Below are 72,089 nucleotides of genomic sequence, written 5' to 3'. Positions count from 1 at the left end.
ATTTTATTGTTTTGCAAAATAGTTTACTGGATATTTTATGTATTTAAATTTCAAAAGTTATCCCCTCTCCATCCTCTTTCATTCTCCCCCCTGAACCCCCACTTCTATGAAAATCCTCCCACTCCCACCCATCCACTCCTACCTCATTGCCCTGGCATTAACTTTACACTAAGGAAATGGGCTTCCACTGGACCAAGGACTTCTCCTATTGATGCCAGATAATGCCATCCTCTGCAACATATGCAGCAAGAGCCAGGTGTCTCTCCATGTGTACTCATTTTTTGGTGATAATTCCCGGAAACTCTGGAAGATTTGGTTGGTTGACATTCTTATTATACATTGGAGCATTTATGGGTGTATACCCAGGTAGTATAGCTGAGTCCTCAGCTTATGTCCAATTTTCTACTATATCCAATTTTCTGAGGAAGCACCAGAGTGATTTCCAAAGTGGTTTAACAGCTTGCAATTTCCCCATCAATGGAGGTCTTTTCCTATTTATCCACATCCTCACCAGCATCTTCTGTCACCTTTGGTTTTGATCTTAGTCATTCTGACTGTCATGAGGTGGTATCTCAGAGTTGTTTTGATTTGCAGTGCCTTGATGACTAAGATTGTTGAACATTTTCTAGGTGCTTCTTAGCCATTCAATATTACTCAGTTGAGAATTCTTTGTTTAGCTCTGTATCTCATTTTTCATAGAGTTATTTGATTCTCTGGAATCTAACGCCTTGAGTTCTTTGTATATATTAGATATTAGCCCTCTATCAGATATACGATGGATAAAGACCTTTTCCCAATCTGGTGGTTGCTGTTTTGTCCTATTTACAGTGCTTTTGCCTTACAGAAGCTTTACAGTTTTATGAGGTCCCATTTGTTGATTCTTGATCTTAGAGCATAAGCCAATGGTGTTCTGTTCAGGAAATTTCCCCCTGTACCTATGTGTTCAAAGCTCATTCCCAATTTCTCTTTTATTAGTTTCAGTGTAACTGGTTTTATGTGGAGGTCATTGATTCACTTGGACTTGAGCTTTTTACAAGGAGGTAGGAATGGGTGAATTTGCATTGTTCTACATGCTGACCCCCTGATCAGCCAGAACCATTTGCTGAAATTGCTATCTTTTTCCATTGGATAGTTTTAGCTCCTTTCTCAAAGATCAAGTGACCATACCTGTGTGAATTCATTTCTGTGTCTTCAATTCTAGTACATTGTTCTACCTGCCTATCTTTGTACCAGTACCATGCAGTTTTTGAAATCATGATTGCTCTGTAATACAGTTTAAGGTCAGGGATGGTGATTCTCCCAAAAGTTCTTTTATTGATGAGAATAGTTTTCACTATCCTGGGTTTTTTGCTTTTCCAAATGAATTTGCAAATTTGTTCTTTCTAATTCTATTCAGAATTAAGTTGGAATTTTGATAGGAATTGTACTGAATCTGTGGATTGCTTTTGGCAAAATGGCCATTTTTACTATAATAATTGTGCCAATCCACGAGCATCTTCTGAGATCTTCGTCAATTTCTTTCTTCAGAGACTTGAAGTTCTTGTCATACAGATCTTTCACTTGCTTGGTTAGGGTCATAACAAGGTGCTTTATATTATTTGTGAGTATTGTGAAGGGTGTCATTTCCATAATTTCTTTCTCAGCCTGTTAATCCTTTGAGTAAAGGTAGGCTATTTATTTGTTTGTGTTAATTTTATATCCAGCCACTTTTCTGAAGTTTATCAGGTTTAGGAGTTCTTTGGTGGAATTTTGGGGAAATTTATACTATTTTATCATCTGCAAATAGTGATATTTTGACTCCATTCTTTTCAATTGGTATCTCCTTTACCTCTTTCTATTGTCTAATTGTTTGGGCTAGGACTTCTACTACTATATTGGATAGGTAGGGAAAGAGTGGGCAGCCTTATCAAGTCCCTGATTTTAGTGGGATTGCTTTAAGATTCTCTCCACTAGGTTTGATGTTGGCTATTGGTTTTATGTATATTGCTTTTACTATCTTGAGTTATGAGCATTGAATCCCTTTCCAAGACTTTTATCACAAAGCAGTGTTGAATATTCTCAAATGCTTTCTCAGCATCTAGTGAAATGATCATTTCATTTTTTTCCTCGAATCTGTTAATACAGTGAATCACGTTGATGGATTTCTATATTTTGGACTATCTCTGTATCTCTAAGATGAAGCTCCTTTGATCATGGTGAATGATTTTTGATATGTCCTTGGATTTGCTTTGTGAGAATTATATTGAGTATTCTTTTCATCGTTACTCATGAAGGAAGTTGGTCTGAAGTTCTCTTTCTTTGTTCTTTGTGTGGTTTTGGAAAAAGCATAACTGTGGCTTCAAAGGATGAATTAGTTTTCCTTCTGTTTCCATTTTCTGGAACAGTTTGAAGAATATTGGTATTAGGTTTTCTTCGAAGGTCTGATAGAATTCTGCATCTTGACAGCATACCTGAAAGCTCTGTACCAAAAAAAAAAAAAAAGATAATATAATATAGGGCAGGAAATAATCAAACTCAACCAAGTAGAAACAAACTAAAAAAACAAACAAACATACTGTACAAAGAATCAACAAAACCAAGAGCTGCTTCTTTGAGAAAATCAAAAAAATAAAAATAGAAATAAACCCTTAGCCCCTAAGCAAGGATAACCAGAAGGCAGATAGAAAGTATCCAAATTAACAAAATCAGAAATGAAAAGGGAGACATAACAATAGAAACTGAGAAAATTCAAAAATTATCAGATCCTACTACAAAAGCCTCTACTCAACAAAACAGGAAAATCTGGAGGTAATGGACAATTTTCTAGACAGATTCCAGGTACCAAAGTTAAATCAGGATCAGATAAACCTGCTAAACTGTCCCATATCCCTAAATAAATAGAAGCAGTCATTAAACTTCTCCCAACCAAAAAAAAAGCACAGGACCAGATGGGTTTAGTGCAGAATTCATCAGACATGGACAGATATTCTTAAAGCAAGAACTCAACAGAGGACTGCCTTGTCAGAAAGCAATTGGGGAGGATATAGCTAATCCTCCAGAGACTTGATGCCCTGGGAAAGGGGATGCCCCTTGGGAGGCAGTGTTGCAGGAGCACACTCAGGACCCCAGAGGGAAAGGGAGGAAGGAGAGTGTGAAGAGCTATGGGAAGGGTGACTGGGAAGGTGAGCAATATTTGTAATGTAATAAATAAAATAATTACTTAAAAAAATTCCTCCTATTGGATTGCCTTGCCCAGCCTTTATATGAGGGTTTATATTAGTCTTATTGTATCTCATTATGCTCTTTTCAGTTTAAATCCCTGGAATACCTGTTCTTTTCTGAAGGGAGGAGGTTAGGGAAGGGGAGGAGTGAGGGAAGTACTGAGGGGAGAGAAGGGAAGGGAAACTGTGATCCATATGTAAGTAAGCAAATAATCAATATATAATATATACTGATTTCTATGTCAAGCTTCTGCATTTGGGTTTATGTAAAAATTTCTTCCAGTGAATTTGGGGATTTTTCATGAAGCTTAAGTTTATTATCTGCGATGAAGGAAAGAAGATTTTGCAAAGAGTGGAAGAGGCAAACAAGGACACAATGGGAGTCAGATTTCAGAAGCCTCACTTCAGAGGGCTAGAAGGAATTAGTTCATCAGGAGGACATTTAGACCTACTGATTCCTCACAGGATTCCTCACAGTACCACTTTCAACATATCTTCACCCTAACCACGGTTTCAATGTGTTTGTTATTATATCCTGGCAATTATTCTCCACAGGAATATTAGGAGTTTATTTGTTTTGAACATGTGCAGGAATTGGAATTGGTAAAGTAAAATATTAATGTCATAGATATAGAAAATAAAAATGTTACTTTTGATTTTTGGTTTTCAAATTTGTTTTTCCTATCTGGAGAATGTAACACACTTTAGGATTAGCAATTATTCTTTACTCTAGAATAGTTTTTTTTTTGATAGAAAGATTTCTATCAAAATCACCAAAAATGTAATAAAGCATTCACCTTTACCTTCACTTTACTTCACATAATATCTTTACTGTTAAAACTTTGTATATCTTATTTTTGATGATATGAACTAATCATAGTATCTCATTTTTATATTTGAAAAGCTACCTTTTACTTCAAACCAACCTCTAAGGGAAAAATAGCACTTACTTACAACGTAGATCTAAATAGAATTGTCTGTCTTTATAATTTATTCATTCTCATAATCTATGTGTACAGATATGTCACAGTAGTAACTTTGAAATGATTTATAAAGGTTTTTGCTCTAAAACCATAAATAACATCTCTGTTCTTGATTTATACTTTATGAAAAAATTTAATTAAAGTAATTCATTCATTAAGACCATATACAAGAATAGACATAACAGCAATTTTATAAACACATAAATATTTCTGAAATTTTATAGTAAGTAAGTTTTCAATATTTGTCATGATGTCTTTTACAAAGGCAACACAGGAAATAAGAACTAAGCAGTTTATTTTTATGTTACCATATTCAGAACAAAGAAACTCATATATTAGAGGAAGCAGAAATGCCTTTTATTCAACAACTATATCAAATAATAGTTTTAACAAAAAGTACTAAAAAAAGTAAAGAAAATTTATCTTCATGCATCAGAGACTTTTTGAGACCAAATGCTGAAAGACCAAATTCCCTGTGGTATTTACTTTCAGTATATGTTTATATTAGCTTTATGTTTGTCCTTAACAATTTCCTAAGACAGGAGAAACTAAGACAGATTGTGTAGCTGTATGAAAGAATAGCTGAAATACATTTTAAAAAATTCTTACCAATTTTGTTCACTAGGTTTGTTTTTGTTAAAAAAAAAAAACAAAACAAACAAAAAAAAATCCTGACTCTGACTGTGTCATTGAATTCCAATGGGACACCAAAACCACACAGCATATCAGGATCCACAAGCGTAATCAACCTCCTGTCTCACAGTGTAAATGGGGGTGGGTGATGTTATGTGGTTAGTTGCTTATCTAATCAACAGTATTTGTCTATGCGATAACCATATTTCCATATAGGAAAAGTTAAAGCATAATACTTTTGCCATGTTTCTTAATGTCTCAAGTATATAATTATCTACGGAAAGACACAAGAAAAAGAACAATGACAATGAAGAAAAGCTATGAGTAAAGCAAATATGGTTCTAAATTACTGGAGATGACCAATATTTTATTTATGTAGTCATACTTATCTAATTAAGATAAATATCTCAAAATAATCAAGAGAATAATTTACTTCTAATATTTCCCTATTTCTGCTCAGGAAAATAGATTTCTTTTCAGAGTTTTCTTTAGAGCAAGTTTGACATCTTTATTCCTTAAGCTGTAGATCAAGGGGTTCAGCATGGGACCAACATTTGTGTAAAATACTGAGGCTACTTTCCCCTTGTCCATAGACTCTACATCAGAAGGTTGCATGTACATAAATGCTGCTGCTCCAAAGAAGAGTGAAACAGTCATTATATGGGAACTACAAGTGTTGAAAGCTTTAGCTCTACCCTGTGTGGAGCTGATACGTAAGATATTGGCAATGATAAAACCATAGGAGACAAACGTGGTACTGGTTGACACAACAATGTTCATGCCAACTAGAACAAAGACCACAACTTCGTTGTTGTAAGTGCTGGTGCAGGAAAGCTGGAGCACAGGGAGAATGTCACACAGATAATGATTGACAAGGTTTGCATCACAGAAGGTCAGTCTTGCCATGCAAAGAGTATGGGCCAAGGAACCCCAACAACCCATCACATATGCCCCAAACACAAACACAGCACATATCCGGGGAGATAATATAACATTATATAACAGTGGCTTGCAAATAGCCACATAACGGTCATATGCCATTGCAGTCAGTATATAGCATTCCGTAATGACAAAAAAACAGAAGAAGTAGAGTTGAGTCAGGCAGCCAGTATAGGAGATGGTGTTCTTCTCTACCACAAAATTAATTAGCATTTTGGGGGTAAAGACAGAAGAGTAACAAATATCTACAAATGACAGGTTAAAGAGGAAATAATACATGGGTGTGTGAAGATGTGAATTCAGTGAAATCAGCGTAATTAAGCCCAGATTAGCTACTATAGTAACCACATAGATTCCTAGAAACAGAAAAAATAAAGGTATTTGGAGTTCTGGTCGGTTAGTTAAGCCCTCCAGGATAAATTCTGTCACCAGTGAGTAATTTCCATGTATCATTCTTCTGTTGGTATTCATCTACAGAGGTAAAGAAAGACAATTAGCACAATATTAAACTTGCTATCCATGCTCTGGATGTTGTTGTTCCCTCAAAGACCCTTAGATGGTTTGCAAATTATCCACTTTGAAGAAATTGCTTGCAGTGGGCAATTAGTCTAGGTTGCCTGTTTGCTATTTCAACCCTCAGTGGCTTTGTACATACAATTCTCTCCGTTTCTACAGAGGCAACTGTACACATTTCAGAAGTGGCTAAAAAATGCATTATCATAAACATACACCTTGCCCATGGTAAATTATTTAGAAGCCCACTGAGTAGATCCCTCATATAGGAAAGCTTAAGATACTGAGAATCCATCTTATGAAATGGGAACTAATTGTCCAGACACAGCATCTGTGACTGACTATCTCAACAGATCTTGCAAATAGGACCATCACATTCAGAATTCATAAAAGAATTCTTAAGGGGGCTGCTAGGAGATGGAAACTTCATTTTCTTCAAAGAAGTTGTACTCCTTATATACCATACTCCAGTGAGGAGCCCTTTCTTAGTTGTAAACAGCTGGAAAAAGCAGCCTCAGTGAGTTTCAGTGTCTTTTTCTTTTTTCATCATTTAAGAGAGAAGAAAAAGAGATGACATTGGATAGATGTGAAAGTTAGATGGTTTTAGAAGAGTTGGGGGATGGGAAAATAATAACCTAAAAAATACTTTCTGAAAATTCCCAATAATAAATAAAATTAGCTTTAAACAACTTAAGGAATGCAAACTAACCAAATACATTTCTAAACCTAAATTTGAAATAATATACTCACAGATTTTTTTGAGAACAGATTGTTAGTCCTTATTATATTTGACTTATAAATGGTTTGCATAAAAATAATTCCGAAACTTGAGAAGGGAAGAATGCTGACATAGACTCCTCAGGCTTCTATAGTGCTGAGTGTATCAGGATGTACAGCATGTACCCATGAGTGGTCCTGAGACTCCTCCAGAGATGAAAGTAAAGTGTGCATTATGCTGGTCTTCTGCAAGAAGCCCACTACAATCACACGAGAGGAACTTTACCATTTATGATCAGATGAACATCCTGGGGATTCAACCCAGGGGATGTTGTGTTTTGGCAACACCTATGAATAGTCAGTTTTCAGAGACAGATTTTCCCAGGAAAGCAATACCTGTTTACATCTTACAGTGATGAGCACAGCATCTCTAGAGACACTAGCTTCCTCGCAGATGACTTCTCCATGTTAATTATTTCATTCTCTAAATTACACAGAGGAAGTCATCTGCAGTGATTCTCCAGATGATCTTAGGCCTCACTGCCAGTCAGTTGACATTAGATCATGTGCTGTATTTTATATGAAACTAGACATATAAACCCAAAATTTCAAAATTCCAAAATATGGTCCATATGCAGACCATCCTGGTAGTGGGCTGTTAACTATCCCACTTCTCAGATTTTTTTCTGCTTGCAGTGGGATGAAATGCCTGTGTCTAGAGAACACTTTTATTTATACATCATTTGAGAAATCAAACTTTATTAAAACTTAACTGAACGTAAGTACCAACCGTGAAATACTTTTAGGGCATCTGAATCTTCCTAGAATGAAAAGCACAAGGTATTTTGCAAATATATAAGTCTTTCTGGTTAACTTAGCAGTATAAAATAATAATCATAGATTTGTAGAGATGACTTAGTGTTTAAGAGCACTGACTGCTCTTCCAGAACTTCTCATTGGCTTACAGCTCTGTAATGGAATCCAATGCTCTCTTCTGGTGTGTCTGAAGACAGCTACAGTGTATTTATACACTAAATAAATAAATAAATAAATAAATAATAAGTAAATAAATAATAAGTAAATATTTAAAAACTTAAAAGCAAGTAAATCTCAATGAGTTTCTCATAACATAAAAACAGTTGCACTGGTTACCTTAAGAGGAATAAAGCTTGGTATGGATGGTAGAAGTATAGAGAAAGGCTGTTTTTTCCATTTAAGTTTTGCCGAAAACAGCACTGAACAATAAACATGAAGCATGAACATCTACTTGAACAACGCTGAATAGATATAAAGCAACAGAATAAGAATCTTAAGTATGGGCAGTTGTACTAAACTGCTCTATACAGAATATTGTCCCATTGGCTACACAATAGAAATATAGACACAATTTTTCACTTTTTTCTCATATTCCCTGAAATATCTGCAGTCGTTTTTACAATTATAGAGCATTTCAGTTTGAATTTATCTACATTTCACATTTCCTCATCAACTCAAGTTCTATTAATGAACACAATAGCTCTAGAATCTGATTAAATAGTAGGATTTACAATAAATTTACCTTAAAGTAGAAAGGAAGCAATATTTTATGTTCTCTTGCAAAATTCTTGGTAGAACTCTACATTTAATTTACATATTTTATTAAGATTTATTAAAATATCAGTATGAAAATTATATGAAATTTATGTATATAATCTCACGAGTTAGGATGTTTGTATACATTATGTCATCACCACAATCAAGGTAATAACTCATCACCTCCCAAAATGTTTCATTTATTTTGCCTAGTATTATGGTACTAGTAAGAATATAGAACATCAGATCCTTCTTATAAAACTTTTAAATGAATATTATCATAATGTCAACTAATAGTACTATGTTACACAGTTGACACTTAGAAGCCACTGGTTTATGACTAACTTTATACTCATTGAACACTTTCCTCATCCCTTTGCTTCCCCTCTGTTTGCCACTCACTATTCTATTGTCTTCCTCTTGTGGTCAGCTGCCTCAGATGCCTATAGAAAAGAAACCATACTGTAGTTATTCTTAAAATGACTATTTTGACATACAGTAATGTTTTCTAGGACAATATCCATCACAAATAGGATTTCTTCCTTTTTATTTCTATATCACAGTCCATTGAATGTCTATGTCTTATTTGGTTCATTGTTTTACTATTGAACATTTGGTTCTTTGAATTCTTGGCTATTGTGAAGAATGCCTTTTTTAACCTGAGAATGTGAATACATTTTTCTAGATCTAGATGCTTTCTGACTTTATTTAATTTTTAATGCATTTCCAGGAATAGAGCTGTGGAATAATAATAGTTGCATTTGAACAATTTTAGAGATGTTGTTTTCAATGTACTTGCCTAATGGATGAGTATAAAATTCTTTAAGCTGTTTTGTCAGTTTGTATACTGGAGTGAATGCAAAATTGCATATCAGTCTCAGTAAGACTTGCCAAATCTTTATTAAACTTCAGGTCATAAAACTTGAAAAGTAAGAAAAAAATAGCAATAAAGTTCATGAAATATAAAAATGAAATGCACCAATATAAAATGTTGTAGGGGGAAACAGCCAAGTCATTTTAACTGAGTTTCTAGAACACATGTGAAATAGCTGACAATCATGCAACTTTTAGAAAATATTTCCAGAATATATTCTTACTTTCAAATTTCAGCCTAGGTGCTGCGAGAGACTCTTTAAAAGACATTAAGTCAAGAAAAGTCATGATTAAACCAACTTTGCATTAAAATACACTCTAAAGGCCAAGTAGATGGTAAAATTACCCATCCCAAACCAAGAATTCATCTATTCTTAATACCTTACTTCTTCTCCAATTGCATTCACTGAGTATATAAATCACAATTAAGGTGCCCTGTGGTGTAAGTGAGCAACATCACATGAGCTCAGAGGTTGTTTTGCCTCATATAACCCTTTTTGAGAATCCTTTAAACCTTACTTATATAGTATGGTTTAAAAATTGTGTGATCTTTATGGTTCAGTTTTTTGGATTGTGAATGTGTGTTTGTGTGTGTGCTTCTTGTACTTTTTTTCTTTTTTTAATTTAATTTTTTTGGACTTTTATGTATTTACATTTTAAATGTTACCCCCATTCCCCCCTCTTCCATACTCCGGCCCGTGCTTCTATGAAGATGCTCCCATTCCCACCCACCAATTACACCTTATTACCTTGGCATTCCCCCAAGGTGGGGAAATGAGCCTTCACAGGAACAAGGTCTTCTCCTCCTATTGATGCCAGACAATTCCATGGTCTGCTACATATACAGCGGAAGTCATGGGTCCCTCTATGTGAACTCATTGGTTGGTGTTTTAGTCCCTGGGAGCTCTGGTAGAATTGGTTGATTGATATTCTTAAAGAAAGAATTCAACAGAGAACTGCCTTCTCTGGTCTCAGTGGGAAAACTCCTATCCTATAGAGACTTGATGCCCAGGGAAAGAGGTTGCTCCTTGAGAGGCAGTGTTGCAGGAACATCCTCTCAGAGGCAAAGGGGAGGGCAGAGGGTATGAAGCTATAGGAAACGTGACTGGGAGGGGGAGCAACATTTGGAATGCAATAAATAAAATGATTAATTAAAAATTCCTCCTATTGGATTGCCTTGCCCAGTCTTTTCATGAAGGTTTATATTAGTCTTATTGTATCTCATTATGCCCTTTTCAGTTTATGTCCCTGGGAGACCTGTTCTTTTTTGAAGGGAAACAAATGAGGAGTGGATAAGGAATAGAAGGGAGGCAGGAAAGTCCTAACAGGAGTAGATGGAGGGGAGACTATGCTCAGGATTACTAAAAACAAACAAACAAACAGAAAGAGAAGGAAGAAAAGAAAATTTCATATGGAAACAAGAATTAAGAAAATAAAACCATCATATTTAAAGATTTCAGAACATAGAAGAAATGACATGGTATTGAAAAAAATATTAAGGTACCTGCAGAAACAACATTATGAGGATACATTAATGAATTTGCTAATATTAATATTTAAAACAGTGAACTTAATTTAAGTAAATTATCTTTTGGCATGCATGGATAGACACATAAAGAAACAAATAAATAATTTTCATCTTCTTAATCAACCATCTTCATAATTAGATAAGCTTCTGCTTCATGTGGGTCACTGCACATATTACTTCTTCAAGAAACCTTCTCTATTTTCCAATAATATATTTGGATCTTTCTCCCTGTATCTCCATGTAAACTTGCTTTTAAACAATATCCACCTACATCCTGAATTGAAGTAGACACATCTACTGATATGATCAGTGAGATTTCCTCTAACAGAAGTTATTCCTCAAGGTGAGTGATGTGAATGAGGCCATTGCAGGGAAAAAAGTCAAATGACAGGAATGAGTTTAGATAAGACCTATATTTAAAGACAGTGACATGAATACAAGTATTTAATCTACTCCATTCATTGCCCATGTTAGTCCTGGAAGCCCCATTTCTTTCCTTCATACAAAATCTGACCCATTGGAGTAGTGTAAGATCTGTTTTAGAGACCATATAATTGATATCATATTTAAGATACAAACAGGGACTTTTCTTGGAAACAAACAGTGGTGTTTTTAATAATAAATGGTAAAATAATACATAATCATAAGATGTTAGTCATAATTATAAGGGAGAATTGCAATGAATTAACATCTAATGTGTGTAGTTTCAACACAATTATTGGGTACGGTTGTTTCTAAAACAAAACTGTAAAAAAAAAGAAAGTTGAATCTTAGAACACTTCTGTTTTCTAAGCACAGACAGAAGCAAACACTTTGGCCAGCAGAACTTTGAACAGATTTACCAGTAATTACCTGCAGGTACTGAAGGTCAAGGAAATGTACTAGCTTACTCACACTAGTGTCAGCGCTTCAATAACTCAGACTGTGTCACATAGTGATACATAGAAAGAAGTCCTGAACAATTTTTCTTCTGACTTACTACATGAGTGTAGTTAAGAATCGGGATTTATTTTGATAATTTGCTTTGAAGTATCTTTTATAGGTTGGTGGATTGATTACTAATTATGGTTAGAATTTTGAGCCTAAATATTTTTTTAATTTGTGGTAAAACGTCACACTCATACAATTTCAGGAACCTCTAGTGTATGGAGATATATATATATATATATATATATATATATATATATATATATATGTATATATATATATATATATATACACACACACACACATACGGATGTATATATATATATGTATATATATGTATATATACACACATATTTATATATCATTGGATTTAATGAATAAGAGAGAAAAAGGTGATTAATTTTATTTATTAAATTTGCATTGGGTAAAAACAGTTTGAAAACATAATGGAGAAAGAGAAGAAAAAGTGGTATGCCCCTCAATACTCAACCAGCATTTGTGTAACTATATATTAGAAGTTCCTTAAAGCTTCAGTTGATCTCTCAAATCCCAAGCCTAATTCCTTACTCAATTGAACAGGAAGAAAACCCATAATTTCTCAATAGAAATAAACAAATAATTCCCAGGAGATAAATTTGCTATTTGTCCTGAAGGAGATTAATTATTTATGAATTTATTAAAAATTAATGTTTCCTTTGGGGGTTTTTGTGAGTTCATATATGAATGGTAAAAAACGATAAGGAGATAGGTAGTTTCTCAAACTTCTGAAAGGATTTATTCTCTAAAACATCAAAGACAGATTAAAAACTTACAATTCTAATGCTCAAATGATGTGAAAATTACAGTACTTTCTACTCACCATTTGTTTTATCTATTTTTGATTTAGTCTAATTTTACAATTTGCAAACTTGCTTGGAAGACCCAGTTTGAATATACTTCTAAATAACAGATATGTGAGGTGGTGTGTTGGGTTTCATCTTGGACACTGTGTATTTGGAAACTGAGTTCTGTTCCTCTGTCCAGATTGCAAGGTGATCTTGGGGCACTGTGGTAATCCATATGATGTAAAGAATGCTCCCCAGTAGTTCCTGATTGGTTAATAAAAGGCTGAACCCTATGAGTGGACAGAGAGGAAAAAAAAAGTGAAACTTAGAATTGAGAGAGGGATTTCAAGAGAGACCATGAGGGAGAAGGAGGAAGAGAGGTCACCCATGATGCAGCATGGACCATGAGCACGTGGCCAAGAGAAGCTCACTCTTTAGCAAGACTGTGGAGTCTCTAAATCAAGTAACACATGTCCTATGGCTGGGATGAGGTTTGAATAGGTCAGAACCTTCCCAGTCTAGGCATACAGCTTGTTAATAAAAGTTTTAGGTTTCTGTCTTTTATTCAGGAGCTATACAGACTAGAGTGGAGTAAATATTTCAGTAGTTGTTTTGTATCTAAATCCCTATGAGTGTAACGTTGCATGTTGTATATCCAGGAATCTCTCAAAATTCTCCCTCCCTCCCTCTGTCCCTTCCTCCCTCTCCCCCCTCTTTCCAAAAAGAACGTTCAGTGTTTATCACGTTGTAGGTCTGGTACATGATTTGTTAATACATCAGAAAGAGCAAAAGGTTCATATGTATAAAAGAATAATGATAATTTGGTATTAAGATTATGGAATAAAGCTACTTTGCTACAGAATTTTGCACTAAAAATGGTGTAATAAAATCCTTCAGGGGCATAATGAGTAACCAAGTCTACCTGCCTAATATGTTTCCTTTTTTTTCTGGAATGATCTATTCTTCTGGCTCTCATTCTTTCTGCATTCACAGTGTGTAAATAATGTAAATGACTTTTGTGTGCTAAGGTACATCCTCTTGGAGAAAACAGAAAAACACAGTAAGTTGAAGCTGCAAATCTCAGAATATTCAAGAAAATTATAAGACTCACCAGGCTTTCCTTGAGGTTTTATAAGTAGCAACTAATTTCTGGGTAGGGGGGACTCTTCTCAGGGGAGTTTTTCATGAAGATTCAGAGCAATAGTTTTGGTGAGTCATTTCTCATTCTGGAGTGAGATTTTCAGTGAAGCAGCTGCCCTTGAATTACCCATGGCCTTTAAAATACTTGCTCTTGTAAGTATAAGTAATCTACTGTTTCATCATGCTGGTCATGAGGAGAATGACGTTTCTAGGCTTTTGTCAGGGTCACATTTTGATGAATACGTGTTTTGTTTTTACTTTGTTTCAAGGAAAAGCACACAACAGTCCTCTCTCTCACCTCATAAAGGCAGAGGCTATTTAGCTTCAGCGTTTAACCTTTCCAATCTTCTCCACACATGAGCACTTCCAACTGTAGCCACTCAGAAAACTGGTTTAGCTCTTTGCCCCTTAGATAGATAGCATTTGCTGTTTTTTTTTTTGACCTATCTTCTCTGTGCTTTGTATTTACATAAGCATGTGTTTATTTAGTCAGTGTCTGGATATATAGCTCATGCTGTTCTAGTCTTTTCGCTCTTTATGTCTGTATACAACAGGATATAGGACATCGAGCATGTGGTACCATACATGGTATACATTTTTTAAAAGTAAACATTATTTTACAATATTTTTTGTTTTCACTGTAAAGATGAGAAGAAAGAAGAGTATAAACCTGTTACCCCTCACTTACCTCATATTGCATTCGTATCAACTAGCCACACCAGAATGGAGCACATCTTATAAGAGACAGACCAAGTTTGATACACCAATTTTCACCCAAACCCATGAATACATTGTGAATACGTAGGTGCTATTATTTTTTTAGGGTTTGATAAGTATCCAACACAAATAGTTTTCCCCCTAAAAGAATCTCTTGCATATCATTTATTATTTTCTACCTTCAAACCCCAGTAACCATGAATAATTTTAAGCACCATAGTTCACTGTTTCTGGAGGTTATATATTTACAATCATACAATATATTTGAACAATTTTCAAATTGACATTTTTCCATTGAGTCTCCTCTGTATGTTTCTGTGATTTGACACATTTCCATTCTAATTAAAGAAAAAAATTTGTATCAGTGTGTCAAGGATTATTTATTCCTTCATATACTGAAAGATATGTTTCCACACTCCCATATTCTCTACTTCTTGATAAACACCTTTACACATCAGAGTGCAAGTTTGGTGAAAGCACTTAATTTCATTTTATTAGGTACTTATCAGTAAGTACACTTGTTGGCTCATTTTATCAGAATATGGTTTGTGACATTTTTCTGAACTTTTAAACGTATGATCTTAAAGGCACAAGCAACAATACCAATAATGTACCCTATGCAATCGCACCAAACTTAAAATCTCTTCACAGAAAAGAATAATTCAGCAGAATAACTAGATAGTCTGCAAATATTAAGGAAATACATACAGACAACACACCAAAAAGTTTCAGTATCCAAACTATGCTAAGAATTTACATTGCCATGCACATATGATAAAAGTTTAGCAGTCTAAATCCTAAAGAAACTCAATATAGAACCAACAATATCTACCAAATTATAACTGTTAAAATAACAATTACCAAAAAAAGGAAATAAAATGAGTGTTTGGGAGGAAGTTAGAAAGAAAGGAATCCTTATATCTGTGGGATTCTATGTTTAAAGAGACATTATAAAATAAAATAAGAAATTCCATCATTCCTAAGAATAGTAAGCCAACACTAAACAAACTTAGTGGTATTTTTGTAGTTTTTCTTTCATTTTTCTTTGTTTAGGTACTTTGGTGTGTTTGTAGGGGGTGATTACTGTTTCATCTTACTTCATTTATATTTTTAATTTTTTTTGATTTTGATATTTTTTCTTAATAAGAGACAGAAAAGGGTATGGAGTTGGGTAGGTGGGGAAGTAGGAATAATCTGGAACAATTTAAGAACATGAAACCCATGATTAGAATATAATGTATGAAAACCAATTCAATGAAAACGGAAAAATAAAATTATTATGTAAGATAATTGTGTCCATGTGCTGAGTACATACTCAAAGGGTAAGAAATCTTTGTTTTAAAAGGACACTATACTCTCCATGATATGTATAGAATTTTTCACTTTAGTCAAAATATGCAATCAACCTACTTGTGTTTTCTCTTCTCTTCTCTTCTCTTCTCTTCTCTTCTCTTCTCTTCTCTTCTCTTCTCTTCTCTTCTCTCCCCCCTCCCCTCCTCCCTCTCTCCCTACCCTCTCCTTTATTCACTTGATATCCCAATTGCAGCACTACCACTGCTCCTGGCCTTCCATCTTCACACCACTGCTCACTCCAATCCTCCCAACCCTTCTAATCAAGTCATTGCAGACTTGTCACCTTTTCTCCCATTAAGACCAGACAAGGCAACCCAGTTAAAGGAGTGGGATCCATGGGCAGGCAACAGAGAAATGGGTAGCTGCAACCTCAGCTATTCGGTGACCCTCATGAAGACCAAGCTACACATCTGCTACATATTTTGGTGGGACCTAGATCCAGCCCATGCTTGCTTTTTGGTTGGTGGTTCAGTCTCTGGGTGCCCCCAAGGATCCAGGTTAGTTGACCCTGTTGGTCTTTCTGTGGAGTTCCTATTCCCTTCAGGTCCCACAATCATTCTCTCAACTCTTCAAGACTACCTGAGCCTGTGGATCTTTCCATCTCTTTCTATCAGCTGTTGGATGGAGCCTCTCAGAAGACTGTTATGCTAGGTTTCTGCCTGCAAGCATAATAAAGGATCATTAATAGTGTTAGGGATTGGTGTTGGGCCAGTCAATTGGCCATTCCCTCTATCTCTTCTCCATCTTTTATGCAGGATACAATCTTAGTTGAAAGTTTTGTGGGTGGTTTGGGGTTCTAGGTTTCGTAGATACATGCTACATACATAACAAATAAACTTTTTGTTTTGTTTTGCTCTGGCATTTTAATTTTTTGTTGTTGTTTTTGTTTTGACTTTTTTGTGTTGAGACAGAGAAATAAACTTAAGGTTTGAAGGTAGGTAAGTACTTAGGGAGAATCTGGGATGAGTTGAAGAAATGGAAAAGCAGAGTTAATTAACTGTAGTTTATATAATTATAAACTATATGGTGTAGTTTATAATATTAGTTTATGAAATAAAATATTTTAATGTAATAAATACCTGAAATTTATTCAGACATTTTATATTTTATATTATGAATGGAAATGATTGATTCTGTGAAGTTAGTATTATAATCATTAACTTATTTGAATTTTAAAACATCATTTTATTTACTCTTAATATATGCTATAATGTACAAGACTTTTTACAAATATGAAAATAATAATAGTGAATGTTTACTCAATTATACAAATTTTAAAGATTATTTTCCATGTGTTGAGTTCAGATGCCTAGAGAGAATTCAGCTTTGCAGCAATGAAACTGAAACTTATAGGTTTGAGCTGATATAAAATTATTTCTCTCAGAAGGGATTCTGATGATAATATGTTAACATACAATTAACTGGTCATTATGCTGTAAAAGATGTTGTAATTGCTCATAAAACACAAACATAAGATATAATCACAAAAAAAACAGCCAGATATGTTCTTTTATTACTGTAATCCCTTCAGTCAGGAGGCTGAGGCAGGAATATAAAAAGAAAAGAAAGTTGAAAAGATAAAAGAGAGAAGTAATAATTATATCAATTCAATATTACCTAGTATTAACTTATTTTTCTAATAACTCTGTGAAATAGTATGATATTCTTACTTTTCCAAAGTTTCAGACCAGGTCAACTCCACAGTCAGTGCTGGGTATTGGATCCTTCCTTTGTTTTCATATTTCAAGAGAAGCCAGTATTCTCTTTAGTAACTAATATTATCCCCAACTCAGGAGAATATTTTCATGCTCAAGGTTTTTCTCAGGGCAACCTTGACCTCCTTGTTCCTGAAGCTGTAGATTAAAGGATTGAGCATGGGTACCACAATCGTATAGAACACAGTGGACACTTTCCCTTGATCCATGGACAAAACAGAAGAAGGATGGAGGTACATAAATGCCCCTGACCCAAAGAAAACAGAAACCACAATAATATGTGAGCTACAGGTGCTGAAGGCCTTGGACCTTCCTTCAGTGGAATGAATGTGAAGGATGCTAGAAAGAATGAATGTGTAAGAAACAATAATGGTGATGCTGGGCACACCTACATCAAAACCTACAACAATGAATACTACAAGCTCATTAATGTAAGTGCTGCTGCAAGAAAGCTCTAGCAGAGGAAGAATGTCACACATGTAATGGTTGACAGTGTTGTCCTTACAGAAGGTCAGCCTCAACATGCACCCTGTGTGGGCCCATGCACCAATAAATGCTCCTACATATACAGTGAGAGTCAAGAGAGAGCACACCTGAGGGGACATGGTAACTGTATACAGCAGGGGCTTACAGATGGCTACATAGCGATCATATGCCATCACTGTCAACACATAGCATTCTGCACTGACAAAGAAACAGTAGAAATAGAGCTGTGTCATGCATCCTTCATAGGAAATTGTGTTCTTCTCAGAGACAAAGTTTACCAACAGTTTTGGGGTGATGACAGTAGAGTAACAGAGATCAATGAAAGATAAATTGAAGAGGAAATAGTACATAGGAGTGTGAAGAGGGGAATTCATCCCAATCAAAGTGAGCAAACCCAGGTTTCCTGCCACCGTGATAACATAGATGCCTAGGAAGAGGAAGAAGAAGGGGAAATGGGTCTCTGTATATTCTGTTAGGCCAACCAGGATAAACTCAGTAATGAAGGAAATGTTTTTAGTGTCCATTCTCTTCTACCAGGATCTGAAAGACAGAAGTCATGTTCAACATTAGGAAAACATGCTGTGTCTAGTCATTTTGCATCCAGGATCCTAGAGGGTCGCTGAAACTTGGCTGTTTTGTGGTTTTATTGCTGATCTTATGAGGTAGATATGTGTGGAAGGTTAAGCAAAGTGTAAAGACATGGAAGAAATGAGCCAAGAAGAGACCCAGGCATTCTCTTTTTTGTTTCGATTTATATTTAGCACTCCAATTTATGCTTGTTAACCTTCACTTACTACATTCTAGATACCCTGCATTGACAGCCATTTAAGACTCTGTGGTTTAGGATGGAGACCTTGAGGACTGAGCTACAGCAGAGACTGACAGCCTTCTTTTGGCTTCCTAAGCATGAATGGGAAGCATTACGTTGGTAGGAAATTTACAGTATCCTTCAAGAGAATTCTCTGATTTAAATACACTCCAGAGAAATGGAAAACGTTGAACCTACATTCTGCCTATAAGAAGTTTCAATCCTTTACACTTCATGCTTAAATCTGGACAAAGCAGTAAAGTACATGGAAGCATAGTGATGATGCTTACCCTTCTCTCTAGACAACTCAGAACTTGGCTTCTGATCTGCTCTTCGCCATTGGTCTCTTCAGGAAAACAACTCTGCTTCTGAAGGAAATAATAGTTCAGTATTCATGCCCCTCCCCTCCCCAGCATTTGTAAATCTCAATCTCTGAATTTATCCAAGAGTCAGATAAAGACCACAATTTTTTATTAATATGATTCCCACCACCATTTTCTAAATCACATAACAGAAATCTAAAGAGGCCTTATTTCTTATCTCAACCAAGTAGAGTTATGCAAATCATTTTATCTGAGTGCCATTATTTTTAGCACTTGATATAGAGACCTCTCTGAGATCCTACTCTTTCATTAACGTCCTTTAGGAAGAACACATCTAAGACGTCATTTATACAGTAATGAAGATGATTTCACTCTGGTACATTTTGAGATAATATTTAACTCTAATTTACTTCTGGGATTGTATATTCCCTAGGGAAGATGAGGTAGAAAACTTTCCAATTCCCTTGTCTTTCTCATTGTATTTCTTTGGTTTATATCTACATATGCAAACATATCACTAGTGGCATTGTAAGCAATTACCAAAATATCAGAGGCTCTTGCACATCTTTCCACACATAATAGCATGTATCATGCGTCTCATTTGTCCAGCACTTCCTTTTTATTTTGCCTTAATATTTTCCTTTGCCAGTTCCCTTCATACTCATTCCCCCAACTATATATTTTTTTATCTTAGCAGATACATTCTGTACTTTGCCTTCCTTCTCCCACAACTAAATACTGTTATTGAACTTTGCATTTGATTTAATAAGTATACTTTTGTTCTTCTACTTTTGTTATTTAAAAGGACTTAATCAAAGTGTCACCAACATTGTAACATAACCAACTAATCCATGTTAGTTTGAACACTATTTTCCCTTTTGCAATAAAAAATTATTTCTTCAGATATCTCTACACATACACACACACATACACACACACATGTGTGTGTTTGTGTGCATGTTATTATGTACATATATCATACATTATATATACATATAAATACAACAATTAATGAAAAAGAGGATATGAATATTGAAGAGAACTAGGTGAGGCATATGGAAGGTTTGACAAGGAACGCTAAGAGAGAATTTTATAATTACATCTCAAAAAATTTAAATAAACAATTTCTAAAGTGTGACAATCAAGTAAATGGCATTGCTACTCATTTATATCAAATTCTCCATATATTACTAGCTTACATATTTTTGTATAAATCTGTAATTTTATGAGATGTTTTTATATGCCTTGTCTTCTTATGTCCTCTCCCCATTTCTCTGGGGTCATTCTCACTTTGTACTATAGAAGAATGAAAACCCAGGATGCTAAATGTCACTTACTTTCAAATTTTCTTAAGATTTAGCCAGTTCACTGCATTACATAATTTTATATTAAGCAAAAGTTTACATCACTAGCATCATATAAATATGTCCCAAATGCTATTTGAAACATGTACACAATTACCTTAAAATCACTTACTTTATAACTAACCATTTATTTAAGAGACCATTGTCTCTCGTTAACATCATTGTAAAGCCTTTAGAACTAAAGCACCGGTTCATGTATTGATCTCTATGGTTATTTCCCCAGATAGCAGTCAGGATCCCTTTTTTGTTGTTGTTGTTGTTTTTGTTTGTTTGTTTGTTTAATAATTACATAATCATAATCATTAAGTCAGATTATGATTTAACCCTTTACATTGCCCTTACCATAACAAAAACAAAACAAAACAAAAACTGTTATAAATGTCTACAAGATCGCAAACTACACTTCTCACATTCCTTCCCTGTCTCCATTCCCCTCTGACTTTCACTCACTTATTCCATTCAGCACAGGATGTACACCACTTCACCCCAACTGTTTTCATCAGTATTACTCTTATTAGTAAAAGCATATTTTCCTAAGCATCTGCTTTAAATGGCACACTTTCATTAAATGAGGGACTATGTAAGATTGACGTTCACATTTTTGACATGTGTTTCTCTGTATATTCTCTGTGGTCATTAGCTGGTACAGACTGTCCCTGTTTGGGATTGATTTTCCATCTCTGAGCACACAAAAGAACACAGAATAGAACTCTAGGAGACAAGGAACTGTGCCGTCAAATGCTATGTGGATATGAAATAATCCACACTAGAATCTTACTTAAAAGTTTCCAATCAGTAATGTGTTTTTATTTTAAAATGAAAATCATGTGGTCCCAAACTTGTTAGGTCATGACACACATAGGGGTTGAGCTATTCCCTTCCAATAAGACTCACGTCAACCTCCAATGTTTTCATCCAAGAGGCAGTGAATGGAAAGAAAAAAAGTAAGTCCTGATTTTCCTTTACATTTTCTGCTCAATTCCTTTGTACCCTTGTGTAAACCAGAAATTTTAATATCAGTTTTAAAAAGGACCTTAGATATAAATACTGAAGTGGTCTTTGTAATAAAATTCTCCAATAGCTGTAGATCAAGGTTAAACTTGAAAAAGATACAATTACCAAATGACTTTTGATAGCAAAATCTTATGTTTAAGTAAGTTCTAAATACAAGATTACAGCTTCTATTTTCACGATTTCGAACTTCCTAAAGTTCATGCCTCCAAGACGAAGGCTTCATGTGTGTGTGTGTAAGCTTGACCTCAAGTCCTCACACTTGGGTGGCTTTACTATTCCCTGAGACCTGTATTGCATTTTTCTAAGTAAATCTGATATAGTTTTGTCTGAAAGACTGGGGCATTTCATTGTTACTTTGAACACTAAGGAGTGAATTATTTGCTGAGATTTGCTGAACAAATATATCTTTGGACATTGAAGTCTCATTGTGGAGATGCATTCGATCCTGAGCTTGGGGCTTCACTCTTCTTAACAGAAAAATATAGTATGTGAGGAACTGTGAAATTGATGTGTGCTAAAGGTTTTCCAGCTTAGAGTTAGTGGCTCCTGAGGTAATTCATGCCTTTCAGGTCTTACGAAACTGAAGTATCCCCATGGTAGTGGTGGTGGTAGTGGTGGTAGTGATAGAGGTGAAGAATTTAGGCAGGATTCTGTTTCTCTGTATATTCCCTTAGTGGTCAAGGAAGCATGAAAACGTGGCAGGACACATGGTCTTAAGCATTAATCTTGTGTACACAGTATAATTTGCAAACACCATTGTACCCTGTCAATGACAACTGGATTGATCGTGACAATTGCCACTATATTCTGATAAAAGTATAAAAAGCCTCATGGATTTCAATAAAACTGACACAGTTTCAGTTTTGCTGTGGGCCTTCCAACTAGCCTAATTTAATTACTTGGGACCAAATCGGGGGACCTTGGTCTGGTTTGTAAGCTTGAATATGTACAGTAGTAGAACTACCTACAATGTTTAACATCTCTCAGAACTAATTTAGTCACTGTCAGCATCACGTTTGGGATAACATACCAGCAGAAGATGAAATAAAGCTTCACATCCTTTTTTTTTTTTTTTTGGCATTTCCCAAGTGCTACATATGCACTTTTCAGGGGAAATTCCTGCTTTGTAGCAATGATCCTGCTGCTCATACATGATATAGCTATTGGAGACAATGAATACCTGAAGAGAGATTGGTTCTTGGTACTCGTCCTGAACTCTTCAGGTTTGAAAAATGAATAGCAAATTGGCCTATTGTTTTCAAACATGAAAATAGGAAAAATGTTTTTGGCAAATAAAAATGTCTTGGGATATAAATAACAACATACATATTACAAACAAAAACAGATTACTCAACAAAGATCATCATACTCTCAAACACAATTTCCTGTAAATAATTTCAAAGGCTTTTCTCAAATCAAAACAAAGGCAAAGCAGCTCCCAAAGCAGTCCGGTTATCAACCGACTACACTATTCTTTTCGGTCAGAAAGAGCCATTAAATGGCATGCTTATTCAGAATCTACTGTGACCAAGACTCTAAGAAAATTCATGTCATTAAGAAGCAAAGGGAAAACTTCAAACTTGAAATACAACATCTTTCCTGTTTATGAAATAAACCTGATACAGTAGATAGAAGGTATATTTGAAAGGATTCTTTGACAGTTAGACATCAACAACTTATTCCCTTTTTAAATTTGCCGTGAACTTAAATATTTTCTGCGTGTGTTTGGGAAAGATCAAGAGGACAAAAAATATCCAAGGTTCACATTTGCAGACAAAAAGTATACAAAAATATTGAGATACATTGAGTTGGCTTAGGCATGGCTTCTGTTTTGAAGTATAGTTAATGTATCCAATGAGAGGCCTTATATAGATATGAATATGCATTACTTCAATTTCTATTTTGGCAAGAAACCATAAGATCATTATTCCCATGATATCAAGAACAACTGAGGCAAGGCTAAACAAAGAAATATGGCTAAACAAAGATTTCTTCTTAAAATATTCACATAGCAGTAGTTCACTTCCCCATTAGTGCTGAATCATGGTCTGATTTGAATCTGTGTTAACCCTGTGAATACTATCACAGTCAATTTAATGTCTACATCAGTCCTGCTCATACTCTTTCCTTGGAATAATTTATTACCTTTGGTTGTTATGATCTTTTCTGCTTCCTTTGATCATAGTTTCCTGAACCCTGAGTGGATAGATTTGATGAAAATATTCCATTTAAGACAGAGTGTTTCAAAGTCTATTGCTATCCTGCAGAGAAGTTTTATTTCTTACAAATGATTCTACTGACCTGTGGTCTATTATTTCCTTTCTCCTTCAGGACCTGCTTCTCAACTCTCAGAGTTGAAACAGAGATAGGAATTGGGGAGGGGCTCTGGGAGGGAGAAACTGGTAGGAGACTGGGACTTGTAATTGGAATGCAAAGTGTATTAAAGAAAGAAAGAAAGGAAGAAAGAAAGAAAGAAAGAAAGGAAGGAAGGAAGGAAGGAAGAAGGAAGGAAGGAAAAAGGGACAAGTGTTGAAAATGTTTCAGAATAGGCTTTTTTTTCATATGTGTGTGTGTGTGTGTGTGTGTGAGAGAGAGAGAGAGAGAGAGAGAGAGAGAGAGAGAGAGAGAGAGAGAGAGATGGGGTTTTACTTGAGAAGTATTGTGCTTGCATATAGACTTAGATTATTCAATACCTAATTTAATAAGAGTACTTTAATGCTCTAACATTTCTTCTAGCCCAACACTCACCAGAGGTTGTGGAAAGGAAAGGTTAATAGGGCAAAAGAGGATGTTGAGCTATTTAGAAATAGTTCTTTGGAATGAATTGAATCTGCATTGTCAGGATATCAGCAGTTTAATTCACATAGAACAGCCACAGTAGCTCAACCCACTCACAAACACCATTCATGAGTCAGCAATGGCAGTGCAATCCTGATGAGACTGAAAGGCTAGGCTAATTGACCTGAATCTGGGAGAGCAGCAAGAAACCTCCAGAATTCCATCAGAAGTTCTCTGGTGCATTTTTTTCTCTACAACAATGATCAGCAAAGAGTGACAAGCCAAACTAATATTACAGGGTCATCACTGTCTGTTGGATCATATTAACAGCCTTTCTAAACATCATGTGTTCTTTCAAGTGTCCAGTCTAACAAAACATTATGTGCCCTTTTTCTAGGCAGCTTCCAGAAAAATACCATGTGTCTGCTCTCAACAAATCATTTTCCCATGTGTTTGTTTTAGCAGTAACGTTGACCACATTTTTTTTTGACAAAATTACATACATTCGAAAGTAGTCTTATCTACTGTGGCATTGTTGTCACATAACACATTTTTAAAAAATATATTAGATATTTTATTTATTTATATTTAAACTGTTATCTCCTTTCCCAGTTTCCCTTCTGTAACACCCTTATCTCATTCCCCCAGCCATGCTTCTATGAGGAAGCTCCTCCAGGAATCTACACACACCTACCTCACTGCCCTAACATTCCCCTATACTGGGGCATCAAACTTTCACAGGACCAAGGGCTTCCCCTCCCATTGATGGCCATCCCCTGCTACACAGGCAGCTGGGGCCATGGATTCTCTTTGGATAGTGGTTTAATTCCTGGGACCTCTGGGGTGTCTGGTTGGTTGATATGGTTTTACTTCCTGTGGGGTTGCAAACCCCTTCAGCATCTTCAGTCCTTGTCCTAACTCCTCCATTGGGGTCATCATGTTCAGTCCCATGGTTGGCTGCAAACCTTTGCACTTTTATTAGCCAGGTTCTGGAAGAGCCTCTCATGAGACAACTATAACAGTCTCCTGTCAACAAGCACTTCTTGGTATCAGCAATAATGTCTTGGTTTGGTGTCTGCATATGGGATGGTTCCCCAGTTGGAGCCATGTTTTTTTTTTTCAGTCTTATTTCTACTATTTGTCCCTATATTTCTCTTTATATGGGAACAATTTTAGGTTAAAATTTTGGAGATAAATGGATGGCCTCATGACCTCTTATGAGAAATAATAAGAGTTTCCTGATGAATGTCATATACACAAATAAGTCTACAAAGAAACAAGAAGTGTCCACGTCGCTTGCCTAGTGAGAAGAGGTTATTTGTTTGGACCCCCATTCTTTTTAATAATCAGTAACTGATGAGACAGAGAGAGAGAAAGAGAGAGAGAGAGAGAGAGAGAGAGAGAGAGAGAGGATAGATGAGTTGTTGATAGACACAAAGAGAGATAGATGATAGATGGATCGATGATAGATAGATAGATAGATAGATAGATAGATAGATAGATAGATAGGATGGATGGAAAGAAAGAAAGAGAGAGAGAAAGAAAGAGAGAAAGACAGACAGACAGAAAGAAAGAAAGGAAGAAAGAAAGAAAGGAAGGAAGGGAGGGAGGAAGGGAGGAAGAAAGAAAGAAAGAAAGAAAGAAAGAAAGAAAGAAAGAAAGAAAGAAAGAAAGAAAGAAAAACACTGTCTTAATTTGTGTTTTGTTGCTGTGGTGAGAAATTATGATCAAGGAAATTCTTATAAAGGCAAATATTTCTTTCAGCCTGGCTTACCAGATTCAGACGATAGTCTATTTTCAGCATACAAGGGAGTATGACAAGAAGTTGTGGAGCTGTGGGAGCTGAGAGCTCTCCATCTTGTTCCAAAGGCAAATAGGAGAAAACTGGCTTGCAGGGAAAGAGAATGAAGGTCTCAAAGCCCATGCCCACAATGAAACACTTCCGCTAACAAGGTCACATGTCCTAATAGTGTCACGTCCTGTGTCAAGCATGTTCAAACCACCACATTCCACTCCCTGGCCACAATCAACTTGTTCAAATACATGAACCTATGGGGGCCATACCTACCCATACCATAATAAAAAGTACATTTAGCCCAACTCCTATATTCCCCATAGACTATAGCAGTTTCAACAATGTTAATATATAAAGTTCAAAGTCTCTCCAGAGATCCATCTAATCATTTAACTATAATCTGCAAAGCAAGACAGGGAACCAGGTAGGAAAACTCCAAACTCTACACCTCCTTGTCTGAGGTCAAAGTGGTCTTCAGATATCCAACTCCTTTTTCATTTGTTTACTGCAACAAACTTCTTTCTGTTATGATGGTTCCCCTCTCTATTAGCAGCTTTCCTCAGCATCTTAAATATTTTGGAGTCTCTAAGGGAACTTCAATGTTACAGCTTCTAGTTCCAATTTCTGATATCCACACATGATCTTCTAGGTTTTTCCAAAGGGCTTGAGTCATATCACTCGCTCTGCCCTCTGTAGCACGCTAGTCTCTGGTTGACTTCACTTCTTTGCTGGTGCTGTACTTGGAGCTCATCCCATAGTACCCAAATGTCCAAAACAATGGAGACTTCATCTACAACTAAGTTTCACCAATAGCTTTTCATAGGCTCTCTTCATGGTACCAAGCCTCTACTACTTTGCAATACCTTTACTCCTGCGCTGTCAAATGCAACTGAGTCTGCACCTTGACCAATAACCTTCCCCAGCTTGTCACAGTGCCAATCCTCATACTCTCTCCATGATCTCTTCATACCTTCAAACCAGTACCATGCGAGTGATTCTTACACATTAACAAGTACAGGTAACACAGCACAAGTTAGAACCTTGGTTATCTTTGTAACATAGCTCCTTTGTGATCTCAGAAAATACTTCCCAGATGTCACCTGAATGATGCTGATCTCCTCTTAATCAGAGCTAATTTTCTTAGCTCCATCTAACCAGCATCAATTGTCCCAGTAGTCCTGTCTCATCTTGACTATAAAGCCAGAGCCACAAGGCCAAAGCTACCAAGTTCTGCTGCTTTCTGAGCCTAGAATATGTTCCCCTCTTAATCTACTACAAGCTTTCTGTTTTCCAATCCCCTTAATGCCTAAAATAGGCTGTCCTGGAACTTGCTCTAAAACTTGAACTCAGAGATCTACATGGCTCTTTCTCCTGAATGCTGGAATGAAAAGCATGTACCACCATTCCTTGACTTAAGTTTTTCTTTACCTAGACCTTGCTCTGTCCTAGGCTACCCTTAAACTCAGAGATCTGCTTGGTTTTGTCTCATGGGATTAAAGGTGTATACCACCATGTCTGGACCATAGATAAGCCAGGAAGGATCTTGCCTCAAATCACCACTACATTAAACTGTTTATCTCCTTATATATATGATTCAGCCCCATTTCACTTTTTATACCAGGTTATTACTTGGACAATACACTTTATATTTTTCTTTTCTCAACTTGCTCCTTTTCATTAAAGTGCTCTTTATAAAAGTGAAATTTCATAGTCATACAACAGAATTTATACCAGGCTGCTTTGGGACTTTCTTTGTCAACACAAATAATCTAAATCTTTTCATCTCAGCTTCAGGTACTCTCTTTGAATAATGGCAAAAATCAGCAATGTCCTTCATAAAATATTACAAAAACATTCTCTACACCACAGTGCTGAAATTCTTCACTGAAATACATTGCTCTAGGCCTGTGCAGCTCAGATACTATTAGCAAAAATGTTTTCTATATTGCTATTAGGATAGCCCATTAAGCCCTGCTTAAAGCATTTCACTGTTTTGCAAATCAAAAGTCCCAAAATATACATACTTTCAAACAAAATCATGATCAGCCCTATCACTACAATAGCCCAATTCCTTTTATCAACTTCTCTCTTACTTTGGGTTTTAATGCTATGATGAGATATCATGAAAAAGAAAATTCTTATAAAGGCAATCATTTCTTTGGGCTGGCTCACAATTTCAGAGGTTTAGACAATTATCATTATTCCAGAAAGTGTGGCAGTATCCAGGAAGTTGTGGGTCTGGAGGACTTGAGAGCTCTAAACCTTGTTCCAAGGGCAAACAAGAGAAGAGTGGCTTCCGAGGAGCTGGAATGAGTGTCTTAATGTCGTGCCCACAATGACACACTTTCTTGAAGAAGGACACAACTTCTAAAAGTGCCTCTCCTTGCTACAAACATATCAAACCATCACAGATAGATGATGATGATGATGATGATGATGAAGATGAAGATAGATAGATAGATAGATAGATAGATAGATAGATAGATAGACAGACAGACAGATAGGAAGATGATAAGTAGGTAAATTATATGGGTTTTAAAAATCCTCTATCCCAACATCAAAACCTAGGTACTTTACAGACTATGAAAAGAAGAACCTGGACATCAACCCAGCCACAAAACTGTCCACCTACCATCTGTCCAGCCTGGGAGATGTGCTGGGGCAATATTGGCACAGAACTTGTAGGAGTAGCCAACCAATGTCTGGTTTAAGTAGATTCTCATGCTACAAAACAAGCCCATATCTTACACTGCCTGGATGTCCAGGAACTATAGACTGTAATTCCCAGAAACCTAGGGTAGAACCAAAAATGACTGTCCAAAAACAAACAAACCAAAAAACAACAAGAAACAAAAACAAAACAACAACAAACATATGAAAAAATAAAGAAAGTAGTACAGTAACAAAGAAAACAACAACATGATTCCTAATAATATTCTGTTATATCCATTCCTTGTTCAGTCATCATCTGAAAGGTTTTCTCTAGCAGTAGATAAAAACAGGATCAGAGAACCGCAGCCAAACATTATGCATAGAGACAGAGTCTAAACTGAAGGTCTCCACTTGTCCTTCCCCTGGGAGATTGGTGATTTGCACAGAAGAGGGAGAAGAAAGACAAAAGGGGTCAGAGAAATGTTAGAACATGGCTCACAAAATCAACTAAGCAAGGCTCATATAACCCAAATAGACTAAAACAGCAAGCATACAGCCTGCAGAAGTCTGCACCCAGGTCCTGTATCCTGTTATCACTGTAGCTTAGTGTTTTTATTGGACTCCTAAAAGAAGGAGAAGGTTTTTCTTTTCTATTTCTTTTGTTTGCTTTGGATATACTTTTCTTTCTATAGGTTTACAATGTTGAGCTTTAATAAGAGTTCTTTCACCTTGTCTTGATGTATATTTTCTGTCCTGATTGAGTGTAGTATAAAGGAAATGTGTTCTTTTTGGAAGAGGAAATAATGGGGGAGAAAATCTTGTGGAGATGGGGGTTTGTGGAAGCTGGGAGGTATGAAGGGATAGCAAATTATGGATAGAGTATTTTGTATGAGAGAAGAATCTATTTTTATTACTGCTACTATTGGTACTACTACTATTACTAAATAATAATAATAATAATTATTATTATTATTCATACATACATACATACATACATACATACATACCATACATAAACCAAACAAGCATCATGTTGTCTTCCATAACCCTTAAAAGAACAAGATGGTAGGTTTCTGTTTATGCCTGGAACTGGACCCAAATCCCATGGGGAAGAGAGCTGGACTCTCAGAAGTGCAGACAATCCTGAGAGCTCAGAGGAGACAACTAGCTCTGCTTACATTCCTGGCCCAAAGGGAACCCACCTAGAGCCCTCTCTGCCCTCAGGGCTCTTCCAGTTTCTTCCTGCGCCCAAAGCTGAAAGCCAGTCACTAAGAGCACTGAGATAAATGAGAGCAGAGGAAAGACCAATTCTTCTGCTCCAAGCTACCGGCATGGTGGCCTCAGGACACACAAAGTCAGGAGCAGTCTCAGACAGGACACTTCTAGTTTCTGCCTATGCCCAGAGCTGAACCACTCCCACAGATCTCTGTACCCAAATCATGTGATGGAGAGAGCTGGACTCTCAGAAGTGCGGACAATCCAGAGAGTTCACAGGCTGCACAGACTTGCAACTTCTACTCACTTTCCTGGCACAACAGGAACCTACCTAGTAACCTCTGGATAAAGGAACATAGGAACAGTCAGGGAAAGGACCCAGCCAGTTTTCTCCTGACCCAAAAACTAAAAGCAAGTCACCAGGAGCACTGACACATCTGAGAATTATGGTAAGACTAAGTCTTCTGCTGCAAGCAACATTCCTGGAAGTTTCAGGACACACAAACCCAGGAACAGCTCATTCCCAGCTCCTGCTAAAATAAAAAGGGTCTACAGGAGTGCTGACACACAGGCTTACAGGAGGGTCAAGTCACTAGCAGAGACAGCAAGACAAACTATCACCAGAGACAACCTGATGGTGAGAGGTAAGTGAGGGTACCTCAGCAAGAGAAACCAAAATGATTTGGCATCAGCAGAGCCCACTTCTCCCACCAAAGCAAATACTGCATATCCAAACACACGAGAAGAGCAAGATTTCTATTTGAAAATCACATCTCCTGATGATGAAAGAGGACTTTTAAATGGACATAAATAACTCCCTTAAAGAAATACAGTATAACACAACATAGGTAAACAAGTAGAGGCCCTTAAAGAGGAAACACAAAAATCCCTTAAAGAATTACAGGAAAAAACAATCAAACAAGTGAAGGAATTGAAGAAAACCATTCACTAATTAAAAATGGAAATAGAAACAATAAGGAAATCACAAAGATACACAACCCATGAGATAGAAAACTTAAAAAAAGAGATCAGGAGTCACAGATTCAAGAATCCCCAAAAAATACAGGACATAGAAGAAAGAATCTCAATGGCAGAAGATACCATAGAAAGCATTGCCACAACCATCAAGGATAATGTAAAACGCAAAAAACTCCTAACCCAAAGCATCCAGGAAATGCAGGACACAAACCTAAGGATAATAGTTATAGAAGAGAATGAAGAAAAGATGCCCTTTTTATGCAAGAAGCCTACAAAGAACCAAATAGCTTGGACCAGAAAAGAAACTCCTCCCTTCATATAATAGTCAAAACACCAAATGCATAAAACAAAGAAAGAATATTTAAAGTAGGAAGGGAAGAAGGTCAAGTAACATATGAAGGCAACCTATCAGAAGTAAACCTGATTTCTCACCAGAGAATATGAAAGCCAGAAGAACCTGGACAGATTTCATACAGACCCGAAAAGAACACAAATGTCAGCCCAGAATACTATATCCAGCAAAACTGGATGGAGAAACCAAGATATTCCATGACAAAATCAAATTTACACAGTATCTTTCCACAAACCCAGCACTACAAAGGATAACAGATGGAAAACTCCAACACAAGGAAGGAAACTACACCCTAGAAAAAGTAAGAAAGTAATCTCCTTGCAAATAAACCAAAAGAAGAGAACCCCATGAACACAATTCCATCTCTAACAACAAAAATAACAGGAAACAACAATCACTATTCCTTAATATCTATTAGCATCAATGGACACAATTCTTCAATAAAAAGACAAAGACTAAAGAGTGGGTACATAAAGAGGACCCAGCATTTTGCTGCATATAGGAAACACACCTCAGTGACAAACACACATACTACCTCAGTATAAAAGGCCAGAAAACAAATTTGCAAGTAAATGCTCCCAAGAAACAAGGTGGACTAGCTATTCATTTTTTATTGGATATATTTCTTTATTGACATTTTGAATGTTATTCCCTTTCCAAGTTTCCTTTCCAAAACCCTCATTCCCTGTCCCTCCCCCATAAGAGTATCTCCTCCTATCCACTTCCCCTTACCACCCCCTGACATTCTCCTGCACTGGGGGTCCAACCATGGAAGGACTAAGGCTATCCTCTGCTACATATGCAGTTGGAGTCCTGGGTTAGTTCATGTATAGACTTTGGCTATTGGTTTAGTCCCTGGAAACTCTGGTTTTTTGTCATAGTTGTTCTCATGGAGTTGCAAGTCCCTTCAGCTCTTTCATTCCTTTCTCTAATTCCTCCAACAAGGGTTCTGTTCTCCAAGATTTCCACATACAACCAGACACATTCAAAGTAATAGAAGAAAAAGTGGAGAAGAACTTTGAACACAAGAACACTGTGGAAAATTTCTGGAACAAAACATCAATGGCTTATACTGTAAGATCAAGAATTGACAAATGTGACCTCATAAAATTGCAAAGCTTCTATGAGTAAAAGGCCACTGACATTAGGACAAAACTGCAACTAAAACATTTTTAACAATCCTCCATCCCGCAGAGATCTAATATTCAATATATACAAAGAACTAAAGAACTTAGATTCCAAAGAGCCAAATAACCCTGTTAAAAATGGGGTACAGAGATAACCAAAGAATTTTTAGCTGAGGAATATCGAATGGCTGAGAAGTACCTAAAGAAATGATCAACATCCTTAGTCATCACGGAAATGCAAGTCAACACAATTCTGAGATTCCACCTCAGAGCAGTCAGAATGGCTTAGATCAAAAACTCAGGAGACCACAGATGCTGGTGAGGATGTGGACAAATAGCAACAGTCCTCCATTGTTGGTGGGATTGCAAGCTGGTACAATCACTCTGGATATCAGTCTGGAGGTTCTTTGGAAAATTGGATATTGTACTACTGAGGATCCAGCTATAGTACACCTGGGCATATACCCACAAATGCTCCCAGATACAACAAAGACATATGCTCCACTATGTTCACTGAAACCTTATGTCTAATAGCCAGAAGCTGTAAAGAACCCAGATCCCCTTTAACAGAGGAATGGATACTGAAAATGTGGTTCATCTACACATGGAGATATGAAAACCAATGACTTCATGAAATTCATAGGCAAATGGAATGAACTAGAAAATACCATCCTGAGTGAGGTAACCCAATCACTGAAAAACACACATGGTATGTACTCACTGATAAGTGGATATTAGCCCAAAAGCTCTAATTACCCAACATACAATCCATATAACCAAATGAAGCTCATCAAGAAGGAAAACCAAATATGGATGATTCAGTCCTTCTTAAAAGGGGAAGAAAAATATTTATAGGAGGAGATAAGAAGACAGGGTTTGGAGTAGAGACTGAAGTAATGTCCATTTAGTGTATGCCCTACCAGGGAATACAGCATATATATATATATATATATATATATATATATATATATATATATACATATACATATATCCACCAAACCTAGACAATATTGATGACACTGGCAGGAGCCTGATATAGCTTTCTCCTGAGAGGTTCAGCTGGACCGTGACAAATACTGGAGAAAATGCTAGTAGCAAACCATTGAACTAAGAACTGGGTTCCCATTGGAGTAGTTAAAGGATTGGAGGAGCTCAAGCGCTTGCATTCCCATAAGAACAACAGTACCAAACAACCAGATCTCTCAAGGACTAAACCACTACACAAATTCTACACATGGACACTCCCCTGTGTCTAGCTGCATATGTAGCAGAGTATGGCCTTGTTGTGCTCCAATTGGAGGAAAAAACCTTGGTCCTGCCAATGCTGAACCCCCCATTGTAGAAGAATGTCAAGTTGGGAAGGTAGGAATAGGGAGTGGTTGTGGAGAAAGAACACCCTTATAGAAGACGGCAAATGGGGGAAGGGATAGGGGCTTTTGGACAGGAAATCAGAAAAGAGAATAACATTTGAAATGTAAATAAAAATATCCAATTTAAAAAAAAAGATGTAGTCAAATCAGAGGAAAATTTACTTGCTACTTCGCTTTAGTTAAATAAAGTAGATACAAAATACTGGGCATGTACCTAAAAGATGCAACAACATACAAAAAAAGACACATGCTCCACTATGTTTATAGAAGCTTGAAACATCCCAGATGTCCTTCTATAAGAAAATGGATAGAGACGATGTGGTACATTTACACAATGGAATACGACTCAGCTATTAAAAACAGTGACTTCATGAAATTCTTAGGCAAATGGATGAACCTAGAAAATAACATCCTGAGTAAGGTAACACAGACACAAAAGGACACACATGGTATGTACTCACCAATAAGTGGCTATTAACCCAAAAACTCAGAATGCCCACAATGCAATCCACAAATCTTATGGCACTTAAGATAATGGAAGATGAAATTAGATGTTTCAGTCCTACATAGAACAGGTTACAGAATAATTATAGAGGGAGGGAGGGAGGGAACTGTGATAAGGAAAGGAGGTGGAGGGAAAAGGGGTTAGGAAAGATTTTGGAAGGAGTAGAAGAGAAGGACAGAGAGTCAGAAAATTGAATAGGACCATGTAGCTTTTGGGGATGGGGGAATGGTGGTAGCCACTAGTATGTCCCAGACTCCAGGGAAGCAAGAGGTTCTTAGGATCCAATGGCAATTCTTTAGCTGAAATTCCCAATGGAGGCAAGATAGATCCTGAAGATTCTTCCTCCAGTAGATAGGCACAACCCCCAGTTGAGGGATGTGTCCACCAATGCAGCTCAAAAATTTTAACCCAGAAATGTCAATGAAAAGACAGACAAAAAATGGAACAGAGACTGAAGGAAAGTTCATCCAAACACTGTCCAACCTAGGGATCCATGGGTACAGACACCAAACCCCCACATTACTGCTGATGTCAAGAAACACTTGCTGACAGGAGCATGGAATGGCTGTTCCCTCAGAGGTTCTACCAGCATTGACCCAGAGAGTCAAGTGCTGGTAGCACTCATAGCTAACTGTCAGTCAGGGCCCAGGGTCCCCAATGGAAGAGCAAGGGTAAGAACTGAAGGAGCTGAAGGAGATTACAGCCCCATATGAAGGACAACATTAAATAGCTAGACCACCAAGGTCTCCCAAGGACTAAACCACCACCCCATGAATACACATGGAGGGAGCCCTGACTCCAGATATATATGTAGCAGAGGATGGCCTTATCTGACATCAATAGGAGAGAAGGTAGGGTTGATGTTAGAGGGCTGCAGTGTGGCAGAAGTAGGTGAATGGATGGAGCATCACCCTCATGAAGGCAAAGGAGAGGGGTGAGAGGATGGGATGAGGGGGTTGTGGAGGGGTAATTGGGATATGTAACATTTGAAATGTAAATTAATAAAATGATTAATAAAGAAAACATGTATATTCAGAGAATTATAGACTTAAATTCAAAGGATTTTTCTATATTTATTGATGTATATGATACTATATGATACTATACAATTACTGATTTCTCTGAACTTAAGAAACCTCTGAATTCAACAAACACATATTTATATTATTTTACTGAAATAAAATAAATATAACACATTAGAGTAAAGAACATTTATTGCGTAGAATATATGGCTGGTATGTAGGTTATGTAAAGAGTCAGTATGGAAATATGTACTTTTGTTAAAAACTAACATCTGAAAGTACTAGACTTTTACTGAGTGGAGGAAATAGAAGAAAGCACAAATATAACTAATTCATATTTATTTGAGTACCCAATAGAAATATTATTTATGATAGCTTTCTTCCAAAGAAATGCAAAAATACATGCACAATAGTATAATCTAGTGAGTCTACTTATCTTTGCTCATGTGTACAAGTGTCCAGGGATCATGACTTGGGATTGAATGACTTATGTGGGAAGACCTCTTTGGAAGAAACTGATTCTCTCTCACATTCAGCAGTCATTGACAACTTGTACCTCCCCTTTTCCTGTTTGCATTAGCTTCTTAACTGGTGTTTTCATTATGCTGTTCTTGATCAGGCCATCATATTGTTAAAAGTGTACTGGTCCATTTTTACTTATGCTGCCTAGGGGACACTCTGGGACATTCTGGTCTCTGGTCTGTACAATCTTTTTGGTCCTTCTACTTTGATTTTTCCCTGAGCTGCATTTTCACCAATTATATATGTTTTCAAAAGTCTCCATTATTACAATAATAATAATAATAATAATAATAATAATAATAATAAGCTTATTTAATGAGTGTGTGAAAGATACGTTCAATGTGGGTATAAAAATCATGTTCACTTCTTGTTCACTTCTAGGTATATACTGAGAAATCTCTACACCCTACCAAAAGATACTTGTATTCCCATATTTATTGATGCATTTTTCATTATAACAAATCAACCTAATTGTCCTTAAACAGATGAAAGGATATTGAAAAATTGACGTTTTGCACATACACAGAGAGAGAAAGACAGACAGATACACACACACACACGCGCGCACACACACACACACACACACAGAGAGAGAGAGAGAGAGAGAGAGAGAGAGAGAGAGAGAGAGAGAGAGAGAGAGAGAGAGAGAGGGAAAATATACTATTCTAAAGAAAGATGTAATCACAAAATTTGAAGAAAAACTGGATGGACAATTTGAAATGCATATTGGTCATAAAACCTCGGAAAGAACATAACCTGTGTTTTCCTTCTCATGTGGAATATAATCAATGATACATGTACACATGTGAACAGAACTCCTACTCTTAAAGCATGTTGAATAAGAAACCAGAAAGAGTAGATATTAAAGGAAGGACTGATTGTATGCAATGGACATGAGTTATGAAAGAGTATAAAACTAATTGTCTTTTATTTCTAACTCTGCTTTGGATTTTTAATTTTGGATGATGTTTAGGTATATAAAAAATATACAGCTTCTGTTCCTGATTTTTATTCTAACTGTATAGTTGCAGTGATATATAAACTTCCGGTCTAAATAAGTTTGTTATTTGATGCTTTTATTCATTTTCAGGATTTATAATAATAAAGTTTATAAAAATGTTCAGAAATCAAAAACTATATTTATTTAGGAAACTTGTAGTTATAGGTTCATCTCTTAACTCTACTTTCTTTCAACCTCAGTTTTTGACTAGTTTTGCAGTAGTAGACATAAATTTTTTTCCTGATGAGTGAACTTTATGTGCAAATAAACATTTGCTGATGTCCATATTCAAATTGGTCCAATACACATTATTCTTAGAATGCAAAAATGATAAAAAGAAAAATTATGCTCATGTTGATCAAAATCTATAATTAAATAATGAAAAATGATTCAAATAGCTAAATGTAGATATTTTAAAAATTTCTACCCTATGATAGAGAAGTATAAATAAACTGCCATTATTTTTATTTTAAAATAAAAACTCTCTTTGTGCTATACATCCAGGCACAGAAAAAATTAATTTTTATTCAAATCATTTTCTGCTTAAGGCTTTTTCTGAGGCCACCTTAAACAACTTTGTTTCTTTTTTTTTAATTTTTCCATCATTATTAAATTGGACATTTCTTATTTACATTTCGAATGTTATTCCCTTTCCTGGTTTCCATGCCAAAATCCCCCTAACCCCTACCCCTCCCATTCTATATGGGTGCTCACCTTCCCATCCTCCCCCCCATTACTGCCCTCATCACAAGAATCCTGTTCACTGGGTGTCCAGCCTTGGTAGGACCAAGGGCTTCCCCTTCTCCTGATGCCATTACTAGGCTATTTATTGCTACATATGCAGTTGGAGCCCGGGGTCAGTCCATGTATATTCTTTGGGTAGTGGCTTAGTCCCTGGAAGCTCTGGTTGGTTGGCATTGTTGTTCATATGGGGTCTCAAGTTCCTTCAAGCTCTTCCAGTCCTTTCTCTGATTCCTTCAACGGGGGTCCCGTTCTCAGTTCAGTGGTTTGCTGCTGGCATTCGCCTCTGTATTTGCTGTATTCTGGCTGTGTCTCTCAGGAGAGATCTGCATCTGGTTCCTGTCAGCCTGCACTTCTTTGCTTCATTCATCTTATCTAGTTTGGTGGCTGTACATATATGGGCCACATGTGGGGCAGGCTCTGAATGGGTGTTCCTTCAGCATCTGTTCTAAACTTTGCCTCCCTATCCCCTACCTCCCAAGGGTATTTTTGTTCCCTTTTTAAAGAAGGAGTGAAGCGTTCGCATTTTGGTCATCCTTCATTAGTTTAAAGTGTTCTGTGCATCTAGGGTAATTCGAACATTTGGGCTAATATCCACTTATCAATGAGTGCATACCATGTGTGTTTTTCTGTGATTGGGTTAGCTCACTCAGAATGATATTTTCCAGTTCCATCCATTTGCCTATGAATTTCATAAAGTCATTGTTTTTGATAGCTAAGCAGTATTCCACTATGTACATAGACCACATTTTCTGTATCCATTCTGGATATTATAAATAAGGCTGCTATGAACATAGTGGAGCATGTGTCTTTGTTATATGTAGGAGGATCTTTTGGTTATATGTCCAAGAGAGGTATAGCTGGGTCCTCAGGTAGTGCAATATCCAATTTTCTGAGGAACCTCCAGACTGATTTCCAGAATGGTTGTACCAGTCTGCAATCCCACCAACAATGGAGGAGTTTTCCTCTTTATCCCCATCCTCGCCAGCATCTGCTGTTGCTGGAGTTTTTGATCTTAGCCATTCTGACTTCTGTGAGGTGGAATCCCAGGGTTGTTTTGATTTGCATTTCTCTTATGACTAAAGATGTTGAATATTTCTTTAGGTGCTTCTCAGCCATTCGACACTCCTCAGCTGTGAATTCTTTGTTTAGTTCTGAACCACTTTTTTAATAGGGTTATTTGTCTCCCTGCAATCTAACTTTGTGAGTTCTTTGTATATTTTGGATATAAGCCCTCTATCAGTTTTAGGATTGGTAAAGTTCTTTTCCAAATCTGTTGGTTGCTGTTTTGTCCTAACAGCAGTGCCTTTTGCCTTACAGATGCCTTGTAGTTTTATGAGATCCCATTTGTCTATTCTTCATCTTAGAGCATAAGACATTGGTGTTTTGTTTAGGAAATTTTTTACAGTGCCCATGTGTTCAAGATGCTTCCCCACTTTTTCTTCACACCTTTGTTTTTTTCTTTTCTTTTCTTTTCTTTTTTTCGGAGCTGGGGACCGAACCCAGCTAGGGCCCTACCACTGAGCTAAATCCCCAACCCCACACCTTTGATTTTATAGCTGTAATTAAAGGGTTCAAAGTGGAAGCCACAACAGTGGAAAAGAAGTGATTATTCTCCTGATATATAGATTCATCTGAGGAGGTTTTCAATCCATAAATGTCCCTGAGCAAAAGAACAGAGAAGGATCATTGAGAAGTAAAGTTGTGAAATGCTTTCCAGCATTCCTCAGTACTCTTTCTTTGAAGGATGCTAACACAATTAATCTAAAAAGAAATGAAGATAATAGTAGTTGGTATGGTGATGTCTTTTCCCAGTACAATGAACACCTCTATCTCATTGCCACAGGTGCTGAAGCATTAGAGTTATAGCAAACACATAAACTAGTGGTTGATTGTGTTTCTCTCAAAGTAGGTCAGTCTCAGCATGGATCCAGTGTGAATTAGGGAACAAGAAAACATCATCAAATATGAAACACATATAAGAAAGAGAATACCTTAGGGACATGGTGATGTTCTTCAGGTGTGAATTGAAGATATCCACAGAGTGATCCTGGGTCAATGTCATCAGAACCTAGCACTGTTGATGAAATTGCAAATGAAGGAGAGCTGTGTATTACATCCATTGTGAGGAATAAAGCCCTTCCTTGGTACAAAGTGAGTCAGCATTTTGTGTATCATTACACAAGAACAATGAATTAGAACTCTACAAAGAATACATTACAGAGGAAAAAATTCATGCCAGCGTGAAGGTGGCAATTAAACAAAGTTAGCAGGTTCCAACTCAGAATTCCAAGAATAGTTAGCACATATATCAAGAGGAAACACAGGGAACTTGGAGGCCAGGGTCACCGGGTAACTCTCTCAGATTGAAGTATGTTATCAAATAGTCATTATGCAAAGGTATTCTTTAAGAAACCGGAAACCGGGGTTGGGGATTTAGCTCAGCGGTAGAGCGCTTGCCTAGGAAGCGCAAGGCCCTGGGTTCGGTCCCCAGCTCCAGAAAAAAAAGAACCAAAAAAAAAAAAAAAAAAGAAACCCGAAACCGGGAAAAGGAATAATTTGAAATGTAAATAAAGAAATATATCTAATTAAAAAATAAAAAATAAACATGACATTAGATAACAAAGCAGATCTTCTGTGAATAACTGTCTTCACAGCATGGAGGTCTATGCTTAGGTATTTCTGAAAATTAATATCTTGAATTACAGAACATACTTCACATGTTACCCTAATACTGAGAGGCATAATCTTCACTGTATTATAATCCTAAAAACATCAGCATTCTGCAGAACTAAGGTCCATGCTGTAAATTCTGACATGACTAGGAAAAAGGTGAAGAGGGCAGTCTGGGCTTGTACAGAATCAAACCTCCCCTTTTTCATCATTTCTTTATTCCTTCATTCTTTCCCAGATGCAGAAAGAAACTTAATATCCACATGCTAAAATTCCATACAGTATTATGGTAGAATTGAGAAAAGGACCAGAGCCTGAGGATGTTTAAGATGTAGCCTTCTGTGCTAGAACACTCAAAATCAGAGTACGTAGAACCTTTCATGAGGAGGGAACTTAATGGTGAAGGCACTGAGGCCATGTGTGCACTATTCATTGAACATGCACAAACTTACACATAAGGCAATATATCTAGTTTTTTCAACAGACTCTGTCTTAGAGTTACTTATTAAGTTAATGAGTGTTTGCAAATTCAATCAAAATTTATTTGTAAGAAAAAAGAATATAATTCAGTGCAGTAAGTCTTATTTAGGACACTGGAGACCCTGGGATTCATCTTTAGCACAACAGAAAAATGAATTTTTATAGAGTTTTATGATATTCTACTGAGTGAGCTTATATCATATTCATATATTCATTTCGAATTTTATAACATATTATCATTTTCCTTTTATATTGGTTATTTAAATCTTAAATGTTATCTCCTTTCCTTGTTCCCCTCTGAAAAGCCCCTATTTCATCCTGCTTCCCCTGCCTTCATGAGGGTGCTCCCCCACCCACTCCTATCCTACCACCCTATCATTCCCCTATGCAGGAGCATCAAGCCTTCACACAAACAAGGTCTCTCCTCACACTGATGCCAAATAAGGCTACTCTTTGCTACATAAGCAGAGTGCCATGGGTTCCTCCAAGTGCATTCTTTGGTTGGTGGTTTAGCCCAGGGAGCTCTGGGGGTTCTAGTTGGTTGATACTTTTGTTCTTCCCCTGGGGTTGCAAATCCCTTCATCTCCTTCAGTCCTTCTCCTAACTCCTCTATTGGGGTTCCTGTGCTCAGTCCAGTGGTGGGCTGCATCTGAATTGGTCATTTTGTGACAGAACTTCTCAGGAGACATCCATATCAGGCCCCTGTCTGCAAGCAGTCCTTGGCATCAGCAAGAGTGACTTGGTTTATTTGCCTGTATATACAATGGAATTCCAGGAGGGGCAGTCTCTGTGTGGTTTTCCCTTCATTCTCTCCTCCACTCTTAACATATTTCCATTAATCTTCATGTTAATCATGAATAAAAATAGTAATTAACTATTACTAATAGCAAACTGAAATATTTAAACCGTACTAATAGGAAACCATGAATAAATAAATAAATAAATAAATAAATAAATAAATAAATAAATAAATAAAATTGGAAGAAGGAAACAAAATATATCAAAAAGATACAAAAGATAATCAAAAAATGGTCCTGCTGGGTTTTTATCATCAATAAACAAATGAGAAGCTCTGACTCCTCAAAATGACTTATATTCATTGAACTTATTTTTAAATGATTCACATATATTGTATTGATTATAAACTCATTTCATTTTAAAAACAAAAAGACTGAAAGTGAAAGATAGGAAAAAGTTGTTCCATACAGGAAAACTCCTCAAAACCAGTTTGTGCTATTCGTATGGTCTAGGATATGGGACTTTCCAGTGCAGTGTGGTTAATTTATCAGTGTACTAATGAAATTGGCTTTCTTTTAATATGAGGTCACAAGTACTAGTCACTTCTTGGCTAAGGAGAAATTGTGTGGCCTGCTCCTCATGCTGGGTTTGGTCTGGCCTATGCTAGCATAGGTTTTATGCTTACAGAGGTATAACTGCCCTACTGTATTAAAGTTTATTTATTCATTTATTTACTTGCCTACTTACTTGTTTATTATTCACCCACGAGCTCTGGTTCCTACACTAATTCTGCTCACCCTCCTGAAATCATCTCTGCATCTTACGATAGGAGGTGACTTCTCTATATGCCATTTCAGCTGAGTAGTCTACAGTTCCTTATTCTTTACATCTTGCCCAGTTGTGGGTGTCTGTGTTATTACTAACACAAATAGAAGTGTCTCAGATGAGGGTTTGAGCCATGCATGATGATCTGAGATACCTAATGCTGTGTGTGCTAGATTGAAAATAAAATTTAGTTGAACAACTAAAGATCAAGGGACCTTCCTGAAGCAAAAATCAAAAGGGATCAAAAGTTGTGATTGCTTCAATTGACACAAGGAACAAGTCAGAACCTGTGAAATTAAGACAGAGAGGAAAACTACATAATGGTAAATGTGATCAATACTCTCTGTGACTATATGTATGTGACAGCCAAGAGAAAACATCACATCCCAATGGAGCTGGAGCAATAGGCTTTTCACAATGCTTAGATTCCTATGCAGATTCTGGAATCTAAACTTCAGTCCTCATAATGTCTTTATAAGTATACTTACCTGCTGAGCTCTCTGTCTAGTTCCTTAAAATGTATTTAAAAAAATTAAATGGAATGAAATCATAACTCATATAATGGTATTAAATGAATGTGATTAATTAGTATTGAATCTTGAGATATATGAGAAACAAGGAAATAAACAAAACAAAACAAATTCAGAATGAAAACAAATAATCCAAATTAAATGTTAAGAAAATATTTCAGCAGACATTTCTTCAAGGAATATATATATTTTCAAAGTTTTCATAAAGGATAACCAATATCACTATCAGGGAAAGATGAATCTAAACTATAATTGAGAATCCACTTCAAAACCCCAGCACTAGCAATAGTTACATAAAAATAACTAAATTAAAATAAATGTTGAAAATAAAATTTACATAGAGATATTTAGAAATTCAAATACTTGTAACCCTTTGGAAGGAATATAAAATACTATATATCTATGCAATAAGGTACAACAATTCCTGGGAGGGAAATAAAACACTTGTATGTATAAAATTCAGCAGATCTGCATCTGAGAATACATTTAAAGGATTTAGAGATTCCAAGACACATTAGTACGTATTCCAAATACCAAATTTGTACGATAAAAAATGTGGAAGCTATCAAATTGTCTTTACTCAAGTTAATAGATAAATAAGTTGTAATGTATTTTCAACACTTAAATAGAAAAACATATAATTATTATACAACATGAATAAAGTGTGAAAACATATTGATAATGTTATAGTCCAAATAAGAAAAATGTTATCAATATAATTTATATGAGGTGCTTTCAATAGATATTAGTATCAGAAAAATAGATGAATAAACTGGGAGGATAAAAATTGATAGAATGCCCAAAAGTAAAAGTTCTTCAGTAAATAATGATAGTTATACACTATTACAATATATTCACTAAGACTAAAATGTTTATTGGAAATAATTGAAAATTTTCTAACGCCATCCCCATCGTTCTCTCAAAAATACTCAAGAAAAGCTTTCTCCCTGGAGGTTCACTGACTAAAATGGTCAGAAAAACCGGTATGCAAATTTTATGTCCCTTTGCCCCTTCCATTTCTAAATCTCAAATCTCATTGCCAGTCCTGTAGCATACAACTTACAGGGGCATGTCTTCCCCTCTTACTCAATTCACTGTGTACTTTGCAGACCCTTATGACAGAGACAGTTTCCCTCCTTCCTATGGATCTTCTTAGCACTACTCAGAATTTGAGGGTCAGAAAATCAAACCAACAAAGCTATCATCATACATGAACACCTAGAGTTACAATCATCCCAAACCCGGATGACTAGACACCAGTAACAAATACAATCAGCAACAGCCAGGATAATATGTCTCCACCAGAGTCCATTAATCATAATATAGTAGTCCCTGAGAAACGCAGCATATCTGAGGAACAAGCAGAAGACTTTAAAATATTATGATTATATTCAAAGAAAGCCAAAAATGATGTTAATGAATATATTAATGAAGTCTGTGGAAATATAAATAGTGGAATGAAATAATAATAATAATTTCAGGATATGAAAGTCAAAACAGAATAAAACAACAAAAACAAACACAAACAAACAAACAAAACAAATTGAGGGAAAAGAGGAAATAAAAATTATAAGGCCTTGATCAGGAGCCTCAGAGGCAACCTTCACCAGCAGAAAAAAAAGAGAGGAAAGAGAATTACAGGACTTGAAACATGATAGAAAAAATGGACAACTTAATCAACAAAAATGTTAAATCTAAAAAAAAGGGCACAAAACAGCCAGGAAATCCAAAAAATTATAAAAGTCAAAACAAAAAAATAATAGGAATTGAGTTTGAATTTTGATGGTGATTGCACTGAATCTGTAGATTGCTTTTGGAAAAATGGCCATTTTTACTATATTAATCCTGCCAATCCATGAGCAAGAGAGGTCTTTCCATCTTCTGAGATCTTCAACTTTTTTTCTTCAGGTACTTGAAGTTCTTGTCATACAGAACTTTCACTTGCTTGGTAGCAGTCACACCGAGGTATTTTATGTTTTTTGTGACTATTGTGAAGAGTGTCATTTCCCTAATTTCTTTCCTGCCTGTTTATGTTTTGAGTAGAGGAAGTCTGCTGATTTGTTTGTGTTAACTTTATACCAAACCCCTTTGCTGAAGTTGTTTATCAGGTTTAGTATTTCTCTGGTGGAGCTTTTGGGGTCACTTTACTATCATATCCTCTGCAAATATTGATATTTTGGCTCCTTCCTTTCCAGTTTGTATCCCTTTGACCTCATTTTGCTGTTTGATTGCACTGGATGGAACTTCCAGTACTATCTTAAATAAGTAGGAAGAGAGTAGGCAGGCTTGTCTAGTCCCTGATTTTAGTGGGACTGCTTCAAGTTTCTCTCCATTTAGTTTTATGTTGTCTACTGGTTTGCTGTATATTGCATTAAATATGTTTAGGTTTGGACCTTGAATTCCTGATCTTTCCAAGACTTTTAACATGAAGGGGGGTGGAATATTGACAAATGATTCCTCAGCATCTAATGAGAAGATCATGTGCATTGCTTCTTTGAGTTTATTTACAAAGTGGATGTTGATGGATTTCCTTATATTGAACTATCTCTGCATCCCTGGGATGAAGCCTACTTGATCATGACAGATGATCGTTTTGATATGGTGTTGGATTTAGGTTGTGAGAATTTTATTGAGTATTTTTGCATTGATATTCATAAGGGAAATTGGTCTGAATTTCTCTTTCTTTGTTGGGTCTTTGTGTGCTTTAGGTATAAGTCAAATTTTGGCTTCATAGAAGGAATTGGGTAGTGCTCCATCTGTTTCTATTTTGTGGAATAGTTTGGATAGTATTGGTATTACATCTTCTGTGAAGGTCTAATAGAATTCTTCAGAAAGTCCATTTGTTCCTGGGCTTTTTTTGATTGGGGGCCTTTTAATAACTGCTTCTATTTCTTTAAGAGTTAGTGGGACTTAGAGAGAGCAATTTGTAAATTCATTTGGAATAAAAAAAAAAACCCAGGATAGTAAAGACAATCCTCAAAAATAAAAGAACTTCTTGGGAAATCACCATCCCTGACTTAAAGCAATAGTGATAAAAACTGTATTACCATACAATACGGGACAGGAAAATGAATCAGTTGAATAGAATTGAAGACCCAGAAATGAAACAACACACCTATGGTTACTTGATCTTTTTTTACAAAAGAGCTAAAACCATCCAGTGGGGAAAAAAGAGACCATTTTCAACAAATGTTGCTGGTTCCGCTGAAGGTTCGAATGTAGAAATATACAAATTGACCATTTTTTCCATCTTTATTAACTTGAGTATTTCTTATTTACATTTCAATTGTTATTCCCTTTCTCGGTTTCCTGGCCAACATCCCACTAACCCCTCCACGTCCCCTTCTATATGGGTGTTCCCCTCCCCATACTCCCCCCATTACTGCCCTCCCCCCCAACAATCATGTTCCCTGGGGGTTCAGTCTTGGCAGGACCAAGGGCTTTCCCTTCCACTGGTGCCCTTACTAGGCTATTCATTGCTACCTATGAGGTTGGAGCCCAGGGTCAGCCCATGTATAGTCTTTGGGTAGTGGCTTAGTCCCTGGAAGCTGTGGTTGGTTGGCATTGTTGTTGACATGGGGTCTCAAGCCCCTTCAAGCTCTTTCAGTCCTTTCTCTGATTCCTGCTACGGGGGTCCCATTCTCATTCTTATCACCCTGTACAAACCTTAAATTCAAGTGAATCAAGGACCTCCACATAAAACCAGATACACTCAAAACTAATAGAAGAAAAAGTAGGGAAGAGACTTTACACATGGGCACCAGGGAAATTGTCCTGAACAGAACAACAATGGCTTATGCTCTAAGATCAAGATTGACAAATAGGATCATACAAAACTGCAAAGCTTCTGTAAGGTAAAGGATATTGTCATCAGGACAAAATGGCAACCAACAGATTGGGAAAAGATATTTACCAATCATATATCTGATCAAGGGTTAATATCCAAAATATACAAAAACTCAAGGATTTAGACTCCAAAGTACCAAATAACCCTATTAAAATGGGGTACAGAGGTACAGAAAGAATTTTCAGCTGAGGAATATCAAATGGCTGAGAAGTACCTAAGGAAATGTTCAATATTCTTATTCACCAGGGCAATCAAAACAACCCTGAGATGCCACCTCATACCTGTCAGAATTGCTAAGATCAAAAACTCAGGTGACAACAGACCCTGACAAGGATGTGGAGAAAGATGAACATCCCTCCATTGTTGGTGGTATTGCAAGCTCATACAACCCCTCTGGAAATCAATCTGGAGTTTACTCAGAAAATGGACATGTGAGGATCCAGGTATATCAATCCTGGGTATGTACTCAAATAATTCTCCAACATATGACAAAGACACATGCTCCACCATGTTGGTAGCAATCTTATTTATAATAGCCCGAAGCTGGAAAGAACCCAGATACTCTTCAACAGAGAAATGGATAAAGAAAATGTGGTTCACCTACACAATGGAGTACTATTCAGCTATCAAAAAAATGACTACATTAAATTCATAGGCAAATGGATGGAAATAGAAAATATCACCCTGAGGCTGTAACCCAATCACAGTATAAGGACACTACGAATGCACTCACTGATAAGTGGATATTAGCCCAAAAGCTCAAATTACCCAAGATACAATACACAGACCACATGAAGCTCAAGAAGAAGGACTACCAAAATATGGATGCTTCAGTCCTTCTTAAAAGAGGGAACAAAAATATTCATAGTAGGAGATATGGAGATATAGTTTGGAACAGAGATTGAAGGAATGGCCATTCAGTCTGTCCTACCTGGGCATACAGCCCATATACTGTATATATATATATATATATATATATATATATATATATATATATATATATATATATCCACCAAACCGAGACAAGAAGTGCGTGGTGACTTGAGCCTGATATGGTTTTCTCCTGAGAAGTTCAGGCACAGCATGACATACAGAGGTGAATGCTAGCAGTCAACCACAGTACTGAGAATGGGGTCTCTATTGGAGGAGTCAGAGAAAGGTCTGAAGGAGCTGAACAGCCTTGCAACCCCATAAGAACAACAATACCAACCAATCAGAGCTCCCAGGACCTAAATCACTACCCAATGTCTACACATAGACAGACTCATGGCTGTCACAGACAGAGACAGAATATATTTTAACCAAAAGCATACAAGAAATTTTTCCTAGCCTAAAGAGTTGCCTATGGACGTATAAGAAGCATATAAGAACATCAAATATGATGAAGCAAAAAGAATTCCCATAGCATATAGTAACTAAAACCTTGAAAATGCAGAATGAAATAAATAATATTAAAAGTATAGGGAAAAAGTTCATGAAATATGTAAAGACAGATCTATTAGAACAACACCTAACTTTTCACGAAGACTCTAAATGCCAGGAGAACCTGGATGGGTGTCCTAAAGATTCTGAGAGAGCATAGATGCCAGCCCAGACTACTATTCTCCACAAAGTTTCCAATCCCAATATACGGAGAAACAAAAACACTTAACAATAAAACCAAATTTAAGCACCATACTTCTATAAATCCATTTCTACTGGAAACACTAGAAGAAAAACTTTTTTTAAAAAAGATTTATTTATTATGTATACAGCATTCCACATGCTTGTACACGTGCAGGCCAGAAGAGGGCATCAGATCTCATTACAGATGATTGTGAGCCACCATGTGGTTGCTGGGAATTGAACTCATGACCTCTGAAAGAGCAGGCAGTGCTCTTAACCTCTGAGCCATCTCTCCAGCCCCTAGAAGTAAAACTTATAATGTGAAGAGATTAAGTACACACACACACACACACACACACACACACACACACACACACACCATGAAATAAGTAATCCCAGAAGAACAGTTCGAAACTTAGAGGAATCCACATGCCAACAAAATAACAGTAGTCAATATCAATGCTCTTTAATAGCTCTCAACATCAATGGCCTCAATTCCACAATAAAAAGACACAGACTAACACATTAAATATGCAAGCAGGATTTTTCTTTCTGCAACATCCAAGACAGACCTCAACACTGATACTCAATATTATCTCAGCATAGATTGTTTGAAAACATATGTCAAGCAAACGGACCTGAAAACCAAGATGATGTAACTACTGTAATATCTGACAATAATAAACATTAACAAACAGGATTGTATCAACATGAGAAACTTCTACACAGTGCAGGACACAATCATTTGGACAAAAAGGCAGACTATACAATGGATGAACATTTTTACCAAATATAAATTTGTTACAGGGTTCATTTCTTTCTTTTTTCTGAGTGATTTCACTTTATTTTTTAAACGAAGCTCAAGTCACTTTATTTGTTTCAAATAAATTTGTATGCATACTGAATTCTTTAGCTCGAACACCAGTTGTACTTTCTGTACCATGTGATTGTTTGCTGTCACATGATTGGTAGCAGACAGAGTAGTTGCTTCAGTGTTCTCAAGAGGTGTGCAAACTATGGACTGCATTATCTGACCTGCCCGAAACCTATTGAATCTTATACAATTCTGCTACAAAGCAGTTGGTCATGTTAGGCTGGCAGAAGCTAGACCACTGCCCATGTGGCCAACTGAATTTTGGTATGGAGAGAAATTGTGGAAGAGAGAAATTTGTTAATTGGATGATTGATTCGGTCTGCCTTTTGACTGCAGATATAGAGGCAGAAAAAGCATGCCTTTATTTTCTTTGAGTCTTTCATGGTAGAAAAAAATGGCCTTTTCCATGTCTTTGAGCAGCATCAATCTGCTTCTACAGAAGTTCAAATTTCTGGCCTTTTATCCTCACTTTTTTTATCCTCACTTTGCTTAGAAGTAAATTTATGGAGGAGGAATTATGACAGGAAATAGTTGTGAGAAGCTGGTGTGCTTCATGGAGATCTTTGTCTGGCTTTCCCATTTATGGCTGTTTTGTGTTCTTCACCTATTTAAATCTCTTTCCTGGAGTTAGAGAAATGGCTCAGAAATTAAGAGAATTTGCTCTTCTTCCAGAGTACCCAAGTTCAGTTCTTAATATCAATGTCTGTGGCATATAACTTTTATACCTCCAGCTTCACAAGATCCAATATCTGGGTTCCATGCACACCTGCACTCTTGTGCACACACACCCACAAGCAGACACACTCCTACACATAAATAAATTAAAAATACGAGCTTTAAGCTGTAGGACCTGGATGCTAAGAACCAAATTCTGAAGAGCCATGCATGTTCTTAACCACCGAACCATTTCAAAAGCCCCGGTTTTATTATTTTAATAGCTTATAAACTAAACAGTTGATTTCTTTCTCTAAAACATTCATAAACATAACACTTCCTTTTACTTCAGAGTTCAGATAAACAGGGCTGGTGGTAAGGAACAGAGGAGAAACCAACCATATCAACCAGCCTTTCTGCTAGCTGCTACAGAGAGATGTTGGCCACTTTCAACATATATGTCCTTAAAAATTCATTGCTCACATTGCTTTCACAGACTAGAAAGACTGTGCATTTTGGAATTGACTTTTCATAACTTTTAGAATAAAAGCCTCTGATACTTAGTCAGAGCTTTAAGAAAGCCAGTAATTTCTTCTTTTAAGTATAGATGAGTAAGTTTGAAACAGGTGCTTAGACAAGACAATTTTTAGTGATTTAATTCATGATTTTGTGCAAAAAGAAGTGTTAAGTACTAATTGGAAATTTGCTTTGAAGAATGTCAATATTCTGATATTCTGTCTGGAAACTGAATAAACTTAGAAAACAAAACAAAACAATTTTTTCCTATGTTAGGCAGTGAGCTTCAAATGAGAACAGCTTGGAGTTTTTGTTTTTGTTTTTGCTTTGCTTTGTTTTGTTTTTTACTGAGCTTTTTTTAAAAAAAAATTGGATTTTTTTTTATTTACATTTCAAGTGTCATTCCTTTTCCAACATTTGCATCCATAAGCACCCTATCCCATCCCTCTTATCCTTCTTCTATAAGGGAGTTCCGCCTCCGCAACCACCCCCTTCCTGCCTCCTCATCCTGACATTCCCCTACACTGGGGGGGGGTCCAGCCTTGGCAGGACCATCGGTTTCTCCTCCTATTGCTGTCCAACAAGGCCATCCTCTGCTACATATGTAACTGGAGCCAAGAGTCTCTCCATGTGTACTCTTTGGATGGTGATTTAGTCTCTGGGAGCTCTGGTAGGTTAGTATTGTTGCTCTTATGGAGTTGCAAGCCCCTTTAGCTCCTTAAATTCTTCCTCCAATTCCTCCAACAAGTACTGCATTCTCAGTTCAATGGTTTGCTGCTAGTATTTGCCTCTGAATTTGTCATGCTCTGCCTGAGCCTCTCAGGAAACAGGCTCCTGCCAGCATGTACTTCTTGGTTTAATATTGTCTGGGTTTGGTGACTGTATGTATAAGGGCTGAATCCTCAGGTAGTGTAGACACTGAATGGCCATTTTTTCCATCTCTGCTCCAAAGTTTGTCTCCATATTTCCTCATATTTTTGTTACCCCCTTTTAAGAAGGACTGAAGCGTCCACACTTTGGTCGTTCTTCTTCTTGAGCTTCAGGTGGTCTGGGTCTGTGGATTGTATCTTGGATAATTCGAGCTTTTGGGCTAATATCCACTTATCAGCGAGTGCATACCAAGTGTCCTTTTATTCTCAGGGTGATATTTTCTAGTTCCATCCATTTGCCCATGAATTCATCAAGTCATTGGTTTTGATAGCTGAATAGTACTTCATTGTGTAGATGAACCACATTTCCTTTATCCATTTCTCTGTTGAAGGGCATTTGGTTCTTTCCAGCTTCAGGCTATCATAAATAAGTCTGCTGTAAACATTGTGGAGCATGTGTCCTTGTTATGTGTTGGAACATCATTTGGGTACATGCCCAGGAGTGGTGTAGCTGGGTCTTCAGGTAGTGTAACGTCCAATTTTTCTGAGGAATCTCAAGACTGATTCTCAGAGTGCTTATACCAGCTTGCAATACCACCAAAAATGGAGGAATGTTCCTCTTTCTCCACATCCTCACCAGCATCTGCTGTCACCGGAGTTTTTGATCTTAGCCATTCTGCCTGGTGTGAGGTGGAATCTCAGGGTTGTTTTGATCTGCATTTCCCTGCTGATTAAGGATGTTGAACATGGGGGCTGGGGATTTAGCTCACTGGTAGAGCGCTTACCTAGGAAGCGCAAGGCCCTGGGTTCGGTCCCCAGCTCCGGAAAAAAAAAAAAAAAAAGATGTTGAACATGTCTTTAGATACTTCTCAACGATTTGCTATTCCTCAGCTGAGAATTCTTTGTTTAGTTCTGTGCCTCATTGTTTAATAGGGTTATTTGCTTCTCTGGAGTCTAGCTTCTTGAGTTCTTTGTATATATTGGATATTAGCCCACTATACGATGTAGGATTGGTAAAGATCTTTTCCCAATCTGTTGGTTGCCATTTTGTCTTAAGGACAGTGTCCTTTGACAGGGCTCATTTCTAAAACATATATAGAAAAAAAAGACTCTATATCAAGAAAGTAAATAATCCAATTTAAAATGTGGTACAAATATAATTAGAGAAAACTCATATGATCAAGAAATACTTAAAGAAATGTCCAGTATCTTATGCCATCAGGGAAATGAAAATAAAAATGAGTTTGAAATTTTATCTTATACCTGTCAGAATGAAGAAGAACAGACAACTAATGATGGTGAGAATATGATTAAAAAGGACACATTACTGGTGGGAGTAAAAAGATGTATAGCCAGTAGGCAATCGTTACAGTGGTTCCTTAGAAAGAACACAATATACCCCAAGGCAATGGGCAAAGAGACTCCTTGTTGTAGGTGGTGTTCTTGAGTCACTTAGGAGCTGAGAAGACGACAATCCTTTGTTCATTCTAGCTTGGTGGTCCAAGCTGTTTTGTGCTTTGGGCTCACAAAACTCAAATCGAGGCAGTTCAGCATAAAAGGAGGAATATAGAGAGAAACCTACAGACTGCCATACAACCCACAGACTGGTCCTCCAATGTACATCACAAATGGGCCATAGATAGCTGCTTGCCCACATGTCATGCAGTATGTATAGAGGATGTCACCCAGGGGCCTGCCAGTCATGTGACCAGTCTCCATTGTAGCTACCATAATATGTATGTGTGTTGCATCAGATCAAAATGAAAGAGAAAGGCAGAACTAGAGACTGGAAGTTAGGGAGTACTAGCCTGTTATAAGTGGTCAGCATTGCCACCTGGGGCCATGGTGAGGTTCCAGATGAGCTGCCACTGAGGGCAATGTCTGAGTCTATGACTAGACAGTAGCCAGGCTCAGTGTTGATGTCCATGGCTCATAGTACCTCTAGAGAAGATTGAGATGTCAGGTGGTCAGCGCAGTTACAAGTGATCATCTGGATATCCATCTGCTGGGCAGAACTGGCCTCACACCTCACTAGAAGCTGTACTCTGGAGAGAAGGATCTCTCTCTCCCCACTGGTTGCAATCAGGAAAGCAGCCCTGTGCCTCACTGGGGAACCACAGTGGAACTGGCCCTGTGGCAGTGGTGTGGGTAAATCAGCCCCTAGGGTCTGAGTATGGGAGAGCTGACCCTGACATTTATCTATGGTGGGAAGACCCAGGTACAGAGGTAATGGCCCACTTCCATGTCCCCACCTCCTGCAGTTTGTGTTTGATCTCCAGAACCTGATTCTAGGACTCTATTGCTAAAAAGAATATCTACACAAATCATTCACATGGCAAAATCTAGCTTGTGCCTGTCTAGAGCCCTTACCACTTTTGACTAGTGTTTATGGTATTAAAAGGTAGTCGTTTTACCATCAAAGTACAAACTGGAAAAATAAATACTCATTCAGCTATAAACACTTGGATTTATAGTGTGAATTACATGCTAGATACTATACTGACACAAAGTCTGTGGGGACTATCCAACTAATACATGACTGAATTTAAGGTCCATTATATAAGATGTAAATGGTCCCCAACACAGCTTGCTTGGCCAAAAACTTGAGACTAGACAGTGTAGAAATGTTAGGGGAACCCAAAGGTTATTGTCCTGCTAAGATCTGCCACAACAAAATGACTCCTAATGACATTAGGCTAAAGTCATAGATAAATGTCTTGCTCAGCCATCATCAAAGAAGTTTCCTCCTAAATACAGAGACCCACAGTTGAGGAATGTAGAGAGTGAGAAACCTTGGAATATTCAGTCCTCAATGGGATATTAACAACAGTTCCAACCCCTTACTGTCCATGGAATCCTGGCAAGAGGAGACAGAAAGAGTTGAAGAAACAAAAGTGGGAGTGATTGTGTGTGTGTGTGTGTGTGTGTGTGTGTGAATGTGTGTGTGTGTGTGTGTGTGTGTGTGTGTGTAGGACACCAAGGAAACAATGCATTCTAAACAAGGCAGGACAAGGCAGGAACAGTATATTTGAACTGAAAGAGACTATTGCTTTATGCACAGAGCTGGGACAAGCTCAATATCCCTAACCTAGATACATACATATATATATATATATATATATATATATATATATATATATATATATATTTCTCTATTGTATTCTTACTGGACATAGAAACCAATCTTAATGTTAGGCTTCATGGTCAGGATTAGATGACATTATAAAATGATCTTAATGGTATCTATCCATCAATCTCATTATCATTTATGAATCTATCCATCATCTATCTATCTCATAATGCTTTGGGTATTGTTTTATTGCCACTTGTCTTTCGCTTATATACTATGGTTTCTCACCTGGTGCTTTAATTGGTTTTCTGTGTAAATCAACCTCTGCGTCACTATCTCTATCTGTGAATAATCCTCTCGTAATTATTCTTTGGTCCTTTGTTTTTCTCTTCAACTGTTTTGTCCTATGTGGGTTTGTTTGTTTATCTTACTTTACTGTTGTTTTTCTCTCTAAGATTCCTTTTTTTCCTAATGAGGGAAAGTAAGAAAGGATGTGGGTTTGGGTAGATGGAGATGTGGGGAGGGGTCTGGGGAGGAGTTGGGGAAGGGGAGTATAATTAGATATCAAATATGTTTAAACAACTGAGAAAATATAATCATAGAACATGCCACAATGCCTTCTTGACTACAGCATTGCTCCAAGCATGGTACAAATCTACATCTGGGATATACTGACTTTCCTTCTATTACAGAATCTGTGTGTTCTATGGGAACTCCATACCTGACACTGCACAGGGACGAACCAATGCCTTTATTCAGAGTAGACTGCTCTGTGGGCTTTCTCGGTTATTTTTCTAACGTGAGACATTTTGTAATTGACGTCTGTACAGTTCAAGTATTAGTGCCTTTTCTGCTCTCTATGAGTTAATAAATTGCTCAATTGCATATATTTCCTACAAGGTTTAAACTTTATTGTATTATAATAAATAGTAAATCTATACAGTTATTCACAATATGAACACAGTTCTGTGTAAAACATGATAAAGACTTTAAACCATGTGATACTGTAAATAAAATGGTTAAACCACCATATGACAAACAAAATGGTATAAATAAAATGGTGTCATCACCTCCATTCTATTTTTTTCTCCATATCGATTCCATTTTTTTAAAGAAGTCTCAGTGTTTTTATTCTTTTGCTTTGTTTTTGTTTTTGTTTTGTACTTTGTTTTATCTTTTTGGTATACTTAAACAAATCTTAATTGTCTTCTGTCTTCAGAATACAAATAAGAAAAACTTGTAGAAAAGACACTGTTCTTGGATTGGCATCTATGATGTGTGAGACTACTGTAGGCTACATCACAGCTAGACCCTTAGAATAAATATGTGTACCAGAGGAAAGAGAGAAGCAAGAATTCCAGTCTCACTGCACTGATCTCATGGCAGAGAGAAGAATGATACAAAGTTAGGTGAGATAATGGTACTCAAATATATTGATGATTCTAGGATGGAGTAAGAATCCAAGAAATGATGATGACCTTTGTCACCTTATGTTTCCATTTACTATGCCTGCCAGTGTAAATATTGGATATTTCACACAACTAAATTGAACAGGAAAAGCTATACAATTTAAACTATTAAATGTACTTTCTGAACAACATTTTTATTTCGTTTATTGTTACTGTGCACTTCAGTGCTTTTATTCATTAAATTGTAATCATTTTTACTTAGTATTCTTTTTAAAAAATTAGTTGAAACTTTCCGGCCATATTTTGATTATGTTCACTCTTTCCCTCCAAGCCTTCCAAGCTCCACTTCCCCTTTTAACTGTTCATTTCTTTCCTTTTTATTTTTTGTTTAATTCCGCCATGTCCAATTTGTGCTGTGCACACATTCTTAAGAGTGTGGCTTTCTACTGAAACATCATCAACCTTTCAAGCCAACCCTTATACAAAACTGACTCTCCCTCAGCTTTCAGGCTCCAATAGCTGGTTGGGCATGAATGGGACTTGACACCCACTTTCCCTCTCAAGATTAGGATTGTGTCCACCTTGAACTTTCATCGTTCCTGTGCATGATGTCACAAGTTCCTGGAAATAATAAGTGTAACTACCTGTTGTGTCCAAAAAAACACTGTCTCCTTCTGGTCATCTATCACCTGGATCACACTTTCTTTCTGCTGCTTCTGCAGTGATTCCTGAACCTTGACAGGAGGAGTGTGATATAGTTGTCCCAGCAGGACTGAGGGCTTTATGGTCTTATGCTCCACACCTTTACCACATGTGGATTTTTTTTTCTTTTTTTCGGAGCTGGGGCCCGAACCCAGGGCCTTGCGCTTCCTAGGCAAGCGCTCTACCACTGAGCTAAATCCCCAACCCCGACATGTGGATTTTTGAGTTGATCACTTACTCATTCTATTTCATGATTACCGATTTTGAATGCAAAATTCAAGGTCAGTCATAGCATTTTTGATTGTGATTTGGAACAAGTCAGAGACACCTCTGAGTGCTGGATGAAGCTCTTGTATACTTTGGTTTCTGAGATTTTCCTAGTTAGCAGGAAGGTTGAAAGATACCAGACTGAAGGAATCAGAGGGCATTGTTCCTCCTGGGGCTATATGTAGGTGGTGTAAGTACTACTGATATGGTCTTTGGTTAACTTAATTCTGTCTGAGAGAAATTTTAAATAATGAAGACCACATCAGACTCCTCACTAAGGGAAACAATGGCCTTGCCCTAGAATGTAAATCTTTGCAGGGTGGGACTTCAATATATAAGGGTAAATATTTTGTACTTCAGAGCCCATCTTATGTCCCAACCCCTTCATATTCCTGATCATAATAATGAAATGTCCCAAACTGGAGCTAAAAATCCAACTGTGTCAGAATCATAAACATTAGGGAAGTGCAATCAATATAAAAGGAATTTTACAAAAAAAATCTGTAATTTAACCAGTTTGCAATACAATTCTACTGTACTACTGTAATTCATAAAAAAAATACTGTATATGAAGTAAAAATTAAAGGAAACTAATCCAAATTTCCACTTTTTTAAATAAATTAAATTTGAGAAAAATAAAGTATATTGATATTGAAGTCATTTCATGGGTTTCACTAAACACTTGAAATCAAAAGGCAGGAATTAATCTATGCCAAACACTCCAAACCAAGCAACTGACTTCAAAACCACTTATGCATAATTTCTCAATCCCCAAACATGGAAATAGGAAATCTGGAGAAGTGCATGTTATTACAGATATATTTTTAAAAAAATAATTATATAAATTGAGCCATACTATCACATTGGTAAATTCAATTCTGTTAATTTTTGCAGGCTTCTCTTAAGAAAAATTACAGCAGGACGGTAATTCCAAGAGGACTGTTATTACATTTTCAATTCATAAACTATGTCTCCTAAAAAATCTTTCTACCATTCCAAAGGAATCAAAATATTATCTTAAAATTCATGTAGGAAGAATGCATGAAACAGGAGTGATGGAGTGTTTTAATTTTGCATGAAGCACTCTGCCTTCTAGAATTGGCCATTCTTTAGTATTAAGTAATATAGTCCATTATTATCTCCAGAATAATATCCTACTATTTTTCTGAGTATCCTACAATACAGAAAATGTAGGTTTCATTTTCTCCATTGTTTTATTTCAAAATATTTCTTCCTATTTTGAAAGGATGAAATATTTACTTCTGTGTTTTCTGAAGTTGACTCCTTTCTTCTTCATTCCTCACAATGCATCCGTACTATTGAAACCTTGGTAGCTCATTTTCAATGTGAATTACAAGTACTACCAATGTATTATGAAAAGAGGGGGGAAATTATGGAAAATAAAACTGCAGAGTAACACAAAATCAAATCAAAGTGCTGCTTAAATTTTCATTGGTGATTCTCTTTACAGAGATCGCTACCTGTCTCTGGCACATGCATGTGATAATTCTCTTTTCTCTTCCATGATTCCTTTAGATTAAAGATAGGTGAAATTTTTGAAAGGTCTTCTCCAAAACAAAATCAAACTTTAATGAACTAAATTCATAAGTCATGCATCTCAGAAATACACCTTGCTACATTCGTTTTTTTTTTTTTCAAGGAAAAGGAACTCGAATACAACAACTTGCATCAAGAAAAAGTGATATAATTCTTATATAGATTTACAGAAAAGAAAAAAACAAAGTACAGTCAGAAAATATGGTGAAAATATTAGTCATTTTGTTGAAATTCAACGTACAAAATTTGTAATAAAGTAAAAATATCCCTTCATTCTTTCTTTTGTTGTGAGTGCAGAAAAAGCTCTAAAAATATACTAAATAATGTGGAAGGCTAGCATTCTGATGAATGATGTTTGTTCTTGATTTTTGACCTCAGGAAGAGAGAGAGAGGGAGAGGAAGAGGGAGAGAGAGAGAGAGAGAGAGAGAGAGAGAGAGAGAGAGAGAGATTCACATTTTAACAGACATTTTTCTCTTCACATGATAAGTAAAACACATCTGAGAAGAATATTTAATGCACAGAATTTACTGTTTCAAAGTATGCTATATTTACCAGTGAGGAAGGAACAGTTTGTGTAAATTACACACTGCTATTCTTCAACCAGTGAAAAAAAAAAGATAAAAACATGGTGTTCTGGAGTTTGTTTCAAGTGAAAAATAAAAACTATATTCAGTGAAATACTGGCAACCTATTGTTGCTTTAGTCAATTTCAGATTCATTCATATATTCTTAGAAGATGTTTATAGTAAGAGTAAGAAATAAAATATTCACTTCTCACCATTTTAAAGAGGCAAAAGGCTAAAAGGAACAACAATGGTGAAAATATTTTTCAACATGATATGAATATTTATTTATATTTGTGTGCTAAATATGTATTAAACATAGAAAAGGTCTACTTTGTAATTATAGTTTAAAAACCTTACTCATATTCAAGATCTTTCTCAGGGCAACTTTAACATCTTTGTTTCTCAAGCTGTAAATTAAGGGGTTCAACATAGGAACCACAATGGTATAAAAAATGGAAGAGATTTTTCCTTGATCAATTGATATTGCAGAGGGAGGTTTCAGGTACATAAACCCACATGATCCAAAGAACAGAGAGACAGCAATTATGTGGGAACTGCAGGTGCTGAAGGCCTTGGACCTTCCCAGAGTGGATTTTATTTGGAAAATGTTGGAGACGATAAAGCCATAAGAGATAAAGATTATGACACTGGGCAGAATGATGTCTTTCCCCGCTACAATGTAAAGTTCTGTCTCATTGACATAGGTACTGGTACATGAGAGCTGCAGCAAAGGAAGAACATCACAGAAATAGTGGTTAATGATGTTTTCATCACAAAAAGTAAGTCTGAGCATGCAACCAGTGTGGATCATAGCATCAGCAAATCCCATCAAATATGAAGCAAGCATGAGATAAGAACACACCCTTGGGGACATGATAGTGTTATACAAAAGTGGATTACAGATAGCAACATAGCGATCATAGGCCATTGACACCAGTACATAGCATTCAGAAATTATAAAAAAACAAAAGAAGTAGAGTTGGGACATACATCCCATATAAGAGATAAGATTCTTCTTTAGTATAAAATTCATCAGCATTTTTGGTGTGATGACAGAAGAATAACAGAGATCTACAAAAGATAAATTACAGAGAAAAAAGTACATAGGAGTATGTAGGTGAGCATTTAACACAATTAAAATTATCAAAGTCAAATTACCGAACACTGTTATCATGTACATTAATAGAAACAATAAGAAAAGAGGCATTTGGAGCCCAGGCTGGTCTGTTAATCCCAAAAGAATGAACTCAGTCACAGTAGAACCATTTGCTAGAACCATTCCTTTCTAAGAGAATCTGTGGACAGAAAAATACAGCAAAATTGGAGAACAGAATAGATTTGACAGCAATATCTTCTCCCTAAACTATGTGGTATATGCTGACAGTGGCTGCAAGTGCTCAGCATGAACTTAAAGAATAACTTGCCAAGTATGGTGGTGCATACCTGTTATTCTAAGCATTTGAGAGGTAAACCCAGGAAGCTCAGGCTTTTCAAGTTATCCAACGTAGACTACAAGAGACACTGTGTCCAAAGAAAGAGATATATAAATAGACAGATAGACAGAGAGACAGACAGATTTAGAGACAGAGACAGAGACAGAGAAGAGAGAGAATCAAAGGGGAAATTTTTCATGCTACATGTTAATATATAATATCTTATACCCCATATTAGAGTCTGAAAAGTTAAAACCAACAGATTATCACTAATTTCACCATCAAAATTGATGCCATTTTCTAATGATGCCATGTTCTAATCTAACTGCTAGAAAATTCAGGGGAGAAGAATGAAGTAGTATAGGCAGGATAGAGTTGCCTTATCTCTTTGTTGTAGAGTGTTGGCTCCGAAGAACAATAGTCATTGCCTTCTTGTTAAATGGAGCTATGATTACTTGTACAAGACCCTCTGTTTCTCTATGTCTTGATATTACCTCACAAGAGAAGATAGTTCAATAGACCATCATATGAGATTCTGGCTATTCTATCTCTATTCCACATGTACATAATTCTGCCTCATTTAGCATAGTGTTTTCACTTACCATCTATATTGAATATGGAAGGTTAACTAAAGGGAACCTCACCTATGCAGATAAGGGGAAGTAATCATCCATGCTAGTATAAGACGTTTCACTGATATAGATGTGCTGGGTCATCATACCTCATTCATGTTGCTGTTAGTTCAATAAACTCATTGCTTTTTCAATTTACACTTTAATAGAATCATTCTTTGATACAGGTCTGGTAACCTATCATAGCTACATAGATATTGGTTCACATATCTCTTAGAAAAATTCGTACAGCACTCACCTACCAAGTCTTCAAAACTTCACTTTCTCCCCAGTATAGCTATCAACATTAGATACCTGGTGATGATGGTGTCCCAGGTTGGTATCACTAGAGTTGGAAGTATGGAATCAAATCTTAAGAAATGCTACATACAGTATTGCTTATGACGCAAAGAAACCCAAGAATGCAAAAGAGTGTGAGAAATGCTCATGGAGTAGAAACTTACTGAAAAAGACCTTTGCTAATAATCTGTTCGGAGTCTGAATGTTCTCTGCTCACCTTCAAGATGCTTATGGGAAAGGCACTTAATTTTAGGGCTGCAAGAAATGGAAACAAAAATCTGTATCTTCAGTCAATGTACAACATTTCCATGTGGTCTACTATGGAGAGATAAAAAGCAAGACACTGAAGGAGAAACACCTAATGCTGTACACCGAATTGTAGTTAGGTTCACCTAATCAGACGGTAGCATATTAGTTGCTGGTGTCAGTAAGAAAAATCAGTTGTGCAAACTAAAGTTTAAATTTTTTCAGGTATGCAACAGGACTTGGCTTCTAACATTTAACATGTTGACTATGGTTTGCTTACATGTTGAATTTCTTAACAGGACATATCTTAACCTACCTTCACACTGATTGTATGCACATAAAATACTTAAAAGCATATTATGTATAGTGAAGCCTATTTGAATTAGCATCATTGTTGAGTCATTTTAGAGTGAATATTTTAGTGAAGACATAAAGTTATACTTGTCATATTTACTACTTAAAACTTAGGGGTTTACCAATGACATGGTTAAATAAAAAAGCACAACAATTAGTGTAAACTACTAATTAAAATAAATAGAAAACTTACCCTTTTTCTGAGAGATGTCATTGTTTTAGGCTATGAGCTGTCAATTCCTGTATTTATAAGTGATGCAGAATAAAATAATCTCTGCTATAACTAGCTATCTTTCTGAGCTATTAGTCATAACACATAATTCTTAATCTTCTGAAGTCTAATAGGAAAGACAAATGACCCTTCTTATTATCACAGTTGCCACTGGATGAGCTCCCCCTTCCCAAATTCACATGGCTTTAAAAGCCATATATATATATATATATGAAAGAAAGATGCAGCGTTTTTGCGGTCATAGATAAGAGATGCTAGAGAATGACAAAAAATGAAGCAATTGCAATGATATATTGTACAATTGTGTATCTTTAGCCACCTGGGGACTCAGTATTTTAACCTGCTGTGGACTTCTCTTCAGGGATTATACACTGTCTAATCTTGAACAATAGTGAACTTCTGTCTTCCATTTTATATTATCCAAAGAGGAAAGTTGGTAGTGCTCCACACAATCTATCCCCACATTTCCATACTACTTCAGCAGTTTTCTTTACACTAATATGCTAATATATCTCAGATATCATCTCACTGATTTTTCTCAAAAATACCTTTTAAGTTATAGTCGGTGGGTGCTTACAGTGTTCTGGACCAAACTCAATTCCTTATATATGCTCCTTCTATGACTGGATTACAAGCCCAGCTCCCCAAGATCACAATTTTTAAATGTAAAAATATTTTTTTAGTTTTGAACATTTTAATTAAAATATAACTGCATTAATTCCCCATTCACTTTTCTCCCTCAGCTTCTCCCCTCAAAATCTCTTCCCTCCAACTTCTCCCATTTCACACCCCATTTTCCAGTTGAAAGTCTCTTCTTGTCAGATTATTGTAACATGTGCACATACTCAAATAAGCATACACACACAAGTGCACATGCACACACACACACACACACACACACACGTATAGTTACAGTCTGCTGAGTCATTTTTAATTGTTATCGGCCATTTCTATTGAACAACTAAGTACTGGAGCTTGCAGAGCCCTAGTACTTGGCATTTAAAAGTCAAAAGAAGGCATTAAAGAAGGTCCAGCCTTACTAGCAGTCAAAGCCACAGGATAGAAGGGATTAATGGAGAAGATGAGGCTTTGTACTATGAACAGAGCACAAGAGAGGCTATTTTTGAAAATGCAGCCTAGTTACTAGATACAACAGTAGATTCAATATTTTGTAGACACCGATACTATGGGACAACCAAAAAAGAAAAACACTACCCATGGATTAGGGCCTACGTGAGCCTACTAGACAACTAATGCATGTGGTGGAAAACCATCTAGAGATACTCCAAGGATATTTAGCGAATCTAATTCTCAATTAAGGGCAAACCATGAAGAAGTGGTCCAATGTAATCAACCTGTCATTGGGTCACTAGATGTTTTAGAGCCATTGACACAAGCTAGAGCCATCTGAGAGAATTCAACTAAGAAATTTCCAGCATTTCGGGGATTTACTATTATTACTATTATTATTGTTGTTGTTGTTGTCGTCATCATCATCATCATCCTTATTATTATTATCATTATTATTATTATTATTATTATTATTATTATTATTATTATTATCATTAGTTCATGTGGGAAGATGCAATCCATTATGAGTAGTGCCATCCCTGGCCTTTGGTCCTGGGTTCTATAAGAAAGGAGCACCAAGCCAGTAAATCATGCTAGATTTTTGCAGGTGGCTAAAGGAAAGGACAGAAGCCAGAAAGAAAGAGGCTTCTGACCTGGGGCAGGAACATGTTTATTGGTGGACACACAGAAAAAACTACTGACATTGTTTCATCCATGTGGGTTGATTGATGAACCAATACCTCACAGTTGAGAGAATGCTCTCAGGAAGAAGATGGCTTCAATCTTTACAGGGGTGGGCATCAGGAAAAATGAGTACATTACCTTCCATCTCATATTTCCTCCCTTCCAGAGTTGCCTTGTCCTGCTTCAAGGGAAGCTAGATAGTGTAGTCTTTCAGCAGGAAGCATTCATTGCAAATTCTGAGAGGATATAGGGAAGCCAAAGCTGTTTCTGTGTTGAGGAGGGTCTTTCTTAGAAGGATTCTGAGTTTCTGGAAGAAAGTGGGTCCTCTAGTGTGGGGAGCAGGTGTGGCAGCAGTCCCAAGATGGCGCCCAGGACAGCAGCTAAGTCTCATGACTAGCACCTGACTTCCTCACATACCTGAAACTAGCCACATCCATTGTGAGAGCTGCGCAGGCGCACCATGATGCAAGTTCAGGCCATGTAATGTGGACCTATGAACTGAGATTACGCAGTCTGGACTGAGGAGGCAGAGTTGAGGGAGGATATAAGGGAGTGTGCTCAAGGGCTGGAGGGGAGAGAGAAGAAAAGAAAAGAAAGATTCCTGTTAGCATGGTGTAAGGTTCCTGAATAAACCGCTTTGAGGAGAACGCTGTGGTGTCGCTCCTTTCTGCGGGTTGGAGACAAAGCGACACTCTAGACCCTTAGCAGAAGTTTTAATTCTGAAGAGACTTAGAAATAGTTGTGAGAAGGCTGTAAGCAAACATCTTTGTTATAGAAAAAGAGTGAGTGGTTACCTGGGATTTTTGAGTGGTTACCTGGGAATGCAGGTGTGAAAGACAGAGTGGGCTTGTGAAAGGAAGCTGGCCTAGAGTCCGTTCAGGATAACAGTGACTGGTGTTAGCAGCACTGCTGCAACAAAATGAGCTAGCAGAAATAGCAGGGAGGTTAAGAGTATCAAAGGAAGGGATCAGAAGAAAATAGCAAATGAATGTAAAGTATCATATTTGTCCTGATGTGAAAGGGGTGAAGCACCCTTTTAGCAAGTTTCTCCACAGCACCCCAAAGGTCTTTTTGCAAATATTGCTAAGAGCAAATGTAGTTGTTATAGGTGAGAACTGTTGGAACAGTTTTTGTGGTACGTTGCACATGGGTAAAGGGTGAAGTTCAGTAAGTAAAGCACTTATAAGATACAGTAAAAACATATGTATGAGGATACTAAAGAAGAAAGGTTTGATCCTGGGAAGGAGCGCCAGTAATAGAAAACTAGAAGTGGATACATGGGAGTGTTGTGGTGGAATTTTTCCCTGGCCCCAGGTTCTAGACAGCAACTCAAACCTGTCAGGATTCATTTGCATAAAATTAGCATATTTGCAGAGGCGAATGCACCTCCAGTTCTTAACAGTGGTCAGATCTAGTCCTTTTTCATTTTGGAGTTCTATGTAGTCAGTAGAGATGATCCTAAAGGATTGTTAGATGATCTGAGCTGATCAAACAGAGAAGTTAGTTGATGCAAAGGCTTCAGTCCAACTGTTCTAGTTCTGGAGTCCCAAATCAAAGTCCAGAACCGGGCAAGAAAGAGATAAATCTGTTGATCCATTCTTCTCTTTTCTGAGTTCATCTGAACTTTTTTTAGTGTCCTTGGGGCACTGATCTTTTTTGTAACTGCTTTCAGTCTGCAGTTAGAGTGCTTCAGAAGTGGGTCCATCAAAGGAGCTTAATGGGTAGATAAGATCCAGAAGTAAGTCTATAAGGAATCACTATCCACCATTGTAGTTAACATTATGAGAAAAGTTACAGGAGGAAACCTTTCACATCAAGATTAGCATTAGTTTCATATAAGATTAAGTATAAAGTTAACATAATCTTAAAGGTAATTTACAAGCAATTGGCTCATGGTTCTGTGGAAGTATAAGGTAACTAAAATTAGTTGTTCATTTACATTGGACTCCTTCATAAGGGACATAAACCTGGAACCACTGCAAAAATTTAAAAAATCAGTTACAGTGTCTAAGAAATGAATCTGAACAGAAAGCGACTAAGTGACAGTCCTTGCTTCTAAGTATCATAGCTAAAACCTGTATATTAGTTATATATATATATATATATATATATATATATATATATATCAAAATAAAATTTAATTTATAAATTTTCAGAACTGGTACTATTAACTTCAATGACAATATATAGATAAAAGATTAAAGCAATCAAGAATGTCAAATTTGTAAGAAACAATTTATATGTGACAGACTGAATTAAAAAATAAATCCAAAGCTAAGTCTTTACTCCTTCTGCTGAGAGACGATGGATAAACACATACTGACAGCAGTAAGAATATCATCATCACCCTATTTAAAAGATTGCATGTTTAGAGTCATGATTTGTAAGGCAGGATAGATAACCAAATAAAAGGAACTTTAACAATTATTGTGAAGATTTGAATAATAATAGCTCCTATGGGCTCATATATTTGAGTTCTTAGTCACCAGAGAATGAAACAGTTTGAAAGAAGTAAAAGGATTTAGAGGTATGGTCTTGTTAGAGTAGCGTGCCACTAGGGGGATGGGCTTTGGAGTTAAAAAACACTAAAGGCCCAGTGTCTCTCTCTCTCTCTCTCTCTCTCTCTCTCTCTCTCTCTCTGTCTCTCTCTGTGTTTGTGTGTGTGTTTGTGTGTATGTGTTTGTGTTTGTGCTTGTGTGTGTGTGTTTGTGTTTGTGCTTGTGTATGTGTGTGTGTGTGTGTGTGTGTGTGTGTGTGTGTGTGTGTGTGTGTGTGTATTTGCTTGCCTGCTTGCCTTTCTGTCTACCAATCAGTATGTAAAACTCTCAGATACTGTGAGTCACTATGCTTCCTACCATGATGATACTGGACTAGCATTGGAAGCTGTAAGCAAGTTCTCAAACACTTTTTTATACCAGTTGTTTTGGTCATAATATCTTTTCACAGCAATAGTATAGTGATGTAGATAATTGGCTTTGAAATTTTTTAGAAACATCTACAGGCTTCCCTGTCAAAGCTTGTATATTCTTTATAGACTTTAAGGCAAGAGTGAACACACTGGCCCTCAAGTTCTCTATGTAGAGACTAGATTATATTTTTAAAGCACCACAGGGGATCTGAGATCAGAGGGAGTCTCCTTCAAGAGATTTTGATAAAATGTTTAGAGACCAAATTTGGTCACCTCCTGCTTATCTCCTCCAGAAGAGTCTAAAAACTTAATATATCATTTAGTAGAACTATTTGTTGATTCTATAGATACACAAAACCTAATACTCAGTTACTGCTTGGATATTCTGAATAGCTATCCAAAGCTGTGATTTTAATGACAGGGTATCTGACAGCATACTTTAATCAAGAAACATTAGATTGTGGACCCTGAAGTCAACTTTTGTTAAGAGGGAAAATTGAATGACAAAATAAAGGGCATGCCTAATTGAACTAGTGTGCAGGTCTCATACCAGTTGGGTGGTACATGAGGCATAAGGTTCCCTGTTGATAGCATCCTACACAGTGCAGTCATTTCAAGAACACTGAGGGGAGAATGACTTGGTTTGCCTTTCTCTTGTTTGAAACATTTAGGATGTAAGCGAAGACCCTGAGATCCTGTACTGGTTAAGGGAATCCATCCTCTTGTCCTGGGAGATACAAACAGTCATTAATCTTCAGAGGAAGAGGAGGGCTATTTTGTTTTGGGCTTTTTTGGTCTTTTCTTTTTGTTTTTGTTTTGTGTTTTGTTTTGTTTTGCTTTGGTTTGGTTTTGGTTTTTGATTTAATTAATGGTTTGGCCAACATGACCAGAGACATTCAGGCCTATGTAGCTGGAGCTGGCGACAGTAGACTTCTGTTGGGTCTTATTTTCATGGACCCTTTTCCCTCAGTGAGGCTAAATGGATTGTGAGTGCTCCAGGGAACAACTTGGGCCTGAATCCTGTCATGCATGTATATCATAAATTTACCCATTTTATTAAAAAATGCAATTTTATTATATATATTTATATACATAAAATATATATTTGAATGCATGTATTTGTGTATGTGTAAATATACGTTATATGTACATATAGACATACACACATTTCATAACATATAGATAGACAAATATAGAGAGATAGATATAGATAGGTATATTCCTAGTTAGGATTATTTGACAGAGACCAAAGAAACTCAGGAAAGTGCTACTTTCTTGTTCCTTTTTTTTTCTATTAACTTGAGTATTTCTTATATACATTTCGAGTGTTATTCCCTTTCCCAGTGTCCAGGCCAACATCCCCCTCCCCCTCCCTTTCTTTATGGGTATTCCCCTCCCCATCCTCCCTCCCCCTTGCCACCCTCCCCGAACAATCTAGTTCACTGGGGGTTCAGTCTTAGCAGGACCCAGGGCTTCCCCTTCCACTGGTGCTCTTACTAGGATATTCATTGCTACCTATGAGGTCAGAGTCCAGGGTCAGTCCATGTATAGTCTTTAGGTAGTGGCTTAGTCCCTGGAAGCTCTGGTTGCTTGGCATTGTTGTACATATGGGGTCTCAAGTCCCTTCAAGCTCTTCCAGTTCTTTCTCTGATTCCTTCAACAGGGGTCCGATTCTCAAATCAGTGGTTTGCTGCTGGTATCCGCCTCTGTGTTTGCTGTATTCTGGCTGTGTCTCTCGGGAGAGATCTACATCCGGCTCCTATCGGCCTGTACTTCTTTGCTTCATTCATCTTGTCTAATTGGGTGGCTGTATATGCATGGGCCACATGTGGTGCAGGCTCTGAATGGGTGTTCCTTCAGTCTCTGTTTTAATCTTTGCCTCTCTCTTCCTTGCCAAGGGTATTCTTGTTCCCCTTTTAAAGAAGGAGTGAAACATTCACATTTTGATCATCCGTTTTGAGTTTCATTTGTTCTAGGCATCTAGGGTAATTCAAGCATTTGGGCTAATAGCCACTTATCAATGAGTGCATACCATGTGTGTTTTTCTGTGATTGGGTTACCTCACTCAGGATGATATTTTCCAGTTCTGACCATTTACCTATGAATTTCATAAAGTCATTGTTTTTGAAAGCTGAGTAATATTCCATTGTGTAGATGTACCACATTTTCTGTATCCATTCCTCTGTTGAAGGGCATCTGGGTTCTTTCCAGCTTCTGGCTATTATAAATAAGGCTGCTGTGAACATAGTGGAGCACGTGTCTTTTTTATATGTTGGGACATCTTTTGGGTATATGCCCAGGAGAGTTTAGCTGGATACCCAGGCAGTTCAGTGTCCAATTTTCTGAGGAACCTCCAGCCTGATTTCCAGAATGGTTGAACCGGTCTGAAATCCCACCAACAATGGAGGAGTGTTCCTCTTTCTCCACATCCTCGCCAGCATTTGCTGTCACCTGAGTTTTTGATCTTAGCCATTCTTACTGGTGTGAGGTGGAATCTCAGGGTTCTTTTGTTTTCATTTGCATTTCCCTTATGACTAAAGATGTTGAACATTTCTTTAGGTGTTTCTCAGCCATTCAGCATTCCTGAGCTGTGAATTCTTTGCTTAGCTCTGAACACCATTTTTAATAGGGTTATTTGTCTCCCTGTGGTCTAACTTCTTGAGTTCTTTGTATATTTTAGATATAAGGCCTCTATCTGTTGTAGGATTGGTAAAGATCTTTTCCCAATCTGTTGGTTGCCGTTTTGTCCTAACCACAGTGTCCTTTGCCTTACAGAAGCTTTGCAGTTTTATGAGATCCCATTTGTCGATTCTTGATCTTAGAGCATAAGCCATTGGTGTTTTGTTCAGGAAATTTTTTCCAGTGCCCATGTGTTCCAGATGCTGCCCTAGTTTTTCTTCTATTAGTTTGAGTGTATCTGGTTTGATATGGAGGTCCTTGATCCACTTGGTCTTAAGCTTTGTACAGGGTGATAAGCATGGATCGATCTGAATTCTTCTACATGTTGACCTCCAGTTGAACCAACACCATTTGCTGAAAATGCTCTTTTTTCCATTGGATGGTTTTGGCTCCTTTGTCAAAAATCAAGTGCCCATAGGTGTGTGGGTTCATTTCTGGGTCTTCAATTCTGTTCCATTGGTCTATCTGTCTGTCTCTGTACCAATACCATGCAGTTTTTATCGTTATTGCTCTGTAATACTGCTTGAGTTCAGGGATAGTGATTCCCCCCGAAGTCCTTTTATTGTTGAGGATAGTTTTAGCTATCCTGGGTTTTTTGTTATTCCAGATGAATTTGCAAATTGTTCTGTCTAACTCTTTGAAGAATTGGATTGGTATTTTGATGGGGATTGCATTGAATCTGTAGATCGCTTTTGGTAAAATGGCCATTTTTACTATATTAATCCTGTCAATCCATGAGCATGGGAGATCTTTCCATCTTCTGAGGACCTCTTCAATTTCCTTCTTCAGTGTCTTGAAGTTCTTATTGTACAGATCTTTTACTTGCTTGGTTAAAGTCACACCGAGGTACGTTATATTATTTGGGTCTATTATGAAGGGTGTCGTTTCCCTAATTTCTTTCTCGGCTTGTTTCTCTTCTATGTAAAGGAAGGCTACTGATTTATTTGAGTTAATTTTATACCCAGCCACTTTGCTGAAGTTGTTTATCAGCTTTAGTAGTTCTCTGGTGGAACTTTTGGGATCACTTAAATATACTATCATATCATCTGCAAATAGTGATATTTTGACTTCTTCTTTTCCGATCTGTATCCCCTTGACCTCCTTTTGTTGTCTGATTGCTCTGGCTAGAACTTCAAGAACTATATTGAATAAGTAAGGAGAGAGGGGGCAGCATTGTCTAGTCCCTGATTTTAGTGGGATTGCTTCAAGTTTCTCTCCATTTAGTTTAATGTTAGCAACTGGTTTGCTGTATATGGCTTTTACTATGTTCAGGTATGGGCCTTGAATTCCTATTCTTTCCAGGACTTTTATCATGAAGGGGTGTTGAATTTTGTCAAATGCTTTCTCAGCATCTAATGAAATGATCATGTCGTTTTGTTCTTTCAGTTTGTTTATATAATGGATCACGTTGATGGTTTTCCGTATATTAAAACATCCCTGCATGCCTGGGATGAAGCCTACTTGATCATGGTGGATGATTGTTTTGATGTGCTCTTGGATTCGGTTTGCCTGAATTTTATTGAGCATTTTTGTGTCGATATTCATAAGGGAAATTGGTCCGAAGTTCTCTTTCTTTGTTGGGTCTTTGTATAAGAGTAATTGTGGCTTCATAGAAGGAATTCGGTAGTGCTCCATCTGTTTCAATTTTGTGAAATAGTTTGGATAATATTGTTATGAGGTCTTCTATGAAGGTCTGATAGTATTCTGCACTAAACCCGTCTGGACCTGGGCTCTTTTTGGTTGGGAGACCTTTAATGACTGCTTCTATTTCCTTAAGAGTTATGGGGTTGTTTAACTGGTTTATCTGTTCCTGATTTAACTCCGGTCCCTGGTATCTGTCTAGGAAATTGTCCATTTCCTGCAGATTTTCAAGTTTTGTTGAATAGAGGCTTTTATAGTAAGATTTGATGATTTTTTTGAATTTCCTCTGAATCTGTAGTTATGTCTCCCTTTTCATTTCTTATTTTGTTAATTTGGATACACTCTCTGTGTCCTCTCTTTTGTCTGGCTAAGGGTTTATCTATCTTGTTGATTTTCTCAGAGAACCAACTTTTGGTTCTGTTGATTCTGTTAATTCTATGGTCCTTTTTCTTTCTACTTGGTTGATTTCAGCTCTGAGTTTGATTATTTCCTGCCTTCTACTCTTCCTGGGTGTATTTGCTTCTTTTTGTTCTAGAGCTTTTAGGTGTGCTGTCAAGCTGCTGACATATGCTCTTTCCTGTTTCTTTCTGCAGGCACTCAGCGCTATGAGTTTTCCTCTTAGCACAGCTTTCATTGTGTCCCATAAGTTTGGGTATGTTGTACCTTCATTTTCATTAAATTCTAAAAAGTCTTTAATTTCTTTCTTTATTTCTTCCTTGACCAGGTTATCATTGGTAGAGCACTGTTCAATTTCCACGTATATGTGGGCATTCTTCCCTTATTGATATTGAAGACCAGTTTTAGGCCGTGGTGGTCTGATAGCACGCATGGGATTATGTCTATCTTTCTGTACCTGCCAAGGCCCATTTTTTGACCAATTATATGGTCAATTTTGGAGAAAGTACCATGAGGAGCTGAGAAGAAGGTATATCCTTTTGCTTTAGGATAGAATGTTCTGTAAATATCTGGTAAGTCCATTTGGCTCATGACTTCTCTTAGTCTGTCTACGTCTCTGTTTAATTTCTGTTTCCATGATCTGTCCATTGATGAGAGTGGGGTGT

General features: G+C 36.8%; 3 protein-coding genes and 1 pseudogene across 6 annotated transcripts; all 4 read right to left on the bottom strand.

Annotated features, from left to right (window-relative positions):
- Positions 1–5,272: 5,272 nt before the first annotated feature.
- Positions 5,273–11,603, bottom strand: Or8b56 (olfactory receptor family 8 subfamily B member 56). Of its 2 annotated transcripts, XM_087560887.1 has the most exons (2): positions 11,596–11,603; positions 5,273–6,209 (listed from the first exon to the last, which is right to left on the bottom strand). In XM_087560887.1, exons 1-2 carry the CDS (start codon positions 11,601–11,603, stop codon positions 5,273–5,275), a joined length of 945 nt encoding a protein of 314 aa, XP_087417013.1. The 2 variants fall into 2 exon arrangements, with proteins under 2 accessions (XP_087417013.1, NP_001000457.1); NM_001000457.1 differs by lacking the exon at positions 11,596–11,603 and having other exon boundaries at positions 5,273–6,226.
- Positions 11,604–17,708: 6,105 nt separating this feature from the next.
- Or8b55 (olfactory receptor family 8 subfamily B member 55) lies at positions 17,709–27,985 on the bottom strand. Of its 3 annotated transcripts, none has more exons than XM_087560885.1 (2): positions 27,939–27,985; positions 17,709–18,645 (listed from the first exon to the last, which is right to left on the bottom strand). In XM_087560885.1, the coding sequence occupies exons 1-2, from the start codon at positions 27,983–27,985 to the stop codon at positions 17,709–17,711; spliced, it is 984 nt and encodes a 327-aa protein (XP_087417011.1). The 3 variants fall into 3 exon arrangements, with proteins under 3 accessions (XP_087417011.1, XP_087417012.1, NP_001000456.1); XM_087560886.1 differs by lacking the exon at positions 27,939–27,985 and adding an exon at positions 20,661–20,669 and having other exon boundaries at positions 17,709–18,650; NM_001000456.1 differs by lacking the exon at positions 27,939–27,985 and having other exon boundaries at positions 17,709–18,644.
- Positions 39,226–40,093, bottom strand: Or8aj1-ps1 (olfactory receptor family 8 subfamily AJ member 1, pseudogene 1; annotated as a pseudogene).
- On the bottom strand, positions 59,207–60,148 carry Or8b54c (olfactory receptor family 8 subfamily B member 54C). Its single transcript, NM_001000803.1, has one exon. The coding sequence runs from the start codon at positions 60,146–60,148 to the stop codon at positions 59,207–59,209; it is 942 nt and encodes a 313-aa protein (NP_001000803.1).
- Positions 60,149–72,089: the final 11,941 nt, after the last annotated feature.

The sequence above is a fragment of the Rattus norvegicus genome, chromosome 8, assembly GCF_021556685.1.
Source record: "Rattus norvegicus strain SHRSP/BbbUtx chromosome 8, alternate assembly SHRSP_T2T, whole genome shotgun sequence".
Classification (NCBI taxonomy): Eukaryota; Metazoa; Chordata; class Mammalia; order Rodentia; family Muridae; genus Rattus; species Rattus norvegicus.
The sequence above is the reverse complement of the archived record's forward strand: the minus strand, read 5'-3'. Positions and strand labels throughout refer to the sequence as shown.

Coding starts and splice junctions, on each gene's coding strand:
- Or8b56 (NM_001000457.1), bottom strand. CDS start 6,226: ATGAATACCAACAGAAGAATGATACATGGAAATTACTCACTGGTGACA.
- Or8b55 (XM_087560885.1), bottom strand. CDS start 27,985: ATGAAAAGATTTAGATTATTTGTGTTGACAAAGAAAGTCCCAAAGCA. Junction 18,646..27,938: donor ACAAAGAAAGTCCCAAAGCA/GCCTGGTATAAA, acceptor CTGGTAGAAGAG/AATGGACACTAAAAACATTT.
- Or8b54c (NM_001000803.1), bottom strand. CDS start 60,148: ATGGTTCTAGCAAATGGTTCTACTGTGACTGAGTTCATTCTTTTGGGA.